Source organism: Mauremys mutica, chromosome 12 (assembly GCF_020497125.1).
Source record: "Mauremys mutica isolate MM-2020 ecotype Southern chromosome 12, ASM2049712v1, whole genome shotgun sequence".
NCBI lineage: Eukaryota > Metazoa > Chordata > Testudines > Geoemydidae > Mauremys > Mauremys mutica.
This window is the reverse complement of record NC_059083.1, coordinates 9,028,617-9,098,686: the sequence shown is the minus strand read 5'-3', so window position 1 is coordinate 9,098,686 and position 70,070 is coordinate 9,028,617. Positions and strand designations below refer to the sequence as shown.

The following is a 70,070-nucleotide window of genomic DNA, read 5'->3' as shown; positions in this document are numbered from 1 at the left end:
TGCCACAGTATGTATTTTTTGTACCAATAGGGTTACCATATGTCCGTATTTTTAAAAATTCCTCCCGGATGGCGATTTAAGAACCAAAAAGCTGGACATGTCTGGGAAAATACGGATGTACGTGAACCCTACCTAAAGTTCTTTTTTAAAAAGATGGGCCTGAACTAGAACTGAGCTCTGTTTCACATGTGTGGGTCCCTGCCACTCCCTGGGGGTGTGCTAGGGTGACCAGATGTCCCGATTTTATAGGGACAGTCCCGATTTGGGGGTCTTTTTCTTATATAGGATCCTACTACCCCCCACCCCATTCCAATTTTTCACACTTGCTGTCTGGTCACCCTAGGGTGTGCACATGTGTGGGTCCCAGCTGTTCCCTGACCCTCTTATTGAAGCAGGTGTGCAGGGTTACTGCCCTGGGAACTGCAGGGCACCAGTGGACATGGGGCTGGCTGGAGGCAGGGCAGGGGCTGGCTGGAGATAGGGTCTGGCTGCAGGCAGGGCAAGAGGTGTGGGGCTGGCTGGAGACAGGGGGATGTGGGGTGGGATGGCTGGCTTCAGGCAGGGCCGCAGGGGGGTGCGGCAAGGGTTGGCAGGCCTGGAGACAGAGGAGTGGGGGACTGGCTGGCTTCAGGCAGGGGCGTGCGGCAGGGGTTGTCTGGAGACAGGACAGGGGCTGGCTGCAGGCAGGGCAGGGAGTGCGGGGCTGGCTGCAGGCAGGGGGTGTGGGTACAGGGGGTACAGCCCACCCTGTACGGTAAGTGCCTCCTCCTCCTCCCTCCCCCACCGGGGTAGCAGCAGCAGCCTGGGGCTCGGGGGCTATTTAAAGGGCCCGGGGCTCCCCTGCTTCCACCACCCCAGCCCTTTAAATAGCCACGGGAGCCCTGGGGAAGCGGCAGGGCTCCGGGGGCTATTTAAAGGACTGGGGAGCAGAGGCAGCTGGAACCCCCCGCTACCCCAGGACTCTGGGGGTTATTTAAAGGGCCTGGGGCTCCCCTGCTTCTACCACCCCGGTCCTTTAAATAGCCGCAGGAGCCCTGGGGAAGCGGCGGGGTTCCGGGGGCTATTTAAGGGCTGGGGCTGTAGAAGCAAGGGGAGCCCCAGACTTTTTAAATAGCCCCCAGGGCTCCAGCAGTGGGGCTCTGGTGGCAATTTAAAGGGCCTGAGGCTCCAGTCCCTGCTGGGAGCCCCAGGCCCTTTAAATTGCCCCTGGGGAAGCTGGACCACCCTGGTACAGCGCACATGCAGGGCTTGGGTGCGGGGCCCTCTTAGGTGCGGGGCCCGATTCGGGGGAATTGGTTGAATTGGCCTAAAGCCGGCCCTGCACTCACGAACACTGGTCAGTCCTATCAGTCACCATCCCTTGTCTTACCAATGTCAAGTAGATTTATGGGTCCCTTCTGGCCTTAAAGTCTAGGAGTCTGTTGACGACAAACATCTCAGCGAACTGACATCTGCATCCCCGAGTGTCTGGGTGATTTGGCCACGATCCCTGTTGCCCAAGTACATCTTTAACTGTTTCTACATTGGTAGCTTGCCCGTGAACTTTAAGAAATCTCCATCCGGCATCTGCTGGAGGCCTCTTTCCCAGTATCCCCTGTGGTTTACAGAGCAGGGTTTGTGTAACTGAATCCCACGAGTATTTAGATTTAAGATGTCCAGAGTTGCCGGAAGTCTGGCCCCTGCATGATAAAAGATTAAACTGGTTGTGAAACTCCCAGTGGTTGGTGCAAGGGAATTATACTGGGAAGGGAACTCCATGGCTCTCTGCTGTGATATGAAGTGTTAGGCTTTCTCCACGCTAGAAAATTGTAGCATGTTAACTACTGTGTGGTTCCCTGAGCCCTTGAACTGGAAGATCGTCTGTGATCGTTTAGGTGGTACACACACAGGGGCAGAGTTGAGGATATTTGAGGGACCCTTTGTCTGCGTTCCAAAACTTTTTCCAGCTTAAAAAAATAGTTTTATCAGAACCTCAAATGTCCTGCTTTTCTACTGTCTGTTTCCAGGCTGTCACTATTCAGTCACTGATTTGTGTATACATCAGTCTTGCCCTTATATAAAGCTCAGGGGACGTGCACATCATTTAATAACACACCACAGCCACTGCGCGGTGTCTTGCCTGTTGAAGCGAAGGGTTTAGGAAGATTTGAAGAAAGATTAGATGTATCTATGGATAATGAGGCTAGCCACAGTGACATTTGGCAGGATGAAAGGCTGTTGTCTTCAGGGAAGCCTGTGTTATGTGAACTAGCCCCTGGGATTCAAAGAGACTTGGGCATCTCCCTCCCTTAGGCTCTGAAAAAAACAGCCAAAATGTTTCAAAGCTATACACTGTTATGCTTCAGGCCCTAAGGCGACTACTAACTGTGGTGACCTTGTCCACTCCAGCAGGCCAAACCCTCTCATGAGCATCTTCCCTACTCCTTTTTCCAACAAGAAGATTCTGGTAGTCTGCTTTTCATTTTAAATATCTGGTCACCTTCTGTGGGAGGGAAAGAGAGTGAGTGGGGGAAGAGGAGATGGAACCAAGGAAGGAGAAATGATGGAGGGATCCTGGGGGGCAGGGGTGATTAAAAGAATGAGGATCCCCAGGAATTCTAAAGAGAATATAGGGTGAGGTGGCATGACCATCTCTGTGGCCACGCTGCCCATTTTGTAATGTTTCTGCCATCCAGAGTGGAATAGTCCCCCTACAACACTTTGTCAGGAAGGAATAATCTCCATCCAGTTTGAATAGCTCTTCACAAAATGAATATCCACCCACAGGCTGTCACATAGGAAAGTATCTTCAAGTATTCGGAGGGCACAACAGGGTCTCTGACTACCTTCCCTCGAGGCTATTGGGGTATGGCTGTGATCACCTAAGGTTGCTGCCCACCTTCCCAGGAAGCAGCTCTCTATGGCTTTCACCATGTCCAAGCCTGTACACTCACTCATGTCACTTCCTCCCACTTGAGTGACCGCAGTTCTGTTGCTTCTTTGAGCCTCACCCAGCTCTGACCCACAGCTACCAGCTGTGACCTCCACATCCCCTCCTGCTGAGCCACGAGACCGGATTACCTTTTTGGGCAGTCCTGCTTGTTTCCCTCCTGGAGAGCTCTTTGCCTGCTGTTCTACCCAGCGCCTGATGATGTACCTACACACGGACACCAGGGATTTTTCCCCTGCAGTGTGCAGCAGAAAAACCACACAGCAGCTAAGCAGCTGTCCTCTTCCTCTTACCTGACCTTGTTTGCCTATAGCTAGCCGCATGTAGCTTTTAGAGCAATTGGAAGATGCTTGTAACATTTTCCTCTTACACTGCTTGATGGCTGTAATGCAAAAGCAGCCCCATACCCGAGGAGAAATGAGACGCAACACTCCAGCTCCATGCTCCATGGCTATGTGGATATGGCATTGGCTACGACTCAGGAGAGCTGAGCTCTACTACTGACCTTTTGTATGACCCTGGCGCTGGGCAAGTCACTTCACATCTCTTTGCCCTCACGTCCTTGGTCTGCCTGGTCTAATTAGATTGTTAGCTCTTTGGGGCAGGGACCATGTCTTCCTATATAGGTTCATAGAGCATTTAGCACAATGGGGTTCCAATACTGGCTGGGGACTCTAGATGCAACCATAATACAAATAAAAGATCATCCTCAGCCACAGTCACCCAATAGATCAGCTCAGTTGTGATGAGGGTGCTCACTGCAGCTAAGAAAACAATGCAAACCAATTTCTACTAACATATATTCAAATTCAAAAGAAAATTTCACTTCACCACGTTCCTGATACTTTTGTATTCACTTTCCACAAGTATTCACACACTTGAGCTTCACTAGCATGAATATTCACAAAAAGCAAACATGAAGCTCAATTGCTCAGAAATTCTTTGGAAGAGGATGATTTGTGTATTTGATTACAGTACATACAATTCATACTGACTTGGTTTGTTATATCTGACATCCAAATATGGAACAAAACCACTGGGAGCCTCTTTAGGTAACTAAGACCCAGATCCTCAAAGATAATTATTTCAGGTGGAGTTCGGTGCCTAAATGCCTTTGAAGATCAAAGTCTAAATACCACAGTGTGAATCTACAAACTTAACACTGAATTCTTTGCAAGCCATGACATCACCATCATGTTAGTCCTGCCTGTGATGGGGAAGGACTTTGAAAGGAAAGTTTACACTCAAGAACAAGTGGAAAACACATTCCCTTAAATTGATCTCAGACTAGGAATTCACGGGTGATACCAGCACCCTTCTGTCAGACAGAAAACAGACTTTTGTACGGTCCCAGAAGACCACAGCTACCACTAAGGGGAAAAAAATCTCAGTCCTGTAAATGCTCCCAACAGCCACCTCAGAACACCAGGCCCCTCTGTCATCCATCGCATACATCCCAAAGCATGTGCACTCTGCAGGCATGAAAGATCACTGTATGCTCATAGAGTAAGTGCTTTATTTTGTGGAGGATGTGCTGTAATTTTCGTACAAATCAAAGATGTTAAAACTCTGCTTTAAGTGCAAAACTCAACCCAAATCTTCAGCATAAATAGAGGACTGGTGTCTCCATAATTTCTACCTCTCAATGTACAAAGCCACAAAACATATGGGAGAAACTAGTTGTAGCCTGCAGGAATGGCAGTCAACTGCTTGTGTTCTCCTTGCTTTCATGAAAGCTTACAATTGGCTAACTCAGCTTCTGTGCTGGCATTTCCGACATGGTCAGGTTTGAAATAAACAAAGGTATCCTTGCCATTTAAACAGGTGCTGTTTAGTAACTTTAAAAAGCTCCTGCTCAGGGTGAACTCAAGTTCAGCCGAGCCTGCTCAGGGAACAGACATACTTTTGGCATCGTTTAGGACAAATCGCTAAAGCAAGGTTTCAAAGAGGATTTCCAAATCTCCTATTGGAGTCGGAGAAACCTACCCCAGGTTTGCCATTGTATTCTTTATTATACCCATAGTGCCTGATTGACTCACCTTTTGGGATGGCATTTAACGCGTTACTTTTATTAATAATTAATTAAATAAATAACGGACGGTGCTAATCTCCAGGGCATCCATGTTCACCAACGACCTTTGAGATGCCCTCTGCCCTTACACTAGCAGTTCCACCCAGCTTGTTGCTCTTTTTTTCTTGGCTTCTGCTCCTGTGTTCGCCCCAGTAAATTCACAGCCTGCACCAGCTGCCTGGCCCTGGCGTCACTACACATCTGTTACCTGTCCCTGGTGCTGTGGGGCGTGACCGTCCCTCCAGCCTTTCCTCCTTCCTCAGTTTCCCCAACATGATTTGAGCCACCTCTTACTGTCGACTGATAGCCCTGTTTGCCCAGAGCCGCGAGGCAAAGGGGGGGGGGAGGCGAGCCCCCCAAACCTTTATTACGGAGCAAGAGGCTGGGTGATGCTGCGCGCCCCGCAGCCGCCTGGTGGACGGAAGGTGAAAGTGAGCGGCCAGCGGCGGGGACACGTGTTTTCTGCGTCTTGATCCCGGGAGGGAGGAGCCGCCCGGGGGGCGGAGCCGCGCTATAAAAGTGCGAGCGAGGCGCGCAGGCAGCGCCGCGCAGACCCGGGCAGGCTGGGATCGCTCGGTGCGCAGACAGCGCAGTCCGGCTCCAGCGCGCCGCGCAGCCTCGGGCAGGCTGATCGCTCGGCGCGCAGACAGCGCAGTCCGGCTCCAGCGCGCCGCGCAGCCTCGGGCAGGCTGATCGCTCGGCGCGCAGACAGCGCAGTCCGGCTCCAGCGCGCCGCGCAGCCCCGGGCAGGCTGCGATCGCTACCGGCGCCAGGCAGGACTCGGGGGCAGATGATGGTGGTGCTGTTCCTGGGGCCAGGCCTGCGAGGGCACCACTGCCGCGCGGGGGCTACGGGCTTGCGAGGCGGCCGTGCTCGCCGCTCGGGTTTCGGGTGCCCCGTGCCCGGAGCAGCGCTGATCCCCCAGGGCGGCGAAGGTAAGAGACGCGGGCTTGGTAAGCCATCGCTGGGGCCGCCCCGAGCGGGCTTCCTCTGGTGTCCCTGGGCCTGGAGCGCAGCGAGTTCCAGCGAGAAGCGTTGACGGCGTTTCCAAGCCCCTGACACACGAACTCACGAGCCTGCACAGCGCTGGGGTTTTTAAAGAGCTAAAGCTCGGTGGGATATACGGTGGCAGGATCCTCATAATGCTGCACCTCGCCGAGTCTCTCGCTAACACCTTGCTCGCTAGAAGGACTCTCTCAGCCCCTTTGCGAAGTGTCTGTCCTGCGGCAGCACTGAAAAGCGGTTACCTCTGCGGTAGAGCGCAGCGGCAGACTGACAGACCAGCGTTAGCTGGGCCGGGCTGGGGACACCGGCTAAGGACGCGCAGGCAAAACCTCTGCTGGTAGGAGAAACTGCCTTGGGACCTTGCAGTGAGGCACAGGAAAGCAGCTGTGTTTTCCAGCTTACCGGCAGTGAAGTGCACAGAACTCCTTTTATGTACTTCCTTTCCCCCCAAAAGAGAGAGAAAATGTTTTGTTTCTCCTGGAGGTGAATGGTTTACTCTAGAGAATCTTATGCTTTTAAGTCTAAAGCCATCCACCCTTCGGAGTGCCTTGATTTTTTTTTTTTAACTTTGAATGTGGGAGCGCGCACCAGTCCATCCTGGGTGTTTGGTAGCCTGCTCTGCATAGCATGAACTCACAGACGAGCTGTGCGGGGGCTCCGAGCACTATGTTTTGCTTGGTGAGTTCCCAGTAAACAGACACCCGTGCTAAGAAAAAGACGATTCTTGCTAGGGCTGTCAGGAAACAGAGGACGAGACCAGCCTGGCGTGCAAGGGTTAGCGGTTTGAGAGAAGAAAGCAGGATTTCCAAACTATGCTCCTGTGGGCTGGTCGAGAGGAGTATGAAGCCAATCCCTTGGGGTCTTGAGCTCTAGCTCAGAGAGTCTCAAACTGTGGTCCGCGGTGGTCTGCAGATAGTTCCCTCTAAGCCTAAGGGTATGGCTACACTTACGGTTTGCAGCGCTGGTCATCCAGCTGTGTAGGAGCAGCGCTGGTGTGTGGCCACACTCACAGCTACCAGCGCTGGTGTGTGGCCACATTTGCAGTATTAGCAGCGCTGTTGGGAGTGCTGCATTATGGGCAGCTATCCCAGCATTCAAGTGCAACAACGTGCTTTTCAAAAGAGGGGGGTGGAGGGTGGTGTACTGTGACAGGGAGCGGGGAAGATAGAGTGGATTTTTGGAGCCAACACTGTTGTGTGTTAGCTTCCTGGATTGGAAAAATCACAAAATGTTCATGAGCCCTTAGTCTTAACTCTTAATTGCATACAGCCTGCCTCCAACACGGACCCCCCCCCTCGCTGTTTCACTCCCTGTGGTGTTTGCTGTGATCAGTGTTTGTTTTAGATTAGCAGTTCAACGGAGCTCTGATCGGTTCTGTTTCATTCACTCTCCCTGCCTCTCATTTGATTGTTTACAGCCAGGTACAGATGATCACAGCAAACAGGAGCTCTGTTCGGAGCTCCGATTGGAACTCGTTCACAACAAAACAAAGAGAGGCTGCATAACAAAACAAAGAGTAATTTATAAAAGCATTCTGGGATACACCTTATACCCTGGAGGCCAATCACAGCGCTGGTGTGTGGCCACACTTGATGACCAGCGCTGCAGCACCAGCGCTGGAATCCTTATTCCCCATGCCAAGTGAGGTATACGGCCAGCGCTGCAGCCAGGGAGTTGCAGTGCTGGAAGTGCCCTGCAGGTGTGGCCACTTACTAATTGCAGCGCTGGTAGAGGCTTTCCAGCGCTGCAAATCGCCAGTGTAGCCATACCCTAAGAGTACTCCCGTAGGAAGCAGCACTGGGTTTGGTGCGGGGTGCTGCTAGGTGTTTCGTGGGATAAAGACCTTATTTGCAAGTTCTTTGAAGCACGAGTCTGTCTGCAAACTCCAAGCCACATGTTAATGTGCTCCGGGGCTTATAAAAACTCAGTGAATTCACTGAGTTTTTGAGTTGGTGACGTACAATGTGAAAGCAGAACTTTGCCTGTTTCTGCAGGGCTCTGTTGCATTTGCACTGCATGGGTCCTAAATGCTCATTTAAAATCCCCAAAACCAACCACTTGATGATTTACTTCCCTTCATGTTCTCAGTGTTGTCACTGGTTTGTGGTTTGCTTTTGTTGTTTGTCTCTTTATTACATATTGTTACAGTTCTGTGTGTGTGTGTGATGAATTAATCAAATTTAGGATAGCTCAGTAGTTTGAGCATTAGCCTACTAAACCCAGGGTTGTGAGTTCAGTTCTTAAGGGGGTCACTTAAGGATCTGGGGCAAAATCAGTACTTGGTTTTGCTGTGTCAGGAGTGGGAAATGAACAGGGAAGCTTAGTGTAAGAGTGGGGGGAAAAGGGGGTTAAATCCATCTACAAGAGGGGGACCCCCATATTGACCGATTCAACTAAGCTGGTGCTAGCCTCACTTCCTCTCGCCATAGTGCACCATATTTCAGCAGGGTTGCTGTGTTAGTCTGTTTAAGGTGCCACAAGACTCCTTGTTGTTTTTCCTGAAACAGACTAACAAGTGTATTAGAGCATAAGCTTTTGTGGGCTCCAGCACACTTCTTCGGATGCAGAAGTGCAAGCTGCCGTTGGGCAGGTGAATAAATCTATACCTGCAAAGATGGGTGTGAAGCATTACTATGTGGAGACGACGAGTCCTAACAGGTCAATTCAGTTGTGGGGGGCATTCCCAAGAGTTGATGAGCTGTGAATACCAAAATAGAGAGAGACACTTTTGTAGTGAGCCAGCCATTCCCAGTCTTTATTCAGGCCAAGTGTGTGGCTCAAACTGGCAAATGAATTCCAGCTCAGCAGTTTCAGGCAGAAGTCTGTTTTTGAAGCTTTTATTTTTTTTTAATCTTTTTTGAAGTGTGGCAACTTTGAAGTCTGTGACTTTGTGTCCAGGGAGATTAAAATGCTCTCCCACTGGTTTTAGCTGTGTGAGGGTGAATTAAAGCAGCCCCACAGAGGGAGGACACCACATGCCTGCTGCAGGGTGGGCAGGCCAGCACCCCCCCCCCTCCCAGGGGATCCCACAGGCACATCAGCTGGGACTGGGAGAGAGCCCTGTGGAGCCCTCACAGCCATTGCTCCTCTGCCTTAGCGCCAGCCCCACCTGTCCCAAGGGCATGTGGCAAGGTGAGCAGCCAGCCCTCTCCCCCCCCACCCCCCGGGCAGAGAAAGGGCAGCGCATCACACTCGCCCTACCTGTGCCCGGCTGGAAGAGCGGCTGCAGCAGCAGGCTTGCGCCAGGGGCACTGAGACCGGCGCAGGGGCCCAAGGGAGAGAGGTGCAGTCCCCAGCCGGCAATCTCACAGGAGCAGACAATGCAGGTGTTGCTGCAGGAGGGGAGCGGCTCTGTGCAGGGCACCCGGGCGTAGTTTCCGTCTCTCTCTCTGTACACCTCACCTCGTGTCCAGCATGTGTGGCAGCCCTGATATTAACTTACTTGCTGGGAGAGTAATTAAATCTTTCCCCTGACATACTGTGTAAATATGACTAGCAAGTGAAACAATGGATTCACATGACTGTGGCTGTTGTGGGTAATTTGGTTCCTGAACTGCTGAGGTCTGAGTATCACTGGTATAGTCCCTATCTGATGCTGAATGTGATACTGGGCTCCCTCTCACCAGCACTTCAATGGAAACCTTTTTCTCTCTTCCCCCCCCCCCCCCCCCCCCCCCGAAAAATGTTAACAAATGGGCCGGGGGGAATGTTGCCCAATTTCTTCAATTTGTTGAGGCGGGTTTCATCCAAAAACTTTTGTTGCTTAAACCCAAGGAATTATTGGCACTTGATTATCAGAAACAGAAGCGTTTGGGTTTTGCTATTAGGATAAATCCCCAAAACTGTTGCTGAAATTCAGCACATGGTGAAAACATTTTTAATCGGAAAAGCCCATTTTCCATTTAAAAATAACAGACTTTCGGCCAGCTCTACTTGAACGCCACCAACAGCAGGATCTAAAAATCCTAAGAACAGACCCAGGAATGTGCATTTTCATCCTCTACATCTTGTTAAGCACCAGTGATATTAACCTGCGGTTCACGGTAATCTCTGTCAGTGTAGTGCAGGCTGCTATTTATTCTTCATTTGTATTGGGGTAACACCTAAAGGCCCCAATCATGCATCAGTGTGTGTCACAGGGTGTCAGGTCCCAGGGAACGAAGTCCCATCTGGCCAGTTGAAAACCCAGGGCAGCACCTGGGGTTATACAGGACCAGGGGGACTCTGAGGGCGACAGACCTGGGGCGGGAGGGGTGCTTTGGCGCATTCGTTCCTGGGGGAAGGCTGAAGGTACAGGAGCAGCAAGCAGGGTTGGAGAGGACTGAAGGCAGAAAAGCAGCAGAGGGAGTTGCCTGCTGCTTCAGAGCCAAGAGCTGAAAACACGGGAGTAGTAGAGGGACTCGCTGATGTCTTCACATTGGAGAGCTGGACTCGGGAGAATTGGGAGAGGGCTGGGGGAGTGAGGGACTTCATGCTCCCCTAGTAAAGATGCTCTCTCAGCAGAGAGTCGGGGAGCGGGGGAGGAGTGGGGTTGCACTCCAGCTGGAAGGGCAGGGGTGACTATCTGGATAGAAGAGGACTGACAGAGTCCAAGTGTGGCAGACGTGTGGTATGTAGGGCGTCAAGGAACGAGATATCCTGGGATTTCAGTGACTGCTTGCACTGCAGTGACAAATGGACTGTGTGTTGGGATTTAGGTTTTGGACTATTTGCACAAAGTGTTCCCGAGGAAGGGGTACTGTTGGGACAAGAGCCTGCCCAAGATTCCTTGGGTTACCTGAGAGTAGGAAATGAGGTAGGCCCACTGATTGTGCCATGGCTTGCCACCAGAGTACACTCTAATTGGGGCAGCCCTTTGTACAGCACCTAGCACCCTTGGGCCTGTCAATCACATAACTAAAATGTTGCCCTGGTACACAGCAGGGAAAGAAACATGAATGAAAAATCAATTAGCCTAGGCAGAAAACTGGTCTCAACTTCCTCCTCTGCAAGGAGTAATTGAGGATAAACAACATTGCAGGGATGTTGTAATTATCTCAAAAGGTAAATTCCTTAGATTTATAAATTCCATTATGGTTACACTTGAAAGGAATCTAAATGTGCTAAGGTTTGGGTGTCCAAACTCTGCCTCATTAGATTCTTTGAACTTTTCCTGTGTTATTAGATCATTGCCATCTTGTGTACAGGCTACTGTTGAATATACATGTCTTTTTAGGATTAATGCTCATTACCCCCCTCACTATTTTAATAACAGAAAGATTCTCCTTCCTCAAGAAACCTTAACTCTGCTCTTTAGTGCTATAATGAGGATGGAAGAAGTGAAAACCTTTAATGTCTCTAAAATGGGATGGATAGAAATCGGTTTTCAAAAACAAAATCAAATGTTTAATGTAAATACAGGTTTTCTTTTAAAAAATAAACCTATTTAAAGTTAAAATTGAAATTGACAACCTGAGTTAGAACCTAAACATACACCTCTACCCCAATACAAGGCTGTCCTTGGGAGCCAAAAAATCTTACCGCATTATAGGTGAAACCGTGTTATATCGAACTTGCTTTGATCTGCCAGAGTGCGCAGCCCCGCCCCCCCAGAGCGCTACTTTACTGCATTATATCCAAATTCGTGTTATGTCGGGTTGCATTATATCGGGGTAGAGGTGTACTATAATTTCTTACTTAAAAAGAATTAAGCAGAACTTGTCTTCTGCAAAGTCTTAAATAAAGGCAAACCACTGAACTGGTGGAAGGCACTGGCTAAGCACCTGGCACCAGAGTTTGCTGAAATGATAAACCAGCTTTTAACAGCAGTAGCCTCTGTTGCAGAGAGAATATTTTCTTCATTTCAGTTTATTTAAATAGTTCAGTTCATTGACTAGTTCATTCCTAGTTGGATAAACAAGCTTTTCTATGTTTTCTTTCTTCCAATCCATGACTAATAACTAGCTGTAACAGGATGAGAGCTCCTAGTCCTAAAAATCTTGAAGGACACAGTGACCAGAAACAATCCGCTTAATTCATTAACTCTAGGCACAGGCAACTGGTATAAATGGGAGTGCTGCTACTGGGGGATGGGGCCAGAAAAGGGGAGGGGCCAGTGGGGGCCACTGCCAGGGCAGGTCAGTGAGGGCCCCTGGGCCCCCCACGCGTCGCCCCTGACTATAGAGAATACTTTGTTTAACAAATCAGCTTTAGATAATGTTTCTTGTATATCCAGCACATTTAAGGTAGTTTTTATTTAACTAATAAAAAATTTAAAAAAGTTTGGTGCATTTATAATTGAATTTGATTTTCCATCTAAACAGAGCTTGCCGCAAATCATTATTGTTGTCTATGTGAAAGTAGAAAAAACATTGCTCACCACTTTCTAACATAATAGAAATATAAAAATTAAGAATCTGTACAAACATAAGCTATATAATTGCTTAAATAAATGTGTTGATATACTGTATTCTCCTGGCTAGCAAATAAAACAACCCCCCCACACCAAATTTAGTGTAAAGGCAAGTCAGCATGTTTTAATGATTTCCAACCAGTGAGAACCAACCTCTCGTTGGCACAGGAAGACAGTCAGACAGCGCAGATCTTCCTAGCTCAGGATTCCCTTACTGTCATTTATAATGAGGTGCTTTTAAATCACTCTGGCAATGTCGGGGCCGTAAAACTTTCACAGTTTTATGCTTTAAAACTTTATGCTTCTGGGGGAATTGACCTAGAATGAGAACAGTTGAAAAACAATAGAAATGTGAACATCATTAACATAATAGTCAGGCTGCAGAGAATGTGATCAATTAACCATCATAAGCAACTTTAGCAATGTTACTTCAGGGAGGCAGGCAGCTAGTGCCTTGGTGAATGAATCAATTAACCCAGGCAGGGCTGCTATTTGTGCCTCTAGCCTGCCTCTTGCATAAAAAAAGATGCCCGCTCCCTCCAACAGAACTCACTTAGGCACACGCGTGTGTCTGGCTGATCCTCCAGACACACTGGAACAGATTCACTGCCTGGGCTCCCAGGGAAGAGGCTGATTATGTACTTGTTGTATTTTTCTGCATGGGGGGCACAGAAAAATGAATGGGCAGACCAAATGAATTATGTGCCCCTGCAGGGGCGCAGAATCCCCCCAGACGTAACAGCAGCATGGTGTCACTGAAAACATCTGCTTGATTTGCAGCGGCAGTCAGAAAAAGCTAACGGACTGTTAGGAACCATTAGGAAAGGGATGGAGAACAAGACAGAAAATATCATAATGCCTCTATCTAAATTTGTGGTACGCCCATATCTTGAATACTGCATGAAGGTCTGGTTGCCTCAGCTCAAAAAAGATATACTGGAATTGGAAAAGGTACAGAGAAGGGCAATGGAAATGATATGGGGCATGGAACAGCTTCCATATGAGGTGAGATTAAGACGACTGGGATTTTCAGCTTGGAAAAGAGATGAGTAAGTTGAAGTCATCATGACTGGTGAGCAGAAAGTAAATAAGGAAGTGTTGTTTACTCCTCATAACACAAGAACTAGGGATCACTCAATGAAATTTATAGGCAGCAGGTCTAAAACACAAGGAAGTATTTTTTCCACACGACGCCCAGTCAACCTGTGAAGTTGTTGCCAGAGGAGGTTGTGAAGGCCAAGACGCTAACAGGGTTCAAAAAAGAACTAGGTAAGTTCATGGAGGATAGGTCTATCGATGGCTATTAACCAGGATGAGCAGGGATGCAACACCGTGCTCTGAGTGTCCGTGGTCTCTGTTTGCCAGAACCTGGGAGTGGATGAAAGGGGGTGGCTCACTTGATTACCTGTTCTGTTCATTCCCTCTGAAGCACAAAGTAGCCCGTGCATATGGGCCTATTGCAGTAGACTTACAGCTGCTTTGTTTGACCGGAGCAGGGCAAAATAGCCTTTTCAGATTCTTACCCCTCACCCACCCTGTCTTCCTCAAAATTCCTCCTGCTTTTGGTACCACCCTACCGGTTACCCTGTGTGCTCAGATACACCAGTTCTCCTTCCCTTGTGGCCTACCTGTTGAGTAGATCTGGCTGAATGGGTGGCGTCTGCAAAGACATTCAGGATTAATGGCTATTTTTCATAACAAACTTTGTCAGAAAGAATAGACCCCTTTCAAAATGGCCTCCATATTGCATTGTTCTTGATGGGTCTGAGGCCACAGGATCCCTCAAGGAAGTTGGTGGGTCCCTGCATGTTGAGGAAGTAAAGAGAGAGAGGTGCCCTTCTCAAAATGGCCACCAAGCGAGGACAGGTATGGCTTCTGTCCCACTGAGGAGAAGAGGGGAGGACACCATTTTGAAAGAGGGCAGCTCTGTCTGGCATTCTCTGTAACAGACCATTGTATCTGAATCTGTTCTGCTGAAGGAGAACCTTTCTTTTGTGAAGAACAGCTTGGTGGAGAGGAGGGAACTACCATTAATCCAAAACAATGCAGCCCCTGCACAAACATTCAGTGGGTTTTAACACTATGGGAAGTGCTGTTATTGAGAGTGGAGGGTGACCATTGTAGATCTTGCGATTGCTCCTTTATGGTTTTCATTTTCACTGTCTACAAAACTGAAGCCCATGGGCAATATCTTTGTGCATGAGGTTAGAGGGCCAGGAAAGAGAGGGGATGCATTGGGTGTCCATAATTATCACAGTTTCTTTATTTTTGCATGGCGCTCAGCATAATGTGTTTCTTAATGGGCAAAGGATCTCTTAAATAAGTCACTCGAATATTTGAAAGATGAGACAAGGTGGGTGAGGTAATATCATTGACTGGACCAACTTCTGTTGATGAAAGAGACGGGCTTTCCAGCCACACAGGGCACTCTTCTGCAGGCCCAGGAAAGGTTCTCCGAGCTAAAGTGGAATAGATGGTTTAGCATCAGTAATTAGCACATATTCTAAGGGACCATTCAAGGTAGAATGGCTGGCTAATGCCTCTTCAGTCATAGGGGATTAGTGGCTTACCCACTGTTGTAAAAAGCCATAAATCCAGTGTCTCTGTTCAGTCCGTGATTTCTAGTGTCTAGCAGAGGAATGAATTTAAGCTCCCAGACTCGTCTTTTGAAGGTGTTACGCAGGGATCAGTCGGATTCAGAGGCTCACTTTGTGACAGGTGCTCCCCCACAGGCGACAGGGTGAGTTTATTTACTGGTTATTAAAACAATCATGAAAGTCTCAGTGTGTCTGGGGCGGGGTGCTTCTTGGAACCTGCAAACAGTGTCACTGCTGGCGAATTGGCTCCTCTCCTTTGGGGCTCCCTTCTTGTCATGTTTAGATTTGCTGCCCTTTTAGGGTGTTTTTCCTAAGTGCTCACGGGGATTGGCTGGAATGGGAAGTGCCACCTGCCGCAGGAGAGTGAAGTGAAGGCGTGTGCTGGGGGTTGAGCAACCTGCCAGGCTCTGACTCTTGGCTTTGTGTTGCAGCTTGCGTCTGTAGGAGAAGGGAGGGGAGCTGACTCAAAGCTTTTGCTAAAGAAATAACCCTGAGCAGAGCCCTGGGATTCTCCGCCCTGGGTTTAGGGGACCCAGTCTTGCTCTGCTGAGGTTCGGGGTCCTGCTGGGGCAGGAAGACGCAGTGCATGAAGTGAGGGATCTCTGGTATTCGGTGAGGATGGGGGAATCCTGTGCGGATCAGGGTGGGGAGGGGGAGCATGGAGCAAGGGCGGGGGAGCTTCAGCTAAACCCTGGAGAGTAGAGCAGGGGTTCAATTGGGGGGGGGATACTGGGGAGGGGGGTTACACTGGTGGAGCTAGGACAGGTATGTTTCTCCACTGATCAGATGGGGGACTGTTGTTGGGTGGGGCTGCATGCTGATCAGATTGCGGGGGGGGGGGGGATTGGAGGCTGTGCTGAGCAGTTTATTTGAACTGTGAAACACCCCCCCCCCCACCCCAGAATCTCAATTTGCTGCTGGCTAGGGTGGGAAACAGCCTGGAGGTGTCTGTATCCCATGCAGGGCAGTTCTCCTGGAATTGGCACAGGCCAAGCAGCCCATCCTGCTGCTCTAATTCAAGAGCATGGTTCAGCTCCCAGAAATGCGGGGATGTTAGCAGCTATCTAACATACCCTAGTTGAAAACAGGAGGTTAAACGGCAGGGGCTGAAGCTGCCTCCTCCCATAAGAACTCAGCAGCTGGGGGACAAATTATAGACCGTGAAGCAGCTATTACAATATGACCTATTAAGCCAGGGGTCGGCAACCTTTCGGAAGTGCTGTGCCGAGTCTTCATGTATTCACTCTGATTTAAGGTTTTGCCTGCCAGTCATACATGTTAACGTTTTTAGAAGGTCTCTTTCTATAAGTCTTGTGATAGACCTAGGTCTGCTGGGTACAGCAGAGTAGTAGAAGAGAGAGATACTGGCCACTGGAGAAGCAGTTTTCTGTTCCCTGAGTGACCAGAGCAGGGGCTGCTCCAGGCTAATGAGAACACCTGACTCCAATTAACCTGCTAAGAGTCAGGTGAGGCTGTTAAGCACCTGACTCTAAGGTCCTTCTGATGCTATAAAATTGCTCACTCCAGTCAGGCCAGGGGAGCCAGAGGAGAGTGAGTAGGCACTGCTGGAGGACTGAGGAGTACAAGTGTTATCAGACACCAGGAGGAAGGTCCAGTGGTGAGGATAAAGAAGGTGTTGGGAGGAGGCCATGGGGAAGTAGCCCAGGGAGCTGTAGCTGTCATGCAGCTGTTACAGGAGGCACTATAGACAGCTGCAATCCACAGGGCCCTGGGCTGGAACCCGGAGTAGAGGGTGGGCCTGGGTTCCTCCCAAACTTCCCAACTCCTGATCAGACACAGGAGGAATTGACCTGGACGGTGGCTTCTACCAGAGGGGAAGGTCTCTGGGCTGTTTCCTGACCCACAGGGTGAATCTGAGGTGAGCAAATCTGCCAATAAGCACAGGCCCCACCAAGGTAGAGGAGGAACTTTGTCACAGTCTATAATATATAACTAAACTATTGGTGTATGTAAAGTAAATAAGGTTTTAAAAATGGTTTATGAAGCTTCACTTAAAATTAAATTAAAATGCAGAGCCCCCCAGATGGGTGGCCAGGACCTGGGCAGTGTGAGTGCCACTGAAAATCAGCTCGCATGCCACCTTTGGCACATGTGCCATAGGTTGCCTACCCCTGTATTAAACTAAAAAGTAGGCTTGGAAGGATTCAGTTTTGATGGCACGCAGACACGCTGACGGAAAATATCTCCATTGGTGATGTTTGAAATGTACAGCCTGGCAAAGGAAGAAAAGTTTTTTAAAATATCAACATCTGTCTTTAAATATTGTCTGACCACCTCCCACTGACCCACACTTTCTTCACAGCTATGAAAACTTAAATTGATGTAAAAAAAAAAATTACAAATAAACCAGTGTTATCCACTGAAATGACAAATACTGAATTCTGCCAAGCCTAAGAAGCAAATGCTTCCTGTTGACTTTTTACTGGAACAGTGCCAAGCATTACTGATACTTTCAACACAGGAAAATAATGACTACAGTAGTAGATTTTTAGAAAGGGGTGAGAGTGTGCTGCTTATCTTCACCAAGAAAGGAGAATGGGTGGGTTGCTTTTTGTTCCAGATCTAGCCCCAATCTCTCAACTATGAATACAAACTTGTATGAAGGAGAATCTGTTTAACTGCAGGACCAAAAATGCCTTATGATGATGAGGTTCAACTGAGTGCACTGAGGTCTCAAAAATAGTGAATATTTTAGTGAGTTTCATGTACAGGATTCTCAGGCAGACACTCACTAACTTCTTGCTCTTTGGTTGCTAGCTATCACAGAACAGTGTATCAATGCACGTCCTTTTCAGATGCCGTAGTTTTGTTCGTTGGTTCCCTCCTTGGCTGGTCCAGGCTGTGTAAGGTTACATTTACGTTTCTTTGTTCTAAACAATCTTAATAATACAGTCTTGGAAAGAGATCTGATAGGAGGAACTGTATGACTGCCCATGCTTGTGGAAACAGCATCCCTTAAGAAGTAAATTCACAACAGGAAGTTTTTTTGTTTTTTATGATGTGACCAAATTCTCATGGTGTGACAGTAACTAAGGGTAAATGGCTTCCTGGGAATGGACACTTCCAGGTCTGTTACCTGCTACTGAGATGATTTAGAGGTTCTGGGCCAAAAGCAGGAGCCAGTTGAGTCTAGATGCTGGAGACAGGGTTTGAAATGTTCTTGCCCAGCAATGTCCGATTAAAAACTCTCTTGTTGTCCTGGTAGGAACTTCACTTGTTAGGCGCAGCAGGGTGAGGGGCCGAATGGTGGTGGATTCCAGGGCGTGGGGAGAGACTGCATCAATAAACTATCCTTTTCCTTTAGGCAAAGTCTTGAATTTGGGACCAAAAGCTGGCCAGATCTATGTGCCAAATGTGTGAATGTTTGTGGTGCTATTGGGCTGTTCTGGCAGGGTCTGGGTTCTGCTGGTGGATTAGGATCCATTCTGCGGGCTCTCAACTTGTGCGGTAGAATTCAGAAGCCAAAAACTAACTGGGTGTCATGGTGCTTATGTTCTTGGCCCGAACAGGGAATGACACGAACTGACCCTGCTGTGCCCTGAACTATTCTGACTGTTGCATCTTAGCTTCTGCACAGAACTGAAAGTCACAGAGGGAGAGGAATCGGAGTGACTCTTGCTACAGCTGGAAAGGAGCAGATCAGAGGTGCTCAGAGTAGCCTGTGTGCGTCAGCAGAGAGATGGGGAAAACAGCAGATTCAACTGAGCACACTCCACAAGGAGAGGTGCGCCCCATTTGTAATGGGGACCCTGAGACAAGAGGGGAGATGGAAACTCAAAAGAATCCTCAACAAGAAAAGTTCCTAATGGAGGTGCCAAGTAGGAATGGAGATGCAACGAGAGAACGAGACCCAGGTAATCACAGCTTCATGGTCAGGGAATGGGAGGGGGAGACGCATGCTGGCTTTGCAATTTCCCCCTTCCACTGAGGGTTTGTCTCCTTGCGTTTGCCCAGGTAGCAAGGCCCTGACTGCCCCAGTGGGCTCCTGTTGGCAGTTACCCAGCCTGCACCTGTAACTGCCCTTTGCTGTGTGCAGCGGGGGGGTTGTGGATGAACAGTTCTGGATGAACACGTGTCACTCCTCTTTAAAGAGCAAGAGGCAATGAAATGCTATGAACGAACCCCAGGACACAGTGGGGTGCCAAATATCTATGTGTACTAACTACACACCAGGCCAGCTACGTGCGCACTGCTGCTCGGGCTGGCTTCTCAACTCTAAAACACGGTGAGCGCCGCTGGAGGGCTCCCCAGCTATTTAAAGGGGCGCTAGCCCCATTTCTACACACTACGGGCTCTGCATCTAAAACCCTGGGCCCCTGTTCTGTGTTCATCCCTCTGCTTACCACGAGGGCCAGACTCTCAAACAGGAGAGCATATAGGCCCCCTCACATATTCTTGTATTTCTAATCGAGTGCCTAGAGACCAGCCAGGCTGGGGCCCGTTGTGCTGGGTGCTGTACAAACGTACACACAATGAAAGTCCGAGCCTCAAAGTGCTTAGTCTAGCCACATCTGGGGCACTCCCAGGGTCCCCCACTTGTGCATGACAAGGAGCCAGGTGTGTGGGGACAGTGAAATTCCTACCTTCTGTTGAGGAGCCTGTGTTCGAGCTGGCTTTCCCTGGGCCTTCGGAAAATGTGGCTCTGGGCATTTGGGGAAGGCTGTTTGTGAAGGCTGGGTGGGGCCACAGAGCTGTTTTCCCAGCCCCACGCTGGCTCAGAGGGTGGACGACTTTTGCACAGGGTTTATTCCCTGGGTAATGACCCAGTGTCCCCAGTTCCTTCATTTTTCAGAGTGTGTCTGAAGTCTCAGTGCTGGGAAACCTTCTCAGCTCTCTCATGGAATCAACATAGGCAGGAGGGATAGCTCAGTGGTTTGAGCGTTGGCCTGCTAAACCCAGGGCTGTGAGTTCAATCCTTGAGGGGGCCATTTAGGGAACTGGGGTAAAAATCCATCTGGGGATTGGTCCTGCTTTGAGCAGGGGGTTGGACTAGATGACCTCCTGAGGTCCCTTCCAACCCTGAGATTCTATGAACAGATGGTGAGTGTGGGTGGAAAATCTACTGAGGGAGAGGCACGGGTTCATGTGTTCAACTGCTCTGGGCTCAGAGCTGCCTGACCTAAGGCAGAGGATCTGGGCTCAGTGCCAGGACACAGCTCAGGGCACAGACTGCAGAGAAGGGGAGTAAGACACCCGTTCCTATCCCTTCTCTCTGACAGCTGGGAGCCGGTCACCCTCCCGATGCTCCAGGAGAGCCTGGACTGGAAGAGGGGGATTAGCTAGACCCATTTATCCTCCAACGGGAGCCGAGATCCCTGTAACTTGGTGGGATTTGGGGAGGACGTTGTTAGGACTCTGTGGTTTTAACTAATATCCAGGTATGTGCAAGGGCACGCGCATTCCAGCAATACAAATAAATACCTGGTCTGTGGCTGCTCCCATGCTGCCGGTTACTGACGTTGGCTCCGCGATCCCCTGCCGTGGAGCAGCCCTGTGAGCATTCATGGCTTCTCTTTCAGGTTGTCTGGCTCCTGTCAGGAAACCCATAGTGTGGGGCACAGTTGCATTTCTGCTCATCGTTGGTTTGGTGGCAGCTCTGGCAGGTGAGTTCCCAGCCTGTCTGGCTGCCTCTGTGCTTCCCATTCAGTTGCATGTTCTCCCCTCCCAGCCTCTCTGACCTCAGCACTGGGTTCAGGAAGGATTCATGTGAGATGTCTTTGCAATTCCTTCCCCCCCGCCCACCAGCCCCAGTGCCCCTCACTCCCTCTGTACAGCTCAACACACACACTCCATATTACACACACCTGGAGCAATGGCGTGAACTTAATTCCCACCACAGGATCTCTAGCTCATCCGCACACTGTTCCTGGGAGGACACAGGACAGGGCTTGCAAGTACTACAGTGTTTTTGAGACTGGCTTGATTAGGCAGTGGACACGGGGGGAGCTCACTGCAGCGCAGCTGGGAAATAAACCTGTCCGTCAAGTTGGAACGCAGATGGGAGAGTTTCCACCTCGGCTATTAACCGCTCTAGTAGGCACATGCCGTAGATGCTGCTAAATGTGACCTTTATTATAGATTCACCGCACACAGACCTTCATTTCAGTCGCTGCCATGTTCCCCCAGCTCCCTCCGCTGGAGCCGGGCAAGAACAGCAGTTCAAATAACTCCCTCAATGTTAAGAAACCCAGGCAGTGCATAGCAGAGGCTGCTCATAGCCCTCTGGGCATCCAGACCACCTTAACTCTGCCCCCCATAGACACCCCTTGAAAATCCAGCTGCCCCCTCCATCCATGCCAAGCCCAGGAAACAGGCTGCTGCCCTCTTTAGCCTAATGTGGTGAAGTGCCTGATGGAGGCTCATGCATGGTTAGTGTTCGGTATTGTTACCATCTAGATTGGACACAGTGCCGTGCAAGAGCAATCAGACCCCCACTCCTCATGAAGGACCCGTTCTGTTCCGGCACAGAGGGCTTACATAGCAGCTACCCAGCCCCTCACATGCTGGGGCCCTCGGGCTCTCTGAGGCAGCCAACTCTCCCTGTGTCACGAAGCCCAGTTGCAGGGAGTCAAAATATCTAACCTCCCCCTGCCCGGGACATCCCCCTGGAAAGCAGCACTGTCCATGTGAGGCTCCTGCTCCTCTGCTTGGGCTCAGCACACTAATCCCATGTGTGTGTCTATGCAGAGTGCCCTACTTGGAATGTGACTGGAGCAGGCCAGCATCACTACAAGGGGGCAGAGTTAAGGTGACTGGGGGGAGGTAACATGTACTCTGCAGTGTACATGTTCCTGATGTGTCTCATAGCCCTGCCATGCTTGCTAGGCTCTTGTTGGGAAGCCAGGGAATTAAATAACATGATCAGGGTCCTTAGGCTGAGCACCGTGACCCTATCCCAGCTCCTATGGAAATTAATGCAGAGCATCTATGTATTTTAATAGGCTAGTATAAGAGGGAGCTGTCTCGGGGTGCCCTCTTGTGGCTTAACATGGCCCTGCAGGTGTGCCGCCTCCAGCTCCCTCTTGTGTCTTGTACCAAGTACCTTAAATTAAGATTCCTCCCCTTTTCTGCTGTCGCATTAAGTCTCTTGTACAGCAAATCAAACTGCTCCTTTGCCCCTCAAGTCTAACTTCTGTTCCCCTGGATTCAGGGATCCCCCACCAAGCCTTCCTGTGTGAATCTTTGGGTAGATTCTCCTCCTCGGATCAAGAGTCTCTGAGCCTCTTTCTGGGGTCTGGGTGCTGCTCGTTCAGGCCGGCTGTGGCCCTCCCTCGGCTTCTCCAAGCTGGCCCCTTCTAACTCCTTCCCTGCAGAGATCAGCCGGCAACCAGCCCTCCTCTCCCTCGGAGGTTCTCCGCTGCCTCTCCGGGAACTTCTCTTCTCTCCAGGCCTGGACTGGTTTTTAACCCCATGACTGCCTGTCCTGGGCCCCCAGTAATTTCCCCAGCTGGGGAGGAGGGTGGCATGAGGGACAGGTAGGGCTGGCCGTCCCCATTGGAGGCTGGTTACGCTCTGTCAGGCAGGACCGGCCCCAGTGTAACGTTTGTTACTCACCCCATTCAAACTACTGCACAAGCCCCTTCCAACCCCTCCCTGGTACTGGTCATGGATTAGGGAGGCGGCAAGTCCCAGTTCTGCGCAGCAGCCAGGTGTGGATCAGGCATGATCCTGGGTTCTGTTCCCAGATCTGCCCCTGGGTGACTGGACCGAATGCTTCCCCACTCTGTGCCTCCGTTTCCCCTAAGTAAAATGGTGTTAATGGCACTTCCCTGCCTCACAGGGAAACATGAGGCTAAAATCGACCCATGCTTGTGGGGAACTCGGGTGCTGCTGTGCTGGGTGGGGTGGGTGTGCGCTTGCTGAAAGGCCTGTAAATAGGAAGGGTGGGCCAGGAGGTCGTGCCTCTGTCTAGGCATCTTCGCTGCACCCATCATGGGGGCGCCTGAGCTTGGCCTATACAAGTGATGGCAGCGCCTGTGTGTTTCCTGGCCATCTGGGCAAACCGCTGCAGAGCCAGACCCAGCACAACTGCTGGATTTGTGTGCCAGGTATGTCATGAATAGTTAGTAAAGGGTTAAAAATAGTACCTGGTAGGCACCTGACCTGAGGACCAATCAGGGAAGAGAATTTGAAATTTCTAGGAGGGAACTTTTTTCCCTCTGATCCTGTGTGTTTTGTCTTTAGCCGTTTGGAGTTACAAGAGTCCAGATGTTTTAATCAAGTCTGCAAGTTTCTACCTTTCTGAACTAATTTCTTCTAGTCAAGATAGTGAGTATTAGAAAGATACTTTGTGTCCTTACCTAATAATCCTTTGTATAGCAAATTGTGGTTTGTATAATGTTACTGTTTTGTACTGAAAAAGAGGGAAAGATTAAAAAAAAATTGTCTCCCTGTCCTTCTGAGCTGTACTCAGCAGCCCAGCTGAAAGGCTGTTGCTAACAATAGACCAGATTTTTCTCAGGGGTATTTCCTCCGGGATCTGTGTTCTCCTGCCTCCTGATTCTTTCAAAAGACACAGGGAGAAAAAAACCTGGCTGGAGGGTTTCTCTCTCCCCCTCCCAAACCTGTTTTTCCCGCTGGATGGGAATGTACTTTGACGAGCACTTCCCCCCACCTCAGGAATCCTGAGTGATACCTGATATCACAAAGGAAGGACACACCTCTAGGGAAGAGTTTTTCTCAGCGTAGCCAGCAGAGAAGAAAAAACTTCTTCTAACCCTGAACACTGCTTCAAAACTGCCTTTTGGTAGAAAAAAGTGTCTCTATCAATGGGTTCGAAACACCGCTGCTCACCATGTCAGTTTCATCCTCACTTGAAACTGGGGGGTTTCAAAGTGAGGACCCGCATGTCTTCCCCCACCCCAAAATCCTAGGGTAGGTCTCCCCTTTGCTGCCACCACCTCAGTCAATTACGTGGGCCGGGACACCCCTGTTTTCCCCCCTGTCTCCCTTCAAAGACACTCCCTGGGAACACAGATCAACTCACAGAGGAGGAACCTCCCCTCTCTTCCCTCTCTCCAGCCTGCTCCGGAGAGAGAGAGATACCTTGATTCAAACTCCTTGAATCTCTACACACAGGGAAGCAGCCCACTTCCCCCCTCCCTCTCTCCTAGCCACTCTGGAGAGATACACACCGATTCAACTCTGTGAATCACCGAGAGAGAATGTCTTAGCCCCTTCCCTATATCCACAGTAGAAGAGATTTAATCAAATCTTTATAGAAAGAATGTATTGAAAGAAAAACAAGAAAATACGGAATCTCTATGAGTCCAAGCTGGACACTCATAGGGTATAACCTTGCTACGTTCTGGAGAGAATCCCCTCTCCTTCTCAGTACAACCAGTACAAGCAGAATTAAGAATAATCAATAACAAACACACAGAATTGCAAGCATAGGATTATTAGGTAAGGACACAAAGTATCTTTCTAATACTCACTATCTTGACTAGAAGAAATTAGTTCAGAAAGGTAGAAACTTGCAGACTTGATTAAAACATCTGGACTCTTGTAACTCCAAACGGCTAAAGACAAAACACACAGGATCAGAGGGAAAAAGTTCCCTCCTAGAAATTTCAAATTCTCTTCCCTGATTGGTCCTCAGGTCAGGTGCCTACCAGGTACTATTTTTAACCCTTTACTAACTATTCATGACAAGGTGCCTGGAGATTGTGCCCCAGCCTGTCACTGCCCTGGCCAGATAATATTTTTCCGGTGGATCTAACCACCCATAGCACAGAAGCAGCTTCCCATGGCCGAGGTGCTGGTGCCACCCTGTGGCCGAGGTGCTCAAGTTCTCACCTCTGAGCCCAGTTAGTGCCATGGGCTGAGCACGGCCCTGAAATTCATCTTACAAAACCGCCATAACCAACACTTGGGAGGGGTGCGGTGTGAGTGAAGGACAGGCCAGGACTCCTGGGTTCAAATCGCAGCTCGGCCACTGACTCCCTGTGACCTGGAGCCAGCCCCTCCCCTTCTGTATTGCCAGGTCCCCGGGATAAAGGGAGAGGATGGTACTGACCCAAGTGAATTTCCCGTTGCTCAGTGAACTCTCTGAGCACTGTCCGGCCATCTCCTGCCACCCCCAGGGCTGAGACTGCCCCTTTCTTACAGAGGGGGCTGCATGGAGCTAGGACTGCAGGGCGGGGAGATCAGAACCCCGGAGTCCTGCCTCCCAGTCTGTACGCAGGGGTAGTGCCCGTCCCCGCTATACCCAGCAGGGAGGGGGGTCGGATCTATCTCAGGCCTAGTCACTGGCTCTGGTGTGGGGTCTCGGCTCTACTCAGGCTGGTGGTGGGGGTTTCTTTGCCTGGGGGGAAGGGGACAGGGACAGACTCACCCTGTTACTCTCTTCCCCTCCAGTGGTAACATCTAAGCCACCTGTGGCTGATGTGGGGGTACAAGGAGAGACTGCCTGCCCCAATGGCTGGGTCGCGTTCCAAGGGAAATGCTACTATTTCTCAGAGGTTGAAGGGAGCTGGAACGACAGCCAGAGCAACTGCTCCTCCCTCGGTGCCTCCCTGGCTGGGATCGACACCCAGCAGGACATGGTGAGTCTGTGGAGCAGTAACAGGCTGGGTGCGGCCTGGTGGCTGGTGCTGGAACAGTGCCAGGGTTCAGACCCTGGGGAGTGGGTTGGGAGCTGGCAGGATGGGTCCCAGCCCGGGGCCGATCTAACCGTCCCTGTCCCAGGCAGACGTTCCACTTCCGTGGGCACAGCTGGCTCTGCTCCAACTCCATTCCCCAAACTCGGCTCCTCTCCCACCTCCGATGGTGAGATGCTGCCAGGCTGCAGCCTGACACCTGCCTTGGCGAATCAGGGCTGACCTCTGGGCACCACGCCCCCTCCTCCCCAGGGGCTGCTGGGAAGGGCTGGGCAGCTCAGCGGTTTGAAGCGAGCCTGTTCTGAGGGTGTCCGGCTTCCAAACTCTCAGCAGCAACTCGTGAGACTCAACCCATGTCACACTGCTTCCCTGTCTCCCCCGCCATCTCCTCTGAACCCCAAGCCGTCCCCCCCAGTTCTCTGTCCGTTGAGATCTCCTCTCCATCCATCCCCCTCCAGCTGTGGCTACTGTAGTCCCCTCCACTCTCCCCAGTTCCCATTCACTGAGATCTCCCCATCCACCCCCTCTGGCCTGAGCTGTCGCAGCTCCCTGCCCTACTGATTCCCTGAGCCCCAGCCCTGCTGCTTTCCTCTGGGCTTCTCATTCCTGGAGCTCCCAGCGTCCTGTGGCTCTTAGGCTGGGACCTGTTCAATGTGTCCAGTTCTTTCTGACGTAACATGGGAGCCCAAGTGAGACCCTCCGTAAGGGGGGCTGATTATCACGGGGGGCTGAGCGCCCACCCTCTGACAGGGTCCCCAGATCATGTCACATTAGAATCTCTTCAAGCTGCGTGCTGGCTGCAGCTGGTGGCAGACACTGCATGGGACACATTTGCTGGATTGGGGGATGGGGATACCCCTGCCCTGTCTGTCGGCCTGTAGCTTCAAACCTAGCTTGCTGGGAGGTCTGTCAAACATGTCGTGTACAGTTTCCTGTTGCTTTTGTTAAAGGACTTCGTGCTGCGCTACAGAAGCCACCGTGATCACTGGTTCGGCCTCCGGAGGGAGCAGGACCTCCGGCCCTGGAGATGGGTGAACGGCACCAAATTCAACAACTGGTGAGTTCTCACCTCTCCCTGAGCATCTGGTCATGGGCACCTGATGTCCTGGACTCACACTGAGCCAGGACTTGTCGCTGACAAGGGAAACCTGTGTCTTGTATGACAAAGTGACATCAACCTGCTTCCCATGTCTGCAACTGCCCCCACCTCCTGTGGGAAGCATAGGGGAGCGATGGGGGATCTGGGCTCTCCAATCCCAGTCCTGCATGGTGCTGATTCCTTTCTGCCTTCAGAGATCTCAGCTCCTGCCCTGGGGCTGGGAAGGGTCGGTTCCCTCTGCACCGGTCTCCTGCCGTGGGTCTTAGCCACTTTTGCAGGGCAGGCAGAACCCTCCTCACCAGCCAGAGAGGTGTGAATCTCCAGCCACACTGCATCTGTGCAGTGCTCTTGCTGTCTGTCTCCTTCCCCTCCCCCATCCCAAACAGTACCCTCGCCAGCAGCTCCCCATGTGCTGGGGCGACTTCTCTGCCCTGGGCTCTGCCTGTCCTGATGCTCTCTCTGGTCGCCCCATGACAGCACTGGCCGGCTCTGAGCTATGCTCTGCGGCGCTGGGGGACCTGGCGCTGACCCAACTCTGCCTAGGGCGGGAGGAAAGCTGGTGGCTGCGTCTGGCTCTGTCTGCTTCCGTGTGTGTCCATCTGTCCTGAACACTCATGTATGTGCTGCTGGGGGGAGCTAATCTCGATACAGCTGCGCTGATTCTACCCACCGGGGGTCAGGCACGGGTTAGACGTGTCACTCACCAGCCACTGCGGGTCCGTGATGGGAGGGCTGCTCTTATCTTCCCCCAGACCAAAGTGGAGGTGAATAATCACCTTGCGATTGAAGGGAGCCTCCCCTTAGAGCCAGCATGGCCTAGTGGCTAGAGCAGGTGCCGGGGAATTGGGAGACCTGGGGTCTGATCCCAGCTTTGTCACTAACTGCTGTGCTGCCTGGGGCAGGTCCCTTCACCTCTGTGCCTCCACTTCCCCATCTGTGCTATGGGGGTAATCCCGGTTACCTCCCTTGGCACATGGTGCGACTGTCTGTGTGGGTTTCTATGTGCTGTTACCCTGCTGCATGACTGGGAACCCTCTGCCCAGCAGCCCCCACTGCCTGTTACCGACAGTCTCTTTGCTCCTTCCCCGCAGGTTTAAAATCGGAGGGGGAGGCAAGTGCGCGTATCTGAAGGAAGCAAAAGCCATCAGCTCCTCGCGGTGCTCTATGGAGAGGCACTGGGTCTGCAGCAAACCCCACACGTGTGCAAAGGTTTAGCACGGCGCCGGGCAGGGGGCTGAAGGCTCAGCCCTGAAGAGAAGGGACATCGTTGATGCTGACTGGCTCGGATGTTTTTCTGGCTAATCAGAGCATTCGCAGTTATGCTAGTGAGACCAAAAAGCATCTGAGATGGGCCAGACCCTCCTGCTTCAGGGCCTAAGCTCCCTATCTCGGGGAGTAAACTTTCCCCTGTGGGCGAGTGATCTCGTAACTGGCCATTGGGTGTCCTGCCCTTTGCTCTGTGCTCCACAGACAGGAGACTGGACTGGATGAACTGGCGATTCCTGAACCAGCTGGTTCTCACCTGAGGCCTCTTCTTCTGGTACGTCTGGACACCAAGACAGGCAAATAAGGACCGAACTCGGGCCACCTTTCAGGGAGCCGTTTTGATCTCATCTTCCAGTTGAGCCACTCCAAAGCCACAGACCTGCCACCAGCCATCACTTCCACAACCAGCACTTCCAGCTATAATAAAGCCGCCTGGTGTGTACACACTACAGCAGGGGTCGGCAGCCTTTCAGACGTGCTGTGCCGAGTCTTCATTTATTCACTCTGATTTAGGGTTTCGCCTGCCAGTAACACATTTTAACGTTTTTAGGTCTCTTGCTATGTCTAATATAGAACTAAATTATTGTTGAATGTAAAGTAAATAAGGTTTTTAAAATGTTTAAGAAGGTTCATATTAAATTAAAATGCAGAGCCCCCCAGACCGGTGGCCAGGACCCGGGCAGTGTGAGTGCCACTGAAAATCAGCTCGCGTGCCGCCTTCGGCACACATGCCATAGGTTGCCTACTCCTGCACTACAGCCTTGCTCCCACCAGGGTAAGTGCCCTACCTACTGCACTGACATAACTTCCCCTCTACGAGAGACGCAGGGCGTGTGACCGTGTAATTAGAGCAGTGGTTCTCAACCCATGGGCCGCGTGTCACCCAGTTAGCACACAGCTGCAGCCCAGATCAGCTGTGTGCTAAAGGCTGGCCCGTGTGGCGGAGTCCGGGTTCCTGGCTGCCCGGTGCAGTGGGATCTGGGGCTGCCGCCCGGCCCTGCAAGCTCTGGGGGTCGGGGTCTGGGGCTGCCGCTCAGCCCTGCAAGCTCCGGGGTTGGGGTCCAGGCCCACAGTGATAAATAAGTTGAGAACTACTAAGCGTGATGCAGTGCCTATGTAGACACCAAGTTATGTGTATCAGCTTTTAGCTGGCATTCTTGTCAATTTCATGGCTCCCTGCCCCAGCTGTGAAATTGACAGAGGCTGGTAGCCTCCCTGCTGCAAACCTTGTACCTGACACCTAGCTAGGGAGGCAAGTGTGGGGGTTCCCTGCTCCTAGCTGGGCTGCCGAGAGCCGGGCAGGAACCCCTGTGGGGAGCCTGGCTCTCGGCCCCTCGCGCTGTCGGGAAGTGCTCCTGTTGAGGATGACCCCCGCCCACAGAAGGAGGGTCGTGGGGGTGTTTGTGATGCCACCATAACCCTGGCCTGCTCGGTGTGGCGCCCTGCGCTCCAAGTGGTGGCTAGGCCAGCTAGAGTTGACGAGCCACTGTGTATTCTAGCTCACCCATCAAGCTCAAGAGGTCCCAGGTTTGATCACAGCTGCCGACAGCATTAACTAAGCCAGAAGCAGCATCCAGGCACCCTGTGCTCTGGCCTGCTGTAGGCGCTGACTGACGGGATCTGCCTTGTTCTTCAGCCAGGGGCCGACATAGGTCGACTTTTATGTTTGTAGTGTAGCTGTGCCGTTAGCCCTCAGCTGAAGGAGACCAGGAATGTTTTGCAGGGCAGCGATCTCTGGTCAAGAATGACCTGAGACAACACCATGGGTCATACCAGCCATTCCACTTTTGGCTGGAGATGTATCATATTTTTCCAATTGATCTGGCTGAACTAGAGCATAAGTTACTGGGCTCAATGCAGGAATCACTGGGTGAGCTTCTCTGCCCTGTGTTCTGCAAAAGATCAGGCTAGATGGTCATAATGTCCCCTGTGACCTTGAAACTTCAGCTATTTGGTTTTGGGAAGAACAGGAAGCTGAGAGGTGGCTCTGGATAACTGTGCAATCATTTGATTTTCTACCTCTGCACATTACTAGCTGCTGCAGAAAGCGGGTCTTGTCTCGTGCTGCTGACAACTCTGAGATCAACCTGAAGTGCACGGAGTGGCCCAGAGGATGGTTCTGTCATGGGAGCGTTTTTTATTTGTGCATGATTTGAAGGGCTCGAGCGCGCCTACCAGTGCAGGCTGCACAGCAGTGAGCTTCCAGGAGAGATTGGCATGAAGCGAGTGACGCTGGCAAGCCAGGAGAACGAAGGCGGGAATTGCAGAAAGGAAGCAGGGCACGAGGTACAAAGGGCCGAGCGAGGGTTGATCCGGCAGCCATGGATGGACTGGTTAAGAATTGGGCATTAGCCTCTGAGATCTGATGCACTGAGTGAATGCAGTGTGTTCTCCCTGCTCCCCATCTGAGCTATCTCTGCGTCTCCAAAGGGACAGTTAGAAGGCAGCAGAGTCCAGTGAATGGATGAGTGCAAAGAACATGCCTGAAGGTTACACAGTGGCACAGACAGCAAGAGGATGCTAACAGTGAATGGTTACACCCCCAATGGGAAGACACCTTGGTAGCAACTTGCAAATAAGTAGCAAAGCGGGGGCGTCTTAGTCTCTAGTTTCAGTGTGGTAGCCGTGTTAGTCTGTTTTCAGCAAAAACAATGAGGAGTCCGGTGGCACCTTAAAGACTAACGCATTTACTTGGGCCTCGGCTTTCGTGGGGGTGGAACCCACTTCGTCAGGTGCACGAGTCTCATGTAGAACTTGAAGCGTCCTTCGTACAGACGCCTTCTCGTCCTCACTGTCTGCTGTGACCGCCAGACTTTCCTGGAAAGCCAGAATCATTCCGGGCACCGACCACTGCAGGTGCAAACTCTCCAGATGTGCGATCTGTTTATACCCATCGTAAACACTGTCACTGAGTGTAGCACAGAGACAGGCTTGCTTTGTCACAGCTGTCAACACTGAGCCATGGACTCCTCTTCCATTTGTTTTTAAATCTTTGTAAACTGTGATTTACTTAACTATGCTATTTTTCACTGAGCCATATGTTTCTGGCAGCTCTTTTTTGCACTGTATTTATAATATACTTCATTTACAACATTACAGCCTTATCATTGGATTTGGACTTGTATTGCAAGGTAACTGAATTGTAGTGTTAAGATTAATGATGCCTGAATAGTATTAAGTATCAGAGGGGTAGCCGTGTTAGTCTGGATCTGTAAAAGCAGCAAAGAATCCTGTGGCACCTTAGACTAACAGAAGTTTTAGAGCATGAACTTTCGTGGGTGAATACCCACTTTGTCGGATGCAAGTACATCCGACAAAGTGGGTATTCACCCACGAAAGTTCATGCTCTAAAACTTCTGTTAGTCTATAAGATGCCACAGGATTCTTTGCTGCTGAATAGTATTGTGATGCTGACAGGTGGTGGTGGCTACACAAACCTCATTGAGACTGATGGGGTGTGAATGCAGCTTTCAATTAACACAACTGTCGGAATAAGGTAATGGCAAGCCCCCTCCCCAGACACAGGGTATGTGAGCCTGCCTGAGACTTTTGTACTGAATGGGTGGCAGGGTTTTGCCAATTTTTGGATGGATGGGTGCAGAACACAGAACTACCAAGCTACACAGACAGCTGGAAGGAACAGCAGAAAACTGTCTGAGCCTGGGGTGAGGTTTAGGGGTCAGAGGTGCAGGCTGAAAAATATGCTGTTGGTGCTGTGAGCAAAATAAGCTGTCTTCTGTTTTCCTGTTTTCTTCTGTGTAGAGGGAAACAGGTCCTTTGTATGGTCTTTGTAAATAAACAAACCTGCCTCAAATAAATACCAGCTTCTAATCTCACTAATGTCTCCTAACTGAGACAGCCTGCTACACTCTCAATTTTTGGTGAGCTGCTCAGATCAAAATGGAGAGCAGTATTTATTCAAGACACCACACAGGCCTGCACACATGCCAGCCTTTGTCTTGTTGAGGTGAGTGAAGATAGAATTTGGGATTAGTTACCAGCTTCTTAAATTTAGGAGTGAGTTAAACCGACCAGTCGAGAAACCACAATGCCAGTTTCCTAGTTTTGCACAACCCTGGGATGTTGGGGGGGGGGGGGCATAAGAATGGCCCTACTGACCAGACCAAAGGTCCATCTAGCCCAGTATCCTGTCTTCCAGCAGTGGCCAGTGCCAGGTGCCCCAGAGGGAATGAACAGAACAGGTAATGATCAAGTGATCTCTCTCCTGCCATCCATCTCCACCTTCTGACAAACAGAGGCTAGGGACACCATTCCTTTATGGACCTATTCTCCATGAACTTCTCTAGTTCTTTTTTTGAACTAGCTGCCACAGTGCCTGGCTTGAAGTGGTTTCCATCATATGCAGGTTACAGTTTGGTTCAATGGCGCTTGGCCCCTTGTACAAATTGTTCCAGCCGCCCTGTTCTGGTTGGGGGACGGTTGTTTCCTTTTTCACACCCTGAGCTCAGTAACCTGGAATTCACCCTCTTTCCTTCTCATCTAAACCCAGCGGTGGCCCCCTGCTCTTCCACCTATGACTGGGCCAACTGGAGGTGATAGGTGCCTTAGTCTTCCTGCCTTTCAACAGGGCTTTGTGCTTCACAAAATCCCACCCCAGCCTTAGTAGTCGCCAAAGCAAGGATCTATGTTCCATGGAGTCAACCGGTACGGAGGTTCTCCAGCCGCCCCCTAGTGGCCCACAGACCTGAGCCAAACTCGGCTGGGGAGCAGTCTTCCCACAGCTGGTGGAAATATGGTAAACATGTCACGGAAACTTAAAAGGACCAAACCAAAATGTGTTGGGATTTTCCCTTTTGTTCTCTTCCCCCCCCCCACCCCATCCTTTTTCAGTGGCAAAAGCAAAGGAAGTTGGGGTGGGAGGGAGACTGCAAAATGTTCAGTTTCCAAAAGTGGAAAACTCATTTTTGTCCAAAACAATTTTTTTATTTAAAAAAAATATTCCGGTGGAGTTTTGGCCACGTCTGTGGGCTCTGATCCACTAGGAGGATTTCCCTGGTGAATGCACCATGATGAGGAGTCATCACAACCACGTGGTCTAATATCTGGTGCTTTCAGGAGTAAGTGCTATAGGTTCAAAGACAATAAGGAGAGGTCTAGCCAATCAGAGACCGGCTTTGCACACCTCTGCAAAGGCAGGCGTGTGATGCTGGCCAGAGGCCACTTCCTGTGGGTCAGCAAGTCCCACCGTGCCTGCGCACTGGTGTTTCATATGGCTTCTGTGAGCCTCTCGGATCAGCCATTTCTCACCCACGGCACTTTCCATTTGCTCAGGGGTCACTGTTTGAGGCGGGAGCTGGGCTGCCACATTTCAGCCTGACCTAGAAAGTGCAGCGTTCTGGTTCGAGGCAGGATGTGAGGAAATAGGCCTCATGAACAGCCCCTTTGGTCCCCTTGTGCGCTGCGGAGATTAGTGACTGATTAGCTCCAGCCCCTCGGCTTCCTGTCCGGTGGGGCGAGGTAAAAAGCTCAGAACTTTGATTCCTCTCCATCAACACGACCGTGCTCAGGGGCCCCAGTGCCGTCTTTTCCAGCTTCGGCATCTATGGCCTAATATTCCCCATGGGTTCATCCCCAGCTCCTTGATGGGCATTCGGAGGGGCGGGCGTGCCCTTGTCTGGCAGTTGCTGGCGCTCGCTCCTCTCGCTGGGTTTAGCCTCCCAGGCAAGGCCTGAAACATGGCGCTGAGGTGAACGCAAGCAGCTACTTGGAGCCACGAGTGAGAATCGAGGGAGTCGCTGGGACCAACAATGAGCAAACAGCCCCTTGGGGGGGCAGCTGTCTAGCCTGCAGAGGGACGACCTTCGGGACTCCCCCCAAGCTGGAGATGAAGAGACCTTCTCCCCCAGTGCCTGTCGCACCCACTTCATGCTGGGGCAAATTGGGGCTCGGCTCCCTGACGGCAGGAGAGCAGAGCTGTAGTGTAGATCCCCTCCCTGCTCATTTGGGGCTGCACGAGCTGTCACTAGGCCATCAGCCTTGAACGGGGAGCTCACAAGCCAGGTTCTCCAGACAGTGCCCGAGTCCTCCCACCTGCCAAGCACCCAGGGGCCTGGTTACTGGATTTAGGGTCTGGTGCTTCATCCTTACACCAGCTGCATCCCACTGTGGCGAGGGGCTGGCCACAGGAACAAGGCAGGAATCGGTGCCTTTAGGCAGCGGAAGAGCTTTGAGGCTGCTTTTTGCATAGGACACAAGGTCCATGTTCTGTCCCCCTTGCTAGTGCCCTCGCTAGCTTGCTGTGAGAGTTAAGTTTCCTGTGTGGTTTCAAAGCGTGCGGCCAGGGGAGGCGGCCGTTTCCTCTGCACACTGGAGCCCCACAAGCCGAACGGGCCGAGTCTCACCCCAGTCCCTCAGGGTCTCGCTCTGATTTTCCCTCTTCTTCCCGTTCGCTGGGAGACGAAGGCAGCGACTCTGGAGGATGCAGGACGAAGAGGGTTACACGGTATTGAATCTCCGGCCCAAGATGGGAACCGCCAGCCGCCCGTCTGCGGCGGGGATCCAAGGTATTGCTCAAAGTCTCCTTGGGCTGTCTCTCATCTGTCACAGTAATTCCGGCCTGTGCTTTCAGTGGGGTCTGAGAGAGGATGGATGGGAAGCAGGCAGGGGGCAGCTTCATATTGTGTTTCAGGCTGTAGCCTGGGTTTGAATCTTATTCTGCCAAGAACTTCTTGTGTGACCCTTCATTGCTCTCGGCCTCAGTTTCCCCATCTGTGACATGGGGATAAAAGCACTAGCCTGCCTCGGGGTGGGGTGGGGGGTGAGAGGACAAATACAATAAAGACCATGAGATGCTTCAATAGTGTGGGAGGTACTTAGGGTGTGTCCTAGCTACTGGGATGTTCCTATGGGGGTGACGGAGAACAGCAAAGGGGGGGATGCAGGGTGTGTGTATCAGAGCGGTGCACCCAGAGCCGCAGTGCTGGAGCAGGTCTGGGCTAAACTCCAGCCAGCCATGTGCACGTATGATGGTTATCGGACAGCACCTTACCCCTGCACCGTTCCCGCTTTGCTGGTCTCTGCAAACCACGGCCCCCTACGCTCCCGTCTGAGCCAGGACCTGGAGAGCTTGGCTGTATTTCCTGCATCGTTTGTATGCAAGTAGAATTCTAGCTAAGCCGATGAGCTGTGTGGGGCAGGGATCACTGACGTCTTTGTGCCTCGCCCAGCCCAACGGGGCCCCGTATTTAATATGAATAACCCAGCAGCCAGTGGGGGGTTATTGCTGTCCATGGTTTGAACATGCCTCTGCAATGCAAGCAGGGCTGGGGGCCCCAGTGCAGCAGGCACTGACTGTATTGATGCTGTATCCCAGGGGTCGGCAACCTTTCAGAAGTGCTGTGCCGAGTCTTCATTCATTCACTCTAATTTAAGGTTTCGCGTGCCGGTCATACATTTTAACATTCTTAGAAGGTCTCTTTCTATAAGTCTATAATATATAATTAAACTATTGTTATGTAAAGTAAATAAGGTTTTTCAAATGTTTAAGAAGCTTCATTTAAAATTAAATAAAATGCAGAGCCCTCCGGACCAGTGGCCAGGACCCAGGCAGTGTGAGTGCCACTGAAAATCAGCTCGTGTGCCACCTTCAGCACCCGTGCCATAGGTTGCCTACCCCTGCTGTATCCTAATGTCCCTGGGCAGGGTCAGCCGTTACAGAAGGTGACTCTGGGGAAGGGCCTGGGGCTATTTCTGGCTTCACCCTGTGCAGGCCCTGGATCGTACAGTGACTAAGTGGAGCAAGGTTCCCGCTGACCTGCAGACGTGGGTTGTCGCAAAAGGACGTTGGCGGTGTTTTGAATGCGATTTGGGCCAAGTCTGACTTTCTACCGTCACGACCTAGCAGCAGGGTTAGGTGAGGAGGGGCAGGCTGCGTTCAGGGTTAATGCACTGGGCTGCGACCCAAGTCCATGCATCTCTCTGGGCCTTGGTTCCCTCTTTAACAGGGAGATTATCATCTGCCCTTTGTGAACAGTGCGGTCTCAGCTGGAGCCTCCAGGTGTTACTGTAATATGGATAATGACGCCGGCAACACCACATCCTGTGTCTCTGTCCTGCTTCGGACGCGGTAGTGACCTGCCTCGGATGCTTCGTGTCCTGTTAGATTTCATCTAATAAACGTTTCTCGCCTCCATTTCCTGTATCACTTCATTCTCTCTCTACCAGCTTCGGCAAGATTTTCAAAGTCAACCAGGGCAGTCAGGCTCCTAACGCCCATGGAAACTCCTGGGGAGTTGGGTGCCTACCTCCCGTTTGTGTCTCCAACTCTCCCTTCCCTCGCCCCCACCCCCCAGCCTGATTTTCCAATGCTGTAACTGACTCCCTTTCCAGCCATGCGTCGCAGAAAGCCAGACGGAAACGCCCCATTCCCTGCAGCGTGAATTCTGCGAACTGGGCTGGAAGTTAGAGTTTGCATGGTGGACACAGAGGTGGCTGCTTTGGGTAACCAACTTGGGACACCACAAGGGTTCTAGAGGGCAGGTGCTCAGTGATTTCCCCAAATCAGGGCTCCTTTAAGTGGTCTCAAATTGGGCGGAGAGGGGAGGGGGAAATCACCAGTTACTTTGAGAAATCTTGGCCAAAATGCAGAGTGAAATTGTCCTGCAGCAGGAGAGCTCCTGAGGGGCCAGAACAGAGCGAAAAGCAAGATGCGGTGACTGCACCTTATCATGTTGATCAGCAGAATCTAATTGTTTCCTTCTGCTTCCCCTGTTTGTATCCACATGCTGTGTCTCATCTGAGACTAATCGCTTCAGGGCAGGAGCCATCTGTGTCTAGAACATAAGAGCGGCCACACTGGGTAAGACCAAGGGTCCATCTAGCCCAGTATCCTGTCTACCGACAGTGGCCAGTGCTAGGTGCCCCAGAGGGAATAAACAGCACAAGACAACCATCAAGTGATCCATCCCCTGTCGCCCATTTCCAGCTTCTGGCAAACAGAGGCTAGAGACACCATCCCTGCCCATCCTGGCTAATAGCCATTGAGGGACCTGTCCTCCATGAACTTATCTAGTTCTTTTTTGAACCTTGTTATAGTCTTGGCCTTCACAATGTCCTCTGGCAAGGAGTTCCACAGGTTGACTGTGCGTTTGTGTGGAAAAAATATGTACAGTGCCTAGCCTGGGGTGCTGGGACATCTAGAGGCTACGGCTATGCAGACAAAGCTGGAGTGCAAATTAGAAGTGTGGGACCTTCTGGCCCATCTGCTCTTGGGCCTTCAGTTCTCTTCGCAGCAGAACCGAACTCACTGTGGAAGTGACCACGTCTCACTCAGCAGATCTGTGTCCCTGTGCACTCAGCAGATGTTACTGACACACAGTGCCTAATACTTGGGTTGTGAGCTCCTTGGGCAGTGACCCTCTTTTTGTTCTGTGTCTGTAGAGCTCCTGGCACAATGGAGACCTGGAGCATGATTGAGGCTCCTGGGCATTACCGTGATATACCTAATCAATAATGTACAGCTCCTAGCACTGTGGGGCCCTGGAGCATGGCCGAGACTCTGAGGCACTACAGCGATGTAAATCATTTCCCACTTGGGGAATATCTAAACAAAATATTAATCTCTGTTCTCCCGAGCTGCTGCAGTGCCTCATGGGAGATGTAGTTTGGATGCCTCATGCCCTCACTTTCTCCTGTGAGCTGGGCCCTCCAGCTGGATTACCCCTCCCATAATGCACCTTGGTCCCTGCTGAGCCAGTCTGGTGTATTGTGGGAGATGTAGTCCAGCTGGGGAGCCCAAGGCGTAGTGGAGAACAGAGGCATGAGGCATGCAAATTACAACTCCCATGAGGCACCACTGCACATGGGTTGATGTCGAACTAACCAGAAATGAAACATTTAGTTATTATAATTTTGTTTAAACTTTCTGTTTCATTCAAAACAATTAATATGTTGTTTTACTTTGTCCTGTTTCAAGACAGAACCAGAAGTCAGCATGTCAGAATTTCCTGCGGGATGGAAATTCTGATTTTGAATCTGCTCTAGTGACAGGTGAATTTGTCCCCTTCAGTTTTTGGAGGCCTGCCTTGAGAATATTTTAAAAGGCCCTAATTTCCAGGTAGTGCTGAGAGCCTACCCCCCAACAACCAGCCTCTTGTAAGGTGGTCCAGCTGGGACCTAAAATCCCTAATTAATTTGGGATATTAACTTGTGAAGGCCAAAACTATAACAAGGTTCAAAAAGAACTAGATAAGTTGATGGAGGGTAGGTCCATCAATGGCTATTAGCCAGGATGGGTAGGGATGGTGTCTCTAGCCTGTGTTTGCCAGAAGCTGGGAATGGGCGATGGGGGATGGATCACTTGATGATTCCCTGTTCATTCCCTGTGAGGCACCTGGCACTGGGCATTGTCGGAAGACAGGACACTGGGCTGGATGGACCTTTGGTCTGACCCAGTATGGCTGTTCTTGTATTAAGATCTTGGCCTTTGGCTCTGACAGCTGTGACCCAGCTCTGCTGAGGAGCGTTTGAGACAGAGAGCAGATGCAGAACATCTCCTGGCCTCTGCTTCTTTCACCCGTAATGACAGGTCTATGAAGGGTTATGCCGATACTTGTCACGCAGCCCGGGAGACACTGAGGCTGATTTACAAATCCGAATTCACAGGTTCTCCTGCGAAGCTGCGTGGGTATAAAATCACCATCGGCGTTTTGGGGGCCTGGAGCGTTGTGGCGACGCTGGCTGTGATCGCGCTGAGCATTCTGGGTGAGCGGCTAGATCCTGTTCGTTTTGTGGACGCCCTGTAAACTTTCCCATGTCTCAGCAGCTCATCCCAGAGGTTTTCCATAGATTCCAAAGCCAGAAGGGACCATTATGACAATCTAGTCTGACCTCCTAGAGCCGGAGACCTGCCCCATCATAATTCTTAGAGCAGGTCTCTTAGAAAAAAAATCCAATCTCGATTTTTAAAATGGTCAGTGACAGAGAATCTACCACGCCCCTTGGCACATTGTTCCAGTGGTTAATTACCCTCATTTGCATGCTGGCTGTACAGGGTACTGTCGTAATTCCTGTGCTACAGAAGGACCAAGCTAAGGCCCATATGTGTGAGGTGATGTGCCCATGACCAAAGCATGAGTCAGCTACAAGAGTCCTGACACCCAACTTTCCCTGCTCTAATCCACCCGCCCCCAGAGCCAGGGATAGAACCCCCAAGTCCCTGGCCTGGCCCCTCCCAATGAATTAGTTTTCTCTCTCTTCTCCCCTTGATTTTTTTCCCCCTGATCCACGTTCTTTGGTGCCCATTTTCCACTCTGTTGCCAGGCAAGAACTCTAACCACAGGTCTTGTGGCTGTTTTCAAGGTTCATCTCAGGAAGGACTGACAGGAGCAGCGCCGAATGCCACCGCGAGCTGTGGTGCCCAGCGGGGAGAGAGAAACGGGGCAGAGTGCAGTGCCCATCTGACCCACCTAGTGGCACGCCTGAGCCAGGCTCTGTGTGCTCCCATCAACAGCAGCTCCCGGGGTAACTCCAGCTTCTCCTCTCTGGGCTCTGTGACTGAAGACCCTTGGAGAGACACTTTCAAGCAGTGGTTGAGTGACACCTACTAGCTGCCCTGTAGCTGAGTGCATGGTGCCATGTTATAGCGTTAGTGAGGGCGGGTGCCAATGGTGTGTGTGCCCGATCGTGTGGAACAGGGTGTGCAAATGCTAATAGCTTCACTGGGGAGAATGAAAAGGTGCTGGTCATCCCTGGTGTAATTCAACTGTCCTCAAGGGAGTTCTGCTGGTACCCAGCTCCCTGCTGCGATCAGGGCCCCATTGGGCCGGGCACTGCACGGACGCACAGGGAGAGACAGTCCCTGCCCCAGCTGAGATCAGGGCCCCGTTGAGCCGGGCACTGCACGGATGCCCAGGGAGGGACAGTCCCTGCCCCAGCTGAGATCAGGGCCCCGTTGTGCCAGGCGCTGCACAGACACACAGGGAGAGACAGTCCCTGCCCCAGCTGAGATCAGGGCCCCGTTGTGCCAGGCGCTGCACAGACACACAGGGAGAGACAGTCCCTGCCTCTGCTGAGATCAGGACCCCGTTGTGCCGGGTGCTGCACAGACACACAGGGAGAGAGACAGTCCCTGCCCCAGCTGAGATCAGGTTTCCTGAGAGTCAGTCTGTTGTCCAAGCTGCTGCACCAGGCAGCCTCTCAATGTCAGCACCTAATTCAGCCATTAACGGTGTCTCCTGTTTGTCTCTTCTAGAGGGCACTGGCTGCAAAATCTGTCCCCCAGACTGGCTGCCACATGGTGCCAAATGCTACTGGTTTTCTACAGAGAGTAAAATCTGGTCCGGGAGCCGTGCGGACTGCTCAGCGAGGAGCGCTGGCATGGTGGTGATCCAGGAGCAGGATGAGATGGTAAAGTGAGAAACAGGCAGAGGGGGGTGTTAATCTTCACCGGGAAAGATGGGGGGTGTCAATGAATATTCATTTTAAACTGATTTAAAAAATGATAAAATTACCCCAAGGCCACTTTTCATAGTTCACTTTTTTTAAACAAAGACCATAAAATAACCAGCTTTGATCTCTCTGGGAATGTCCTCGCACGCTCGTCTGTTTGTCAGCTGTTCTGGTGGATTATGTCGCGGAGAAGCCAAATCCATAACCCTGCAAACACGCTTGTGCAGACACTTAGTTTTATCACAGGACTAGTCCCACCGAAATTCCTGTGCCAGTTTTTGTGGGTTTCCGAGCACATTTTCCGATATATTTATTTAAAGTTTCTCTCTCCTGTTGCTCGGGGGGGGGGGGGGAATATCTAAACAGCCCAGGAAACTGAATAACTGAGATCTACAGGTTGATACAGTGAACCTGACTATACACCAGGTGCTGTCAAATACCCAGTGGAAAGCACTGAAAACCCCCAAGCTTTGAGTTTGTCATCCTAGGTGTGACTGAGCCCTGGAAAGCCGAGCAGATGAGCTGGGAGCGGCACACTCAGGCTGCACCCAAATGAGATGCCGATTGTGCCGGATATGGCTTACGAGGGCTCTGGACTCAGCTCCCCTGCAGTGGGTTGGATGTGCCCATGGGCTGCATGGATTTGGCTCTGTTTTGATTGGAGAGGGAGGAAACCCTCCACGTGATCGCTTCCCACCCCCGGGGGGCACTGACATGAGCTGACTGACTCAGAGTGGACTGTGCAGATCTTCCTACTATGCTTGTCCCCTCTCCCTTCCTCGCTGCTTTGACCAACTGCTGACATGGAAAGTATCATCCTTGGTATCTGTCAGTACCATTCAGAGCAGTCTGGAGTGGAGCACCTGTAAATATTTTCAAACCTGGGGCTAAAGCCCTGAGCCCCAAATGGAGGAAGGGGACATGGTGGGGCTCTGGGAAATACTATTTGAGAGTTTATCCTGGTGCTCAGGTAGCAATCGAACATCAGGTGCTAGCGTAATCCACTGGCCATTGTGTGTGTCCTGCTCCGTGCTTCATCCACGGCAAATGTGAATCTGTTACAAATCCGCTTGCAAAGCAGCTGGGAGTTGCAGCGGGTTCTCTCCCACAAGTGCCTCTCCCCTGCTTACAGGAGTTCCTGGGGAGCAGCATTCAAGAGAAGTACCTTGTCTGGACTGGCCTCAGTGCAAACGGGACCTGGAGGAAATGGACCTGGGTGGATGGATCCTTGTTAAATCAGACGCTGTGAGTTGCTTTTCCGGATGGTTGCTGAGTTATGCAAGGCAGGGGGCGGGCATCCCTTATTATTTGAGGCCAAGATTTTCAGAAGTGACGAGTGATTTGGGGTACCCAGCTGAGGCAGCCTAAAAGGCCCAGTTGCCGGTAGGTGCTGAGCACCCTCCCTCTGATAAACAGGGGTCCCAAAATCACTCAACTCATTTTTGAAACTCTAGGGCACAGTTTTCAAAAGCATCCAAGTGACTTGGGCACTTAGTGTCATTGACAGGCAATGGGACGTAGGCTCCTAAAGCACTTGGGCACCATTTGAAGATGCTACACCTTGGCCCTAACTCTTAGGAAGGTTGAGATGCAGCATCCCAGGGAAGAGCTTTGAGTGACATCCCCCCGCCCTCTCCCAGCCGCCATTCTCAGTCAGAAGAGATGCTGGCATGAGGAGAGCCACCCCGTGAGAACATGAGCCCGGGGCCAGGGTTCCAGGAGGTTTGTCTCCGTCATTTCCAGATTCTTTGTGCTCCAGTTACAAGTAGCGACAAGGTTTCGCCAACACCAGTCTGGGTCTCGACACACAGAACAGCTCTGCTGTCTCTGACCTGCATTAACAAGACACCTTGAGTGCCATGAGGGCAACCAATGTCTTTTCCCTTGGTCCGGCAGGTTCCCCGTGAAAGGAGCCGCCGAAGAGAACAGCTGTGGGGTGATCAAAGGGAGTCAGATCCAGTCGGAAACCTGCAGCGGTGAATACAGATGGATTTGCCAGAAGGACGCCATCCAAATAGACAGAGGAATAAGCGATCTGTAGAGCCCTGCCAATCTGCAGGGATCCGCTTTATATGCATACACTATTTTTGCAGATCGGATGCGGATACAAATTCTGTATCTGTGCAGGGCTGTGGCAATCTGCACTTGCAGAGCCGAGAGGTAATAACTCCTAGCTGTAATGTGCAGCGCTGAGATTTTTAAAGGGGCCTGTATTTTATTTTCTATTAAGTGCTCAGCTGGAACATAGGATCCCAAACCTGCAGAGACTGATGCATGTGCTTCACTCTAATCACCTATGTAGCCCTTTTTGCAGGATTCAGACAATGACTCTGGCCCAGACCCTCAAAGCTAGTTAGGTGCCTAGCTCCCAGTACGAGTTAAGCACTTAAATACCTCTTGAGGAGATAGGAGGGGCTGGGCCTTTCTGCCTCAGTTTCCCCCTGCTGGCCCCTTGGTGCTTCTCCCAGGCTGGGCACTCAGAGTCTTCAGACTCTGGGGAGATGCAGCTTCTGAGCATGGCCAGCTCTGCTCTGCTCTGCTCTGCGCTGTCAATGGAGGGCTCAAACTTCAGAGCCAAAACCTTTGCCTTCTCCCATGTCTCTGCCACCTCCCTGCCGCTCACCCCACTGGGCTGCTGGCCAAGGGGGGAGATGGGAGCAGCAGCCACAAAGGGGTTTGGGGCCCTGCAGCTCTATCCCCTCCTTGAGGGGTTGTTTAAAGCCGAAAAGGAGGGGACTGAACTGGTGGGGCCTGAGCGCCGTTAGCCCTTAGAGAAGCCACTGTCCACGTGACACGTGGACAGGCCCAGCCCAGCAATTAGCCCTTCCCTCCACCAGGGCTACACTCTGATTTTAGCGTTGTAGGGTGGGTATGTCTCCTCAAGCTGGCAGTTACATCCTCCAGCTCCATTGTGGACGTATCCACTGTGTGTCTGTGCAGCACCCAGCACAACGGGGCCCTGATCTCAGCTGGGGCAGGGACTGTCTCTCACTGGATGTGGGAGCTGAGCCTTCTCTATGGCCATTACTTAGATTGTAGGGTTTTTGGGTAGGGATCATCTTCATAGTCTGTGTTTGTGCAGCACCCAGCACAGTGGGGTGCAGGCCCACGGCTGGGGTTCCTAGGTGCGACCACAATACAGATAATGCAACAGGTATTTAAATAGCTAAACATGATGTGTCAGAGGATTTTACTGTCTAACAGGGTTTCACACACACAATTTAACTTCCTAACCTGACTGTCTACTGAGGTGGTTGGCCAGGTAATTAAGGACGCTGCAGTGGCTTGTCTACTTGGGGGTTGGGGGGAGTTTGGAAGTGCCAGCTGGGTTTTATTTTTTCTGTTTCTGTTTGAGCTAGAAAAAAACAAGCCATCCAAGCCTTTCCCCCAGTGCTCGAGGGTGGCTGACAGGCTGAACAGGAGAAGCTTTGAACACAAGCCTTGCTCAGTGGCTTTTAGCGCAGTGAGGATGGTTGCTGGGGCTGAGTGCAGGGGGTTGTGTGTCTTTCACTGAAACTACATGCAGATTTTCCAACTCTTCAGCACTGCAGCGGGAGAGGAAAAAAGCGGATTTTTTTCCAACAGAAAACTTCAAATTTTGGGTGTAAAACTTGAAGACTGAAGTAGGGTTCCCAAGCTTCCAGCATGGTCCTGGAGGCTGCAGGAATTAAAGATTAATCTTGAATTAAAGATTATGTCCTGCACTGAAACCTCCAGGAAAACACGCAACCAAAATTGGCAACTCTAGACTGAACTCGTGCAATTTAGAGCTGCCACGGTTCTTTGTGGGAGTTTTAGTTTGGGTGTCCCATCCTGAAAAAATTTAGAAGATAGAAAAAGTCAGTTTTACAGATACATTTAAAAAGAAAAGTCATTCTCAAGTTTAAAAAAAACCCCAGATGTTTGGGTTTGGGTTTTTGTTGTTGGAAATCTTCACAGCAAACAAAAGTTGCTCTTGCCTTCAAGAAGCCATTTTTCATTTAAAAACATCAAAGATAAATGTACAACCACCTCTACAATACTGCAGTCTTTTTAAAAGCCAGCCATCTCATTGCATTCCCTCCCTGCCCCCATGCAACACAGCTGGAAGGGAGCCAGCCCGGGTGCCATAAATACTTAGCTTAGATCACTCCACCGCTCTCATGCATATTGAAGCAGCAACAATCACAGGGTAACTCATGTGAACTCTTTGGAGAGTGTGACGCAGTGGGGAATTTTCTTAGTGTTCTGCATGAGTAGTGTATGTGTGCCTCAGTTTCCCCGGTGTGCTGCGGGTTTAACGAGGTGGTGGGAGAGGGGGGTTGTTGTTGCCAAGGACCTGGTGTGACTTCACCTAGCAATCGCCCTGGACACCAGCCTGGGTACCCTAGCAACTGGTGATTGGAGGCCCATCCCATCTTGGAAGGCAGCTGGTTCTGGCCAGTGGTGGGAAAAAAGGATGATGGAAGAGAGAGGGCCCAGGTGACCTTTTGGCCTGGGACTGAACTGAAGACAACGGACGGGGGAGGGGCTGTTGGGGAAGGTAATATAGGATGGTCGGCTGGAAGGAGGGGGCTGCTGGACTGGGGACAAATTGCAGCCTGAGCCACCTGGATGCAGGACAGATCCAGACGGGCTGGGCCGGGCGTTTCTAGCTCCAAAAGCCCTGAGAACTTCGTGTGCTGGGTTGAGCCATTCAATGAACCCTGCTGTTTTACGCTGGCTGAGTCACTGCGGGCTAGAGGCAGGGTTGCATTGCTCCCTCTGAGTGTGGAGGCCCCTGGGGTACAGAGCGAGTGGAGGGGGCCCAGGCGAGAGACAGGCCTGCTAAGGCTCAGAGAGGTGCAGTTCCAGGGGTGCAGGGCTTCACCCCCGACAGGGAGTGGCCCCCCCGAGCAGGCCTGTCACGCTGAAGGGGATTCCTCCCAGGGCCCGTACGGAGCTGAGAGCGCACAGGGCGCCTGGGTGCTAAACAGCTGCCCGAGGCAGACAGATCCCAGGATTAGCTTTTCCTCTCGTCAGGCACAACAGGCCAGATCCGCAGCGTGGGCGTAACTCCACCTTCTGACACAGGGGGAGGCGCTGCCAGGAAATCCCCCCCCTGAGCAATCACTGCGGCTCAACAGCTGGGAGTAGCGATTGCACAATCGGCATCAGTGCTGCCCCAGTGCTGGTGGCTGACACCCCCTCCCCCCCACCCGCCCCAAGCTGTGGGTCTCTGTGTGTCCCCGGTGCTCAGCCGGCAGCTGCAGAAAGGAGCGACCCCTCCCTGCCCCCAAGGCCGGCGTGTGCTCCACCCTGCATGGAGCAGCCAGGTGCAGAGGGATGAGCTGGGGCCTTGATGCTGCAGTTAGTGCTGGATGGGGGGTGATGTTGGGGTCTAGGTTGGGGCTCACAGAACATTAGTGCCACCCTGTTTGCCTAACCTGCCCAGTGGAGAACCAGAACCTCCCTCCTTCCTGTGTCCCCCCCTCCCTCAATGGAGGAGACTCCCTCTGCCCAGATGTCCCCTCCCCCCCCCAGCCCGCTAATGGAGAACTCCCCCTGCCACTTGCACCTCCCCCAAATGCAGGCACCTCCCGCTGCCCAGATCTTACGGGACTACTCGTGGTAGCAGCGTTTAGGGTGACCAGACAGCAAGTGTGAAAAATTGGGACGGATAATAGGATCCTATATAAGAAAAAGACCCCTGTGCTGTCCCTATAAAATCAGCACATCTGGTCACCCTAGTAGCGTTAAGCATGTGCCAGGTCTTTGCCGGATCAGGGCCCTGGGCTGTGAGCCGCAGTAGGCTGGGATGGTCCTATTGTTATATACGATGTGTGTGCAGCACCCAGCACCACGGGGCCCCAATACCCGGTGCGGGGCTTCAGGTGCTACCATAATACAGACTAAATACACAGATCTGAATCAGGAAGCCGACGGCTTTGGCTGTCTTCCACAGCTTTCCTGTCTGTTGTGCGGTGTGAAACCAGAGGGCTTTCTCATGAGCTCTGCTTTGTGGGGAAAGGGGGAATATTGCATGTGTTAGGTATTGGGTTGGGTTTTGGTTTTCCCCACGCTCCACCCCCAGCAGTTGCTTCTCTAGCCATAGCTCTTGGTCACTGTGCATTTGAAAACAGCCACTCGGGAAGTGCAAGGTAAGCCATGGAGTCTGGAAATGCTAACTCACTTTCACCATTTCCCTCGCGTCGGGGAGCTCGTCGGTTTCACTGCCACCACAGGAAGGTTACGCAGCTGTGTGTTTGGGGGATCAAGCCCTGCAAATCAGACCCCTGTTGAATTTTTTTTTTCAAATGAGAAATGGGGTTTTGATGATGTTTTTTACCAAAACATTTTTCATTCTCATCTTCTTTTTTTAGTGACATTTAAGAAAAAAATGATTTTTCCATTGCAAAATTGGAGGAGAAATCCCACTTTTTCTGTTTGTTTGTGTAAGGGGACTGTCGCCCCCTTACTAACATTCAGGGGGGGTGTTCTGGTTGGCTGCTCCCAGCACTAAAAGGAGAAGGGTCAATGGGAAATCAGGACCCTGAGACTGACAGTGGAGAGGCCAATGCTCCAGGTCAGCCTGATTGACAGGGCGGGCAGGCTAATCAGGGAGACAGGAGGCCAGGGGGGTCCCATCCTCCGTGTGAGCTCGGATTGCCTGGGGCAGACGGAGTGGGGCCGAGCTAAGGAGAGAGCAGGGGCCCGAGCTGAGCTGCTGGGAGCAGAGCTGCAGCCCCAAAGCCAGCGGGGCCAGACAAGCAGCCCAGGGAGCTGGAGGCAGCGCAGCAGCAGCAGCCGTGCTGAGGCACAGTGGAGCTGGAGCTAGAACAGTGGAGCTGGGGCTGGAGCAGTCCGGAGCCGGGTGCGGTGAGCAGCTAGGGAGAGCGAGGGGGACCCCGGGCAGTGGGCCCAGCACAGGGAGACGCCTCAGCCAAGAGGCTCTGCAGGCCAGACTTGGGGGGGATCATAACCCTGACAGGGCGGGGGTGATGCTGGGGAGAAGGGTCCTGCCACCCAGAGCCTGAGAGTGTGTGGCCACCGCCAGAGCAAGTGTCCGACCCGCAGCGTCCCTGCAGCACGGCCAGGGCCGGAGAAGGAGGCCTGGGACCTACAAGAAACAAACTGTGAACTGCCCTGATGTTCCAGAGACACTGGTTGTGATGTTCCCTGCCACAGAGCGGGGTGATGTGTTTCCTTCAGCCTTTCCCATTTTTCCTTTTTTTTTTTAAATTAATTGTTAATTAAATAACTTGTATTTGCTTTAAATTGTATGAAATGATCAGTGGGTGAGGGAGGTGCCCAGTGCAGAGAGAGCACCCCGGAGTGGGGACACCCTAGCCCCTGTCCTAGGTGACCACAGCAGGGTTGGGGGTCGAGCCCCCCAGGAATCCTGGGCCCAGCCTTGTCGGGGTTACGAGGACTCTGCCAGACAGGAGAGTGGAAGGGGAGTCCTCAAGGGCAGGGAGGCCTCTGGGTAAAGGAAGTGGGAGCGAGGAGTCAGATCCTTTCGCTAGCCCACTTCACCGGGGTAGCGCAGAACCCAGGAGAGTTCCCCACAACAGTGGGACCATTCCCCCGCTTACATTGTTTTGTTTTGTTTTTTTAAGTCGGAAAAAAGGGGAGAATTTTTTTTTAAAGGCAGTGGGGAAAAATGTGCGTAGATTTTCCACCCCACTTTCTCTCACTTCATTTAAGCTCTTTTGCACCTTGGATGGGGGGGGGACATTTTTTAAAAAGTATGTATGATTCCACACACACACACCCATACAGAAAAGAAAATTTTCAAAATGAAATTTTGTCAAAAAATAAAAATTGTGAATGTCTGAAATATTTCCCCCCTCAAAACATTGTTTAGACCCTGATCCTGCAAACACTTACGCATGTGCTTGACTTTACTCCTGGGAACAGCCCCGAGGACATCAGTACTTCCTCTGCAGGGTCACTGATACAGCAGGCACCACCCACTCAGTTGGGAAAATCCCCAGATTGCAGATCCCACATTTGAGGCTCCTTTACATTGGCTGCAGGCAGCAGGTTAGTGTAGACACTGCCTGTGCCAGGGGGAGAGTTCTCCAGCTGGGGTAGGTAATCCCTCCCTATGAGGGGATAGCTCGGTTGATGGGAGAACAGCACTGTCTACACCGACAGCGTGAATTTAAACTGAGCTTGTTAAACCCCTGGAAATGCTCTGGGCTGTTGTGACCCGTGGGGGGTGGGACATAAGGGGTGGGGCTATGCAGAGCTGTTGTTTTTTTCCATGCAGTCACTGGTAGCGCTGGTGGTTCATTTCTGTGTTTGTTTCACTTCTGCAGAGCTGCTGCTGCAGGGGTTAGGGTAAGTGGCGGATCCTCTGTTACAGGGGCTTGGGCGAAAGGGGCCGTCAGCCTAGGGGGGGACCAGAGGGGAGAGCGAGCTCCGTAGACAGCCAGGGTGTCTGGGGGTGTGTGGGGCTGTTGTTAGGGCACGGAGAGGGGCAGTGTGTGGGGCTGCTACCAGACTGGCTCCGAGCACCCATGGGCCTTGTTTTCTTTATAGGCTTTTTAACTTGTTAACTGACTGCCAGTCAACTCAGATTGGCCAACAGATCTGCGAAGGGGGGGTCCAGACCCTCCCCAGTCGTTTGTTGTTTGACTCTGTTGCCAGTTCAATGGCCGCGAGCTAAAACAGGAAGCAAAAACTCGTGTTTCCTTAGATTCAGGGCTTGTTTGTGTAGGAAAATTGCACCGACAGCGTGAATTTAAACTGAGCTTGTTAAACCCCTGGAAATGCTCTTAGTTTGGTTTAAAAGCAGGGTTTTTTTTCTGGTTTAGCTCAGCTTCGTTGGGAACAGGTTAATAGGGTGTCCACACAGGGGTTCACACTGGTTTAACGGAAGTGGTTGTGTTAATCCAGTGCACATTTGTGTGTCCAGGTTAGGTGAAGAAGGGGCCTCTGGCTGTTTGGAAGTTAGCAGAGGAAGGTAGGGCCTGTGCGAGGGAACGTGGGTGTGTTGATAAACGTCAGCTCAATATTAAGGAATTTGCCAGCATCTGAGAAGCAGGTTTGTGGATTTTTCCTCTGTTTCATGCTAAACACCAATAGTGGAAAATGAAAACAAACAAAGAAACAAAAAACAACCCGGAGGAGTCCAGGCCCAAATAAATGCGTTAGTTTCTAAGGTGCTACAAGGATGCCTCTTTATTTTTCATATTTTTTTGCTGATACAGACTAACACGGCTACCACTGAAACCTGTCGCCAATAGTGGAATTTGCTTCTAATGGGATATACTAGTTGTTTGAACACTTCTTTTCCTTGGGCCTGGTTTCTCTTGCCCTGTGCTTCGTGGTGGTGGTGGTTATTTTAATATCAAGTGAGAATAAAGTGCTCCCATGCTGGTGTGGTACCATTAGATATCCACTTTGCTCTGTGTAGAAGAGGCCCGCTCCTTGGTCTCTCTTCTACACAGAGCAAAGTGGATATCTAATGGTACCATGGTGGATCAGGCCCTGAGTGTTCGTGCTTTGTTACCTGAGCTGAGTTTTTTATCTTGGCTGTGTGTGAGAAATATGTAACAGCGGTGATAGGCCAAAATAAAACTAGGGATTGCATTGTGCGGGGCTGCTATAATCCAGAGTGGCTCTATTAAAGTCAATGGGTTCTGGGCCAAATTTGGACCCGTGGCTTTGGTGTCAGCGCAAAGTGATCGCGCTGAAGTGGATGGAGGTAGGGCTAGATTCTGCTTAGTTACCCTGGTGTAAATCCAGAGTGACACTGGAGTTCCACAGGCATGAGCAAGAGCAAAATTGGAACAGGAGGGCAGATTGATGCATAAACTTAGTATTTTTTTAGTCCAGTTTGTTTCAGGGCTGGTTAGGACTGCAATAAAAATCCATTTAGGAGATGAAAGGGGGGCAGGGTTGCCAATTTTGATTGGACGTATTCCTGGAGGTTTCACCCCCCCGACATAATCTTTAATTAAAGATTAATCTTTAATTCCTGCAGACTCCAAAACAATCCTGGAGGGTTGGCAACCCTAAAGGGAGGTGATTAGTCCCACGGTCAAACTCTGAGGCTTGGGGATTTAAGAGGGATAGCCTTGGGGGCGGCGAGTAAAGCGGGGGTTGTAGGAGATACACAGAAGAGTGTGTGGGTGCCTGGGTGCGTGGAGGGAAGTTTCTGAATGAGAACGGAATTAGGGTCGAGCCCGAGGGCTGGGGGGACAGTGAATTGGCCGTACCCCCTGTCCAGGGGGTGGCTGCTGTGGATTAGTGGGTGTGCGCGTGGAGGATCTGTGTAAAATTAATTGCTGCGTATGCATTTAAAAGGGCGTTTCGGTCAAAGGCCTGGTGTTTGTATTCTTACCCCTCCTCTCTTCCTGTACTTAACCTCTGTGCAGACATTAACTAAACAACCACACCCTGGGGCCCGGGCCAACTTCCAAACCCACGGGACAGGCTTGAGGACAACTCAGCGATTTGCCTTCTGTTGCTCTTTGCGTCTTAATTGTTTAGCTGTTGCCCAGAAAATGTCTGGAAACAGTGCATGGGCGGCACACACAGAACCTGAGCCAACCAAGCAGCAGAGCCCATCCCAGAAATCCCCCACCGAGCCCCTGCCTGGAGAGAGAACCTCCCCTTTTGGATGAGGAAAGCCACTTTCATGGGACTGTGTGATGAGCTCGCCCCAGCCCTGCGGCGCAAGGACACGAGAATGAGAGCTGCCCTGTCGCTGGAGAAGTGTGTGGTGATTGCGCTGTGGAAGCTGCCTACTCCAGACTGCTACCGATCAGTAGCTAACCAATTTGGAATGGGAAAGTCAACCGTTGGACCCATGTTGACAGAAGTGTGCAGGGCTATTAATCGCACCCTGCTCTGAAAGAGCATGACTCTGGGCAATGTGCAGGACATTGTGGTTGGCTTTGCACAGATGGGTTTCCCTAACTGCGGAGGGGCGATGGATGGCACACATATTCCAATTCTGGCACCACCCCACCTAGCCACCGAGTACATTAAGTGCCAGGAGTATTTCTCAATGGTTCTCCAGGTGCTTGTGGATCACTGTGGGCATTTCACAGACATTAACGCAGGCTGGCCCGGAAAGGTGCATGACACCCACATCTTTCAGAACACTGGCCTGTTCAGGAAGCTGCAAGCAGGGACTTTCTTCCCAGACCAGAAGATCACTGTAGGGGAAGTCGAAATGCCCATTGTGACCCTGGGAGACCCTGCCTACCCCTTAATGCCATGACTCATGAAACCATACATGGGGCAACTTGACAGCAGCAAGGAACAGTTCAACAACAGGCCGAGCAAGTGCAGAATGACTGTGGCGTGTACTTTTGGCCGTTTAAAGGCCCACTGGTGATGCCTGTATGGGAAGCTGGACCTGGCCGATGACAGTATTCCTGTGCTTATAGCCGCATGCTGTACGCTCCATAATATTTGTGAAGGGAAGGGTGAAAGCTTCACTCAGGGCTGGACTGCTGAGGCTCAGTGCCTGGAGGCTCAGTTTGAACAGCCAGAGATCAGGGCTATATAGAGGGGCACAGTGTGGGGCCATAAGGATCAGGGATGCTTTGGGGCAGCAATTTGAAGCTGAAAGCTACTAATATTTGTTGCTATGCTCGGGAGTGCAGTGCTTGTAATGCTAGGGGGTGATTGTTATTGGTGCAGATGATGCAATATGAAGGTTTAACATAATTGTCTGTTGCTTTGCAGGGCTCTGTTTGTTCAATTAATAGACTAAAGATTGCTTTCAAACCAACACAATTGTTTTACTAAAAAACAACCACCAGAGGAGAGAGTCAAACAAACAAAAAAACCCATCAGCAGTGGGGGGGGGGGGGGGGGATATAAGGGGAGGTCCCAGGCAGAGGTGGGGTCCCGGGACGGCTAAAGATTTCTGTATGTCCAGGGATCATATCCAACCTTCTCCTTTGGAGTTCAGTGGAGCAGGTACTGTACTTCAGCAGGGCCAAACTGCAGAGGGACGGGTGTTGAGTGTAGTGGGTACTGGGAGTCCGCAGTGCTGGACTGTGATGCGGGAGGAGTATTTGGTATTTGACACCCAAAAATCAGAGGCCACTGCTGAAAATGTGGCTGTTGTTTATCCAGCATGTCTCTTAATTCCTCCCTTACTTCTGCCCCAAAATGGGGCTCTTACCGAACCGTAGATAATGAAAGCTGCTCCAACCAACCACTCTCTTGTCTCTAACAGGCCTGGTTGCAAGCGAGCAATCGGTGCACGGAAATCCAAGAGCACTGGTAGTTGTGACAACACACGGCGACCCTGGAAGGAAGTGCTGTGGGGGCTTCACCTATAACAGCAAAATGGGTAGCTAGCAGTCGTCCAGGGGCGGCGCTCCCACACAGAGGTTGCAAGATCAAAAAAGCCTTTACTTCAAGTGTGGAAAAGGTCAGCTAGTGCACAGGTGAGTGAGCACCTTAATTCGTCTTCACTTGGAGTCTTCGCACTGAGACTGTGCTCTGTGTTGCTCAGGGCTGTGAAAAATTTCACACCCTGAGTGAGGTAGTTATGTCAGCCAAACCCTGTGTAGACATGGCTCGGTCAATGGAAGAATTCTTCAGTCAACCTAGCTACCACCTCTCGGAGAGGTGGATTCACTACACGCAGTGTTCTCAGTCAGGGGTACGTGTGATACGCAGAGGTCTTCCAGGGGAGTACGTCAACTTATCTAGACATTTGCCTGATTTTACAACAGGCTACATAAAAAGCACCAGCGAAGTCAGTACAAACTAAAATTTCATACAGACTCTGACTTTTTTACACCGCACTATACACTGAAATGCAAGTACAATATTTATATTCCAACTGATTTTTTTTTATAATTATATGGTAAAAAAAGAGAAAGTAGCAATTTTTCAGTAACAGTGGCTGTGACACTTTTGCGTTTTTATGTCTGATTTTGTAAGCAAGTATATTTTAAGTGAGGTGAAACTTGGGGGTACACAAGACAGATTGGACTCCTGAAAGGGGTACAGTGGTCTGGAAAGCTTGAGAGCCACTGAACTACAGCGACAAAATATCCCCTTCCATCGATGTACGAAGCATCTACACTATGGCACAGATGCAGTGGATGTAGTGTCGACATACCCTAGATTAGGCTGTGATCCTGCAAAGACTTAAGCATGTGCTTAACTTTACTACCCATAATTCCCTCATTCTCTCTCCCCCCACCCCTGGTCATTTAAAAAAATTTTTTTTTTCATGATTGGGGTGGTTAAGAGGAAAAATAAAAAAAATAAGTAAAAGGGGAAAGAAGAAGGAAAAAAGAAAAAGGAAAAATATTTTAGGAAAAAACCCACTCAAATGATCTATTTTGAATATAGCATAACTTACCAATTTTGATATTTTCTATGAACATTTTCTTTAATTTTTTGACTCTCTCTTCTTTAGCTCCCTGTTCCTTAGATCTTGAACTAAGCATGCTTTTGTAGAAACTTCTCTCCACCCAAAAAAATGGGCAGAGGGAAATTCCAGCTACAATGGTGAACGTTTCAGAAAGTTTTGAGTGCCTGAAAATGTGAGGTTTGGGAGGACAGTTGTCATGGAAACAGTTTTGCAACTAGAGCGGGTTGGAAAATGGGTTTTATTCACAGATTTTTATTGGTGACATTTCAAATATTAAAATAGTTCAGTTGCAACCTGAAATGTTACAGTTGGGAAGTGGAGAGAATTCTGTGGCTGGATTTAAAGAATAAATGTACGGTAACTGCTCACTTAATGTTGTCCCGGTCAACGCTGTTTCCTTGCTGATCTATTAGGGAACAAGCTCGGGAACGAGCTCGTTTAAACTTGCGCAATGCTCCCTTATAACGTCATTTGGCAGCTGCCTGTTTTGTCCACTGCTGGCAGGATTCTCTGGAAGAGCAGCCCCTCCTTGTGGGGATTAGAATGGGGGGGGGAGGGCCAGCAGCCCCCCCATCAGCTCCCCTAAATTCCCTGTAAGCCAAAGTATGTGGCTCAGCAGTTGCTCAGCAGCAGTTCAGCTGTCCCTACCCCCACTGCCGCCCCCTGCCTTGGAGCTGCTCCTGGGAGCCTCTGGCTTGCTGGTGGAGGGGTGGAAAGGGGGGCTGATGTCAGGATGGCCCCCTGCTCCGTATCCCCTCTTCACAAAGTGGAGGAGGGGGCAGGGCTCAAGAACAGAGCGGGGGAGGGGGAGCTTGCTGGAAGCTGTTGCTTCCTGTCTGAACTGGCTGATCTGCTTAAAAGGGCAATGTACTTGAAGTGGGATCAGCGTGCTTAAAGGGGCAATGCATGTCTCTCTTTTTCACTCATGCACCCCCCGCCCCCCAGCACTTTGGCAAGTCAGCACCTGTGCAGCCGTGCATGTGCTGTCCGGTGGAGGGAGTGGTGCGCTCCAGCTGGATAACGTGGGTTCATCATCATGTTCAGTTTTTGCAGGAAAGTGTTTGCAGCCACTGCCCTGCATCTATTGCGTTTCCTCCCTCCTGCCTCAGTCCATGCTGCCTTGTAGAGTGTGAGGCTACATTAACAAGAGCCTATTAGCCCTTGAGGGCTCAGCCGAGTGCTAGTTCATCATTTAGCAGTAAGGCATCCCTGGGAAATATCCCATCCTCTGACTCCTACACCTCAACCAAGCTTCACAATCATTCATTGCTGTATACAATATTAAACTGTTTAAAATTGTTTAAAACTTATACTGCATATGTATATAATGTCTTTTGTCTGTTAATTTTTTTTCCCCTGGAATCTAACCCCCCATTTACATTAATTCTTATGGGGAAATTGGATTCACTTAACATAGTTTCGCATAAAGTCGCATTTTTCAGGAACAGAACCACAACGTTGAGTGAGGAGTTACTGTATCTGTTTTCTGAGCTCTCCCAAGTGCCCCCTAGGGGCTGTAGCTCAAAGGGGGGACTCCTTTACACGTGAGATGCGCGGGGGAGTGCTCACGGCGTAGATACAGCCACAAAACTCTCCTGACCCATTGTGGCAGTCTGCTCAATACGCTGACTCCGGCAGTTCGAATAATTTCCACCTATTCTGAAATGTCACTGTAATTTAATTTAATCCAATCCAGTGAGCTCTTGTCCATCCTGTTTTAGCCTGGCATATAGGAACTGGACAGACACTGCCACCTACTGGAGGAGCCTTTGAAAGGAAAGAACCTAGAGCTGGGATTGTTACAGCTGACCTGGAAAAGTTGGTCAGGAGACAGGGACATTTTTATTACCTTTATTTTTGTTCCCAGCCAGTTCTGTTCTGAGAGCAAAAATGGAGATTGCCATTCAGCATCAATATGTGGACCCAGAGAAGCAGGAGTCAGGTAATTTGACAGTCCCTCCTACCTCTTTTTCTTTGTTCAGGGTGGGGAAGAAACATGGTCTCAACCGGGATCGGTTCCTGAGCATCAGGGATGGGTCCAACTTTCACAGGGGTGAGGAACCATTGTGGGAGTTTGCAGTGGCTCAGCTCCTTTCAAAGTAAGCCAAAGAAGTTCCAGACAGAGCTGAGACAGAACAGAGACACCACAGAACGAAAGGGTGTCGGATATTTCAGGCCAGATCCTCAGCTGGCGTAAAACTCTAGAGTCCATGTCTCCTTCTGCTGTGGTTTGTTGCTACTTGGGACTTGTCTTTACCTTGGCAGGGGAAAAATTGATTTGGCTGGAGACTCAAAGCACCAAGTCACCCATCCAGCGAGAGGAAAGCGTTCTGGATAATGATCAGAAGGGTAAGCCAAATTACAACATAAGTATTTAGGCCAGTGGCTGCACGCTTTGCGTGTCTTCTCTCTGGCAATAACCCACAGCCTTGTGTGTGTTGATGTCAGAACGAGAGTTCCTCATTTGAATGTTAAATGTGTTTCTTGTTACGCCAGCCAGGGTTAATGTTGAGATGTCGTAAGTCAGGGACATCTCTCATACTCTTGGAGCACGGACCATCTCTTAATAGAGAGAGTATCTTGTAATTTCCCTGGCCCAAACACAGTCCCGCAACATCCTTGTGGTAACTACAGCACTTACTTTCCTGGAAAAGCAACAGTAAAGAAGTGCTTAGGCCAGAATTTTCAATGGTCCTCAGCCAAATTTTCAGAAGAGCTCAGCACTACAGCTACTGGGAAAATATGTGTGTGGGAGGGAGGTGGTGTGTGTGTGTGTTTTTGTTTCTTTGGGTCCCACCCCCCAGCAGAAGACCTTTTATTTGGGGGGATGGAGTGGGAGGCAAAAATTCAAAACCCAACATACTTTGATTTGGAAATTCTGCCATGGTGCCTCGTGGGAGTTGTAGTTTGGGTACTTCATGCCCTCATTCCCCTGTATAGGCCCAGCTGCCTGGTTGAACTACTTTTCCCATTAAGCACTGTGGTCTCCCCTCTTGGAGAGGGGAGGTGGTGCGTCAGGGGAGATCGAGTGCTTCCATGCGCCCATTCTCCTACATGGGCCAGGCTTTAACTACAGCTCCCATGAGACGCTGCAGCAGCATTTCCAAACCAAAATATTTCTGTTTTCAGGCATTCAGGTTTTTGATGAAGAATCAAATTTTTTTGTGTAAAATTTTCCATCTAAACTGGGGTCTTTTAACAAACTTTTTTTTGCTAAACATGTCTGCTTCCTTTGGAAATAGATTTCCATTTGGAAATGTTGCCACAGTGCCTCATGGGAGTTGTAGTTCAGTTACCTCATGTCCCCATTCTTTATGGCCTGGGCTCTGCATTGGGACTATATCTCCCATGATGTACCACAGTCAGAGACTCCCTTGCAAAGAAGAGAGACTCTGATGCATCATGGGAGCTGTAGTCTGGTCAGGGAGCACCTCCTATAGAGGAAAATTCGGGCATGAGACACTTGAACTACAACACCCATGAGTCACTATGATGGTATTTCCAAATAAAAATAGTTTTGCTGTTGATATTTGGGGGCGGGAGGAGTGAAAAATCAAAAATTTCCTTGGAAAAGTTTGATTAAAAAGGTAATAAAGGTAATAATTGGAGATATACCAATCTCCTAGAGCTGGAAGGGACCTCGAAAGGTCATCGAGTCCAGCCCCCTGCCTTCACTAGCAGGACCAATTTTTGCACCAGATCCCTAAGTGGCCTCCTCAAGGATTGAACTCACAACCCTGGGTTTAGCAGGCCAATGCTCAAACCACTGAGCTATCCCTCCCCCCTTTTTTTTTCTATTTTTTTTTCTATTTTTTTTTCAACTATCCCCAAGGGATTAAAAAAGCCATTTTCAGACTAGCTCTACTACTGATAGCTGAGTGGCCTATATAGAATTTTCACTCTTGTTCTCCTTTCTCAACGTTAAGGGTTAACTGCAAATCAACCAGGTTTTTGTTTTGTTTTGTTTTGTTGGCTAATAAGTCTAGTGACTGGCTAGTTCCTCCACCAGAACAGCCCTAGGGATTCATGGCTCTTTCTCTTTCAGTTCGTGTGTGTACATGGGGGACGGCCACTCGTCTCAAAGTCCTAGCTGGAATCGCAGGCACAGCTGTGGCTATAACGCTCATCATTTTAGCAGGTGTGTGGCCACCTTTGCTTCCCCCAGTCTTTGTGTTCTCTGAGCGCTGGGATTGCTACAAACTCTTACCTTGTCCTCATGGCTTCTGGCTGTGGAGGTTCTGCTTTGCTCCGCTCCAGCACAGTACTATCTGCAAGGCGCTCAGCTACTAAAGGATTTAACCAGGGACATTCGTCCTGTCCCCCAACCCAGGGAATTACCGTCTCCATTTTAGAAGTGGGGAAACCAAGACACAGAGACTAGGGCCGTAGTTCTCAAAAGTGGCCTCTGATTAATTGTATTAGTTTGGCTGGCTGACTAGAGACCACGTAAAGGGGCCTGGTCGTTAAAGGTGCTGGGTACTCACAACCATGAAGTCTGTGGGGCCCATAGGATTCAACCCTGCTGAGGTATCTCAAGTCAGGCAGCTGAAAAATCAGAGGTCTCCCTTGGAAGTCCAGCAGTCAGTGGCAGAGAGAGGATTTGAACCCAGAGCTTCCAAGTCCTAGCCCAGAGCCTTCATCACAGGACCAGTCTCTCCCATTCCAGCAGTTCTCAAAAAGGCTTTATCTAAGACACATCTTCCCCTGACCTATCCCTTTTCTTCTGCAGGGTATACGGCCATCAGGCTGTTCCCCATCCTCCACCTAACCCCTAATGTACTGGCCCCGTTCATCAAGCACTGTGCACTGTCAGGAATCAGGATCCCTCCTCCTCCCAGCAGCAGCTGCTCTTCCCACCCTCCTGGCGGCAGAGACCAATCACGGTTACTGCAGTAACCGTATTTTTGGTGTCCGGTCAGCACTGCACAGGTCCCTTTTTGACTGGACTTTCCAGTTGAAAACCAGACACCTGGCAACATTCTCCTTTATGGGCTGGGTTTGCCAGCTGGACTACATCCCTATAATGCATTATAGCCAGGGAGTCCCATGATGCAACACTTCCCATCACCAAGATGAGAGATTGGGGCGCATCATGGAAGATGTAGTCTGACCAGGGAGCCTGGAATATAGAGAATGGAGAAATGAGGCACCCAAACTACAACTCCCATGAGACACTGCAGCAGCATTTCCAAATCAAAATATCTGGGAGTCTGATCGCCGAAAATTCAGTGTTTTCTGCAGGGGGTGGAAACCCATTTTCTGACCAGCTGTAGTTGAAACCATGGGCTACCTCTGTCCTTCCACAAAGCCTGAATCTTTGGGGCTTATTCCGCTTCCCAGTCCAGAAGCAGAGGAGAGAATCTAACTGTTCTCACGTTCTCACTTTCAGTGCTGACAACCAGATCCCATGTGACCAGTTCTCCTTCCCCTGCCGCCTCGTATCCAGTCTCCGGTCCAGGCCCCTCCTGCCCTGGCAGCTGGATCGGGTACCGAGGGAAATGCTATTATTTCTCAGAGATGGAAGGGAATTGGACCTACAGCCAGAGCCAGTGCTCAGCACTCAGTGCCTCCCTGGCTGTGATTGACAGTGAGCAGGACCTGGTAAGAAGGAAACAAATGCTAATATATATATATTTTATAGCAACCACAACACACAGATTTTGGAATAGTCAGGAATGAGTCAGGCCAGGGCCCCAGTCCCACAGCTCATCAGCAAAGCTGCTGGTGCCTCTAGTGGCAGGAGACCAAGTGGAATGGAAATTCTGGTAGTTGAATTTGAATCTGCCTCTTTTAATGAAGTCATGGCAGAGATTTCACAGAAGGTTGACAGGCCATTGCAATTAATAATAATAATATTTATCACTGTAGCACCTAGGGGCCCTCATCATAGACCGGGACCCCTTTGTGCTAGGTGCTGTACAAACACAAAATGAAAAGACTGTCCCTGCCCCATTATGAATCTAGTTCTCCCTTCCCCAAATTAAATGCCTTCTAACTTTCTTCAAAAAAATCTTAGCACATAATTTTTCATGCTTGGTTTCAGCCCCAGAGGGTCTAGTTGCTAGTGCAGGAGGAGAATAAGAAGCTTCCCCCAAAATCACAAGGCTGCTCACTGGAAGGTGATTGACCTGCTGCACATCTTATGTATTGACAATGCCTAAATTGTCATAGTGACGGGTTTGGTCATAGAGACCCCCTTGGGACTGTCACCTGACGTGCTGAATTTACCTCTGAGCCATTTTCCCTGCCAGCTTGGGACTCCAGAACCCTGCCTCGTTGAGCCAGACACGCAAGCCTGCTGCAACACAGACCCAGGTCTGGACCACGCCCCCAAAGCTGCAGACTCTAACCAAAAACTGCTCAGCAGGTCACCTTTCTCCAGCACCCAGTTCCCAATTGGATCTAAACCCTGAATAAATCCGCTTTACTCTGTACAAAGCTTATACAGGGTAAACTCATAAATTGTCCACCCTCTATAACACTGATAGAGAGATATGCACAGCTGTTTGCTCCCCCAGATATTAATCACTTACTCTGGGTTAATTAATAAACAAAAGTTAATGTATTAAGTATAAAAAGTAGGATTTAAGTGGTTCCAAGTAATAACTGACAGAACAAAGTAAGTTACCAAGCAAAATAAAACAAAACATGCAAGTCTAAGCCTAATACATTAAGAAACCGAATACAGGTAAATCCAATAAGCATCTTTCACTGACTAGACTCCTTCCTAGTCTGGCCCCAATCCTTCCCCTGGTACAATCCTTGTTCATTCCAGCTCAGATGGTAACTAGGGGATTTCTCCATGACTGGCTGCTCCCTTTGTTCTGTTCTACCCTCTTTTATAGCTTTGGCACAAGGCAGGAATCCTTTGTTTCTCTCTGGGTTCCCATCCCTCCTTCTAAATGGAAAAGCACCAGGTTAAAGATGGATTCCAGTGTCATGTGACATGACATGTTCACATGTCCTGTGAGCCCCCCTCCATTCTTTCAGGATTGGCCCGCACATAGGCAGTGGAGGCTTGCAGGTAAACAGAGCCATCTACAGTCAATTGTCCTAGCTAATGGAAGCCTTCAAGATTCCAAACCACCATTAATGGCCCACACTTTGCATAACTACAATAGGACCTCAGAGTTATACTTCATATTTCTAGCTTCATATACAAGAATGATATATGCATACAAATAGGAGGAATATATTCAGTAGTTTATAACCTTTGTTATGATACCTTACAAGAGACCTTTTGCATAAAGCATGTTCCAGTTATATCATATTTACACTCATCAGCATATTTCCATAAAACATATGGAGTGCAATGTCACAGTCATCTTTAGGTTTCAGAGTTGACACACCGTAGTGGTGCACAGGACAGTTCATGCCACTCTCAGACCTATTAGATCAGACTCTCTATAGACTGAGGCAGTTGTTGATGCGTAAGTCACATTCTGGGCAGCTCCCCCATCTCAAAGCTATTGTCTCAGGCTCTCTGCAAACTCAGGCAAGAAAGCTGACACCGTAGAACACAATTCTTCCGCCAGTGGTGAATTCTGTGGCTGCAGATTTCACGGGGTTCTGATTGTTATTCTTCCGTAATGCAGGAACATAATGCTCTATGGGATTGTCTGTGGCCTTTGCACATAACTGCTTCCCCCTTTGCTTTTCTTCTTGTAAGATTTTCATGCTGCGCTTTAAAGTCAGAACAGATCCATGGATCGACCTCCGGAGGGAGCCCGGTCAGGGGTGGAAATGGCCCAACGGTTTGGAATTCAACAACTCGTGAGTCCTTTTCTTTCTCTTCTTACCGACTGTCAGGCTTTTGGTTGAAGTCATGTAAAATGCCAGCTGTGGTGGCGGCAGCCAGCCAGGGTTCTTGATCTACAATTTAGAAATGTGGAAAAACCTGTCTTGTGTCTCCGGTTGCCACCCATGTTCTCCCCTGCTGGGCGGGAGTGGATTTCTGGGACCTGGCGAGTTGAGTTCTTATCAGAGGAGAAATTAGCGGTGTGGAGTTTGTTGGGTATATTAAGTGTAATCGTCTCACATAGAGTAGCACCCTGAGGGAGTAACTCTAATAATAGAGGCCTGATTTGCCACTTATGTAAAACTGGGGTGTAACTCCATTGATTTCAACCCTGGGGTGAAACGGGCCGGCGAGCTTGAAATCCTTCCCATTTCTAGAGCTGACAGAAATTTATCTAGAATTAAAAATTTGTAGGTGGGGGGTATGTCAAAAAATGGCCCTTTTTTCCAAATGGAAAACTCTGAAAAAATGTCCGGCGTGGTTCTTTTTTTAAATATTTGAAACTTTGTATTGAAAGTTTTGATCCATTGTCTTGTTTGCGTCCTGTTTCCCAGTCAATTTTGAAAATCAAAATTGTTGTTAAAAATGACAATTTTTGGAAGGGAAAAATGTGACCAAAAACTTTTTAAAGAAATGGAAACTAGGTCCATTTTGAGCCCTGGGGAATAAAAACAATGTCAACAGCTCAGAAATTTGGGGGAAGGATACTGAGTTTTCTTTTTTTTTTTTAATTAGCTCTAAGGTAAAACTTTCAAAAGCTCCGAAGTGACTTAGATGGCTACGTCCCACTTTCAAAATTGACATAGGGCCTAAATGTCATTAGCTTTCAATGACATTTAGGGCCCAGATCCTCAAAGGTATTTATAAATGGAAGTGAGGAGCCTACACGGCTTTGAGGATCTAAGCCTAAGTGCTGGTGTGCCTTTTGAATATGGGGCTTAGATGCCTTTGAAAATGCTACCCCAGTCCTCCCTGCTCCCTGATTGGCTCAAGACATTAAATTCCTCTCCTACCAGGGAGGAGCCTGAGAGTGCTGTGTAGCCTCACAAGCGTGGAGTGTCTGTCTCTTAGCGTCACCTCACCTGTTCGTTCCAGGTTTGTCATTCGAGGGGAATCCGACTGCGCTTTCCTGAGCGAAGACACCGTCAGCTCTTCGAGATGCTACATTGAGCGAAACTGGATCTGCAGCAAACCCGATGCCTATGCAAAGGGAACTGATACGAGGGGGGACTTGAGAGTCTAAAAGTTAAAATTGCAGCTCTGCTTTGAAATAAGATTTTGAAAAATGGCATTGGAAGGGTGATAAATGAAGAGGGGTGGGGGGGCATAGCTCCCTTTGATGGACACCCAGCCAGCCAGTTAGCTGTAAAATCCCTTTTGGTAGCTGTTCTCTACTTGCTTTACCTGGAAAGGGTTAAAAAATCCCCCAGGTAAAGAAAAGAAAGTGGGCACCTGACCAAAAGAGCCAATGGGAGGGCTAGAACTTTTTAAAATTGGGAAAAACTTCCCTTTGTTGGTTGTTCTCTCTGGGCTGCAGGGACATGGAGCAGCAATGCTATAAGCAGGAATGCTGGGTAAGGTTTGAACTAGGTATGAGAAATACCTAGAAGGAATCATTTGGATAGGTAATGTTTAGATAAACACGATCAAGTTATATCTTTATTTTGGCTTGTGGATCTCCTCTGTGCTAGCCCCAGATGCTTTTGTTTGCTTGTAACCTTTAAGCTGAACCCCCAAGAAAGCTATTTTGGGTGCTTGATTTTTGGAATTGCTGTTTTAAAATTTAGCAAAAGCCTAAATTCCAAATGTATTTTCTTTTTTGTTTTTAATAAAATGTACCTTTTTTAAGAACAGGATTTGGATTCTTGTGTCCTAAGAGATTTGTGCACATGGTTTTTTTTTATTAGCTGGTGGCAACAGCTAATTTCCTTTGTTTCCTTTCTCAGCTCGTGTGTGTGTGTGTGTGTGTGTGTGTGTGTGTGTGTGTGTGTGTGTGTGTGTGTGTGTGTGTGTGTGTGTGTGTGTGTGTGTGTGTGTGTGTGTGAGAGAGAGAGAGAGAGAGCGCAAGCTTGAGGGTATCCAACAGGGAGGAATTCTCAAGTCCTCTTTCCTGGGTCCAAGGCGGTTTTTTGCATTTGGGTGGTGGCAGTTTTTACCAAGCCAAGGTCAGAGAAAAGTTGTAACCTTGGGAGTTTAATACAAGCCTGGACTAGCCAGTATTAATTTTTAGAATCCTTGTGGGCCCCCACTTTCTGCATTCGAAGTGCCAGAGTGGGGATTCAGCCTTGACAGGAGGTTTCAGGGTTATTACTTCTCAGCAAATTTATCAAATGTGCCCATGTTCAAGGGAAAAACTGCAAGCCAAACTTTCCCCACCGTGACCCCGCCCAGGAAACCTCCTCACCCAGTCCTCTTCCCATGCTGCCTTGGTGACCTCTGGGCAGCCCCATTGCTTCCTGTGGGGCTTGCACAGCTATAAGGCCCAGATCCACAGAGGGTCTTAGGCATTGCAACACTCGGTGTTTCAAAACCTAGCGCGTAGGGGTCTGGCCAGCCAGCAGAATCCACAGCTCTGAATTAGGCGCTCTCCAAATAAGGCACCCTTACTCTGGAATGAGAGCATCCACCCATGGGAGTTAATCTACTTTCATTCATCACCTCCTCTCTTATTCTGGATTAATTTTTAGGTGTGAACAAGCCCCCCATAAGAACCTAAAACACTTAGTGATTTTGGAAATTGTACCCATAGCATGTGTATATATCAATAAGAATATACAGAAAATGACACCTCGGAGATACTGGTTTGTGCTCTGCAAACACCTTTCTATATTTTAACAAAAATAAAATTCCAGTTGCAGTAAGAAATGAAGAATCAAGTTCTGACCCAGTGAGAGCAGCTAAACCTGAGGCCTTGGGGCTCCACGTGTATCTTACACTCTGAGGCCCAGGAACTTATGCACGTTGGTCTAGATTTGTTTTCAGTGGTGTTGCCCTTCCTTTAGTTTAAACTGGAATCTTGGATGCTTGACTGTTCTCCAGATGCTCTTTGCAGAACCTGATCCGAAGTCAATTGAGTTGTTTCGCTAGTTTGCATCAAGCCTGTTTGGTGCTTGGTTCTCTGCAGCAAAATAAAACGTGAAACATTCGAAGGGGGGGCAGGCATAGGTGCCGACTCCGTGGGTGCTCCGGGGCTGGAGCACACATGGGGAAAAATTAGTGGGTGCTCTGCACCCACCGGCAGCCAAGTTCCCCTCCACCCTGCCCCACTTCCTCCTCCTCCTCCGCCTGCCTCCCAGTACTTCTCCCCGGCCGCCGCAAAACAGCTGTTGGACCGCTTTGGGGGCAGGGAAGGAGCAGGAACGTGGCACGCTCAGGGGAAGAGGCAGGGCCGGGGTGGGGATTCGGGGAAGGAGTCAGAACAGGGGCAGGGACTTTGGGGAAGGGGTTGGAATGGGGGTGGGGCAGGGGCAGGGCCTCATGGAAGGGGTGGGATTGGGGCGGTGCCGGGGGCAGAGGGGAGTCGAGCACCCACTGGCAGGAGCAGAAGTCGGCGCCTATTGGGGGAGGTGGATTTGTCCATTTTCTCTACTTGGCTCCCCCCACCCCCTCTTTTCCCTCAGGCCTTTCCCCCTTTGCTGACATTTAGTTGTTACCTAGATCTAAAGAGCTGCCCCTTGTAGCTGTTTGCAAATGGCTCAAACCTCTCGCTGTGTTTTGTGTCACTGACAAGACTGTTGTGTTTATATTGTGGTTGTGGCGGGTCCTTCCTGACCCTGTGCGATGGATCTCTGCACTGCGATAAAATCCCTGGGAAATTCTCCCTCCCAGTTCTGTGTCCTGGGGCCCAAATGTCTTTTGTCTAACAGCAAAGGTACAAATCCTGGTTTGTCACTACAGGTCGAAGGCTGATGAGCTGTTTTATCAAAAACTCCAGCACTCGAATGTTCACAGTTGTTGGTGTCACTAGGCATAAATCTAGGTAACTCGGGAGGATGGCTTTGGGCCTATGTGACCCAAAGTACCTTTGTGTAAAGTGCTTTTGTTAGCCTTACTAAACTTTTGTAACCTCTTGTGTTATGTGCTAATTACTGGCAGCGGCAAGGCTGCTTGATACTAGATGTAGCCAATACTAAATAAGATAGGCGGAAAGCAGATGCTGTAATTAAAGTTATATGCATGAGAACGTAGCCCCCACGGTGGGAAAGTACAGATAACTGATCACAGAAGAGTTGCTAACGAGCTAAAGTGGTTTTTGCCAAGTATGACTTAACTGCTTAATATAATTGCCATTGCAAAGTGTATTTGCTGCATGGGAATGAAAGGTGGGGGGAGAGGAGGAGTGTGGGGGTGATGGGAATGCTTAGCTGAAGTTATGTATAAAGAGAGAAAAACCGCTTGTATGTGTGTGCAGGATTTGAGATTGCTATGTCTCCCTTGCACCTTATTTGGGCTCAAATAAACTTTTTTTTTGCTTCTCCACCTTGGTGTGTTTATTGGAAGCGAAGCACACCGGGCAACGAACCACTGTTGCTGTCGCCTCGGGCCTCTGTGCCGGCAACACTGGCTCTAGGCAATTTAATTCTCTTGTATCTGGAAATATTTCCTCCCCTCCTTTTCTGAAACCACAGGCCAGAGGCCTTGGAATATATGGGTATCTTTCCCCACACACATGCTTAAAATCATCAATTGCCAAAGCCTAAAAGGAAAGGCCCTTGGCTCTACAAAGACCGCATTAACTTCCCTGTTTGTAACCGGATGGCTTCTGTGTTGCTGTGAGGGCTGTGCTGGAATCGCGAGCTGTCGCTTTAAGGGATAGTTGAGGGAAAGGGGAGGCTGCCTGGTCCTGCTTGCACACTGGAGGGCCCTAGTGAAGCCTGGCACCTGGGAACAGCAACCAGTAGAAAGAAGTGGCCTAGGACAAGGGGGAGTTGTGTATATGAGGATTTTGTTTATACCCTTTGATCTGTATTTAAATTGGGGGGGGGGGTGTTACACATCGAGGCGGAGGCACATGGTAGTGACCGGAGCACAAGGCCACTGCCTGGTCTGTCGCTGCCGTTCTGTGGGTGATGTTCAGCCCGGCGTGAAAGGCCAGTGCACAGCCCTGCACGGCACTGAAGTGCTAATCTTGTGTGGGGATACGGGAGGCAGGAATAGACGAATGGAGCAGCTTCGCAACAGAACCTCTGCTGCTCCTCCTTTCACCCCCGTGCACCCTGGAAGGGGTTTTCCGGTGACACTGGTGCAAAGGCCTGCTGCAGCCTTCACTCCCCTGCTCACACGCTGGGGTAGCAGCTGCTAGAAGGGGCTGGGCTGGAGCCCCTGTGCTCTGGCTTGGGGACAGGGAGAAATGGGGTTTATAGAGGTCGGTTGGGATCCCTTTGATAAAGTGAATTGCACTTTAGATAAGTCAGTTAAACTTCCTTGTGCCTAGTTATTGCACGTGGCAGAAGAGACGTAACATGTCGCTTAGTGTTACACAGCCATTTAAAGCAGCAAATTAGGAATTAATCATTACTGTCATTTCACACCCAGAGAGCTGTTGTAATAATTGGGGCCTACCCCAGCTATGAGCCGAAATGTCGAACAGTGGGTGAGTTCATACAATGTCACAACGAATGCGACAGAAAACGAAACAAAAGGCTGAATTCGTTGAAAGAAAAAGGTCGATTGATACAAGCCAAGGTCTGGGTGAAAATCAGGTCTGGTAAACAGGGGAATAGAGTGGGAAGGCTGCTTTTAGAGGTCTCGATTCAGTCACAACCCACTTCTGGAAAGCTGGGCCTATATTCTTAAACATTTCCAGAAAACCATATACAAATCTCATGCATATGTATTTTTCAGAATAGCTCTGGATCCAACATCTTCCACTCTGGGACCTAAACAAGGCTCTGATCTTGGGAACACACACAAACCCCTGCTTTACTTTAAAAGCATGAGTAGCAAGTTAAGCACAGGCTTCAACGTCTGAATATCTGGCTGATCCTGCAGAGGCAGCTACTAGGGGCTGAGCACTTAAATAAAATGGCCAATAGTGAGACTGTGTCTGTTGTAGATGCAGATAAAATCATAAGACGAGGCTTTGTGGTTATGTACAACTGTCACTGAAGTTTGCCCAGATGGCTCTTCCATCCAAAACGAGGTACCAGGCATCAGTTTTACATTCGCATTTAGGCCCCACTTGTGCAGACGTGTGTGTGAGACGTTGTACCCATAATGCTTTATGGGAATATGCTTATGAATGTATATATGACATCACTGGAATATCTTTTATGCTACATATGCCATGTAACATATCTCTGCAAAGGTTATGATCTACTGAATATATCTGTCCTAATTGTATGCATGTGTCACTTTTGTATTCGAAGTTATGAATATTGGCCGTGTACTTGTTTGATTTTAAGTAGCCTTAGTAAGGCATTTGGGCAGCTTCTTTAGAAAGGAATTTGCAAGTTAAGTGCCCAATCAAGAAACACTTAACGGACAATGGATCTTGGAAGGCTCCAATCCACATAAAAGAAGTCTGAGGCCGTTCAAGGTAGCATGTGAACCATGGCTGTGACCTGTAAGTTCTGAGTCATGCGTGAACATGTGACTTGCCCATGTGACTCCAAAACTCCATCTTGTTGCTGGTATTCTACACAGGGGCAGGGAGGGGTGTCCACCCACAAGAGAAAGTCTATTTAAACCCCTGGAAGACCCCTCCATTTGGTCTTCAGCTGGCTCAAGAGAGCCTCTCCACCCCCAAAGGATACCTGAAAGAAACTGGAACAAAGGACAGTAACCACAAGGGGGTGAGCGATTGCTGGACCCAGACTAGAAGGAGGCTAGTCTGTAAAAGAAGCTTACTGGAACATCTCTGAGGGTGAGGTTTCATCCGGAATCACTTTCTTACTGGATTAGGCATGGGCTTGCTTGTTTTATTTTATTTTGCTTGGTAATTCACTTTGTTCTGTCTGTTACTGCTTGGAACCACTTCAATCCTACTTTCTGTATTTTATAAAATCACTTTTTACTTATTAATTAACCCAGAATAGGTATTAATATCTGGGGGAGGGGCAAACAGCTGGGCATCTCTCTCTATCAGTGTTATAGAGGGTGAACAATTTATGAGTTTACCCTGTATAAGCTTTATACAGAGTAAAATGGATTTATTTGGGGTTTGGATCTCAATGGGAGTTGGACATCTGAGTGTTAGAGACAGGAACACTTCTTAAGCTGTTTTCAGTTAAGCCTGCAGCTGTTGCGGGATGTGGTTCAGACCTGGGTCTGGGTTTGCAGCAGGCAAGCGTGTCGGGCTCAAACCAGGCAAGGCACTGAAGTCCCAGGCTGGCAGGGGAAGCAGCTCAGAGGTCGTCTAAGCACATCAGTTGGCAGTTCCCAAGGGGGTTTCTGTGATCCAACCCGCTGCCAGCCCCAGAAGTACCCAGCCAGGACCGTTAGGTAAGGGAAGGCTGCTGGCAGTGTGTTTGGAGGGAGATTCAAAGCTCAGGCAGCCAATGGGAAGAGCCCGTTTGCTCTGAGCCTGCTGTATTGGTGGATGATGCAGAATGAATATGCAGCTAGTAGTAACAGGTGCTTCCTTACCGTACGGGGCTGTGCTGCCCTCACTCAGCTTCCTGCGCGCTGAGACATGTGGCAATCCAGGCTGCTTGCTTTGGGAGATAACATGCAGGGACACCCCCCGCCATGGCCTGGCTGAGGCAGGTAAGAGATGGTTTTTATTCCTTCCCAGGGCGCATTTACACCCAACAGCAGGAAAGAGCCCAGGGGCCTTGATTTTCCAGCTGCGACTGGTGATTCTGGGGGCCCAGCAGCTGGAGACACATGAAAGGCACCTGATTTTTCAGAAAGCGCCAGTGGCACCCGCCCTCTGGCCCTCGTCCTCCTTTAAGATGCCCCAAGCTGAGCCTCCCTAATCACCAGTCTGGGTGGAAAGTCTTGGCCTGTAGCTCCCAGGGCATTTTTGAAAGAAAAATGGGGAAAGATTGGGATTGATTTGTAGTAAACAATCCAAATGATAACAGGGTAGATGAGGCTGTCGGGGGGGGGGGGGCGCTGTCACCCACCCACACCCCACTGCACACAGGACTTGTAGGAGAGAGAGGAAGAAGAGGGCTTATTTTATGCTCCCACTGCTTTTGGAAATCTGGCACCTAAATGGGAGCAGAGCCCTTCTGAAAATCTAACCCCAGATCTGTCCCCCCTGTGCATGGAGAGCACGATTCAGCTTTCCCATAACTGTCCCCCCCCTGCCCCCCGACTACCCCTATTTAGAGTTGCCAACCCTCCAGGATTGGCCTGGAGTCTCCCAGAATCAGCATCATTCTCCCGGTGGCTATTGAAAGCAATTCAGGAGATTTTAATAAGAAAATGACATTACGTCATACTAGGGGAGAAAATCTCCCGGAAAAGCTTCAGTCAGAGTTGGCAACTCTACTTTGTGCGCTATGGGAGACTCACCATGAGGTTGGGGTGGGGAGATGCCAAAATTGTGCCCAGTTGTTAGATAGTTACCCATCCATCCCCATAGGCACTGTCTCACTCTATCTATCCATGCGTT

At 50.2% G+C, this 70,070-nt stretch overlaps 2 protein-coding genes across 2 annotated transcripts; both read left to right on the top strand.

The window, feature by feature from the left end:
- The first annotated feature begins 17,188 nt into the window (after positions 1-17,188).
- On the top strand, positions 17,189-63,829 carry LOC123345868. The gene is made up of 17 exons (XM_044982927.1): positions 17,189-18,868; positions 20,534-20,617; positions 25,374-25,561; positions 26,566-26,672; positions 27,806-27,923; positions 35,945-36,066; positions 38,527-38,702; positions 40,192-40,346; positions 41,521-41,633; positions 42,285-42,364; positions 55,577-55,651; positions 55,975-56,058; positions 57,755-57,847; positions 59,099-59,310; positions 61,379-61,482; positions 62,603-62,823; positions 63,745-63,829. The coding sequence occupies exons 1-16, from the start codon at positions 18,694-18,696 to the stop codon at positions 62,748-62,750; spliced, it is 2,034 nt and encodes a 677-aa protein (XP_044838862.1). The 5' UTR covers positions 17,189-18,693; the 3' UTR covers positions 62,751-62,823; positions 63,745-63,829.
- LOC123345616 (killer cell lectin-like receptor subfamily F member 1) lies at positions 34,028-42,987 on the top strand. Its single transcript, XM_044982603.1, has 6 exons — positions 34,028-34,504; positions 38,604-38,702; positions 39,300-39,461; positions 40,192-40,346; positions 41,521-41,633; positions 42,285-42,987. The coding sequence occupies exons 1-6, from the start codon at positions 34,420-34,422 to the stop codon at positions 42,427-42,429; spliced, it is 759 nt and encodes a 252-aa protein (XP_044838538.1). The 5' UTR covers positions 34,028-34,419; the 3' UTR covers positions 42,430-42,987.
- Positions 63,830-70,070: the final 6,241 nt, after the last annotated feature.

Coding starts and splice junctions, on each gene's coding strand:
- LOC123345868 (XM_044982927.1), top strand. CDS start 18,694: ATGGGGAAAACAGCAGATTCAACTGAGCACACTCCACAAGGAGAGGTG. Junction 41,634..42,284: donor TCCTTGTTAAATCAGACGCT/GTGAGTTGCTTT, acceptor TTGGTCCGGCAG/GTTCCCCGTGAAAGGAGCCG. Junction 55,652..55,974: donor CCCAGAGAAGCAGGAGTCAG/GTAATTTGACAG, acceptor TTACCTTGGCAG/GGGAAAAATTGATTTGGCTG.
- LOC123345616 (XM_044982603.1), top strand. CDS start 34,420: ATGCAGGACGAAGAGGGTTACACGGTATTGAATCTCCGGCCCAAGATG. Junction 34,505..38,603: donor GTCTGCGGCGGGGATCCAAG/GTATTGCTCAAA, acceptor CCGAATTCACAG/GTTCTCCTGCGAAGCTGCGT. Junction 38,703..39,299: donor GATCGCGCTGAGCATTCTGG/GTGAGCGGCTAG, acceptor GCTGTTTTCAAG/GTTCATCTCAGGAAGGACTG.